Source organism: Bos grunniens, chromosome 16 (assembly GCF_055505025.1).
Source record: "Bos grunniens cultivar Pamir isolate PY7600 chromosome 16, Bosgru_T2T1.0, whole genome shotgun sequence".
NCBI classification, from domain to species: Eukaryota; Metazoa; Chordata; class Mammalia; order Artiodactyla; family Bovidae; genus Bos; species Bos grunniens.
In genome coordinates this window covers 6,250,197-6,322,285 of record NC_141180.1, presented here as the reverse complement: position 1 = coordinate 6,322,285, position 72,089 = coordinate 6,250,197, and the positions used below count along the sequence as shown (strand labels likewise).

The 72,089-nt window shown below is 44.0% G+C and overlaps 2 long non-coding RNA genes across 7 annotated transcripts; one reads left to right on the top strand and one right to left on the bottom strand.

Annotated features, from left to right (window-relative positions):
- The first annotated feature begins 50,372 nt into the window (after positions 1-50,372).
- LOC147356093 (uncharacterized) lies at positions 50,373-57,380 on the top strand. 6 transcript variants are annotated; one of them, XR_015142612.1, is made up of 4 exons: positions 50,373-51,100; positions 52,781-52,914; positions 53,413-54,505; positions 56,086-57,380. It is a non-coding gene; the product is annotated as an uncharacterized LOC147356093 (long non-coding RNA). The 6 variants fall into 6 exon arrangements; XR_015142613.1 differs by lacking the exon at positions 56,086-57,380 and having other exon boundaries at positions 53,413-53,636; positions 54,358-55,277; XR_015142616.1 differs by having other exon boundaries at positions 50,373-51,258; positions 54,358-57,380.
- Positions 56,585-69,685, bottom strand: LOC147356092 (uncharacterized). Its single transcript, XR_015142610.1, has 4 exons — positions 69,516-69,685; positions 61,726-61,809; positions 61,253-61,420; positions 56,585-56,875 (listed from the first exon to the last, which is right to left on the bottom strand). It is a non-coding gene; the product is annotated as an uncharacterized LOC147356092 (long non-coding RNA).
- Positions 69,686-72,089: the final 2,404 nt, after the last annotated feature.

Below are 72,089 nucleotides of genomic sequence, written 5' to 3'. Positions count from 1 at the left end.
GAGAAAGTTCACACCTGGGGAGAGAAATAAATAAAGACTTTCAGAGTCTGTCAAGGAAAGAAATTTGAGACTTTCCTGCTGAACAGCTCTGACAAGGTTAATGGTGTCAATACCACCAAATAAAGTCGAGAACAATCAGGAGGAAGGATGGATATATTAGCCCAGGGTAGACATGTTGAGATGAGCAGTAGGCTTGAGGTTATGGGGAGAAGCAAATACAACCTCTATGAGTAAGGACTCGGAGAGACTGAACTCAGATTGTTAGGACAAATCCAACGACTCAACTGGGAAAGTCCCTTTGCCAAGCTACAGCCAGTAAAGCCAGGGGTCATAGGAGACACTCAAGAGTCCCTGAGGGGCAGGCCACCTCTCAGGCAAGGATAAACAGGGCATCGGTAGGGAGGAGAATGCCTGGGGAATCAGCCAATAGAGTTTCCTTTGCCCACTAGATTTTCTGGTTAACCCACGCACATCTGAACGCCCACTGCTGTTCAACATCACTGTTCAGTGATTCTTCTCTTGTGATTTAATTACTCTAGCAAGCTGAGTAGGGTAATATTAGAAGAAAAGAATGTAAACAGAAAGGGTGATGAGACAAGAAAGAAAAATGATTTACTTTTAAGATGTTATCACTGACTTGTGGCTGGATCATATTACAAGTAAGAAAAAAAAAAAAAAAAGACTTCATTTTGTTATTGTCAATTCACTCCCTTACATTTGGATCTCTCTTTCTCAACAGTTTTAATCTGACGTCTTCTGAAAGTTTACAGCCCGGTTAGGAATAGTTACAGTGGAATGATGGGACCTAGTACAGTTCATATAACACATAGATTTATGTCATTTGTTCCCTTCAAGAGTCAGTAAGAGTAAGAATTACTGTTAATTCATCTCATGGAGGGAAAAACTTGCAACAACTGGAAATAAGTTGAGCCAGGACTAGTATCTGGGACTCCTGACTCGAATTTCAGGGCTATTTCTACACACCACCCTTCACCACAGGGTAAGGGAAGAACCTTGAATGAGAATTTCTACTTTTGAGGTGGGTGAACCGGCGGTGATTCTTCTTCACTGTCTCAAGGCAGAGTCCGGATACTCCCTGGAAGGGCCGACCGGCAGCTCTGCAGCGGGGACTGATGGCAAAATTGTCGGGATGAGGAGAGCTTGAACTCCAACCCTGCTTGCCAAGATGCCAGGGCCACAAAGTCAGGAATGGCTCTGCTGCCTTCATCACTTAATTAGCTGAGCGCCACACTCCTTTTGCAGTCGTCTCCAAGACGCTTGCAATTGTGTAGCTTTCTTGGATTTTCATTCCATGAAAGGCTCTTTCATACCAGCTCCTTCAGTCCCTGGGGAACTGAATACGAAGGGAAGAAAGAAGTGTAATGGAGATTTTACGAACAGGCCTCCGCACCGTCTTCCCCTGTGGTCTCCAATTTCTATTGCTTTCTCCCCTGGTGAGGTGCCTGGGTAGCTACCTGGATGGAACACATGTGTTTTTTTTTTGTTTTTTTTTATCTCATCATTACTCACTGAGGTATAGAAACCACACTCTGGCACCTTCCTGCCTCACTCATTTAAAATGCCTTTTGCTACCTATACTTTTTTTTAAGTGAAAGAAAAAAAGAAGAGGGAACAAACTTAGTAGATGAAGAAACAAAAGAGCGTCCCTTGGGTTGGAGAACGACGTTGCCAAAGCATCGACGACTCCCAGGCGCTGACAAAGTGCAGACAGAAAGCAGCGCCTCGCATCCCGACGCGGAGGAAGGAACAGGAGCCGCGGCAGCTGTAAAGAAAAAAAGCTTCCCGTTTCAGAGAAGCGCAGTTCTCCTTTCAAAGGTGTTGAGAACTGGCTTCGGCTGCCTCCCAAGCTCTAGGAAGAAAAGCATGAAATGGCTGTCAGAGATAAAGCGCCCATAAAATTTTGCTAAACTGGAATGGCAGGAACTGCATCTTTTTCGCTTTTCCTTCAAAGCCTTGGACGCAAAAAACTCCATCAGGGCTGGGATTCTGCGCAGGATAACAAGAGACTATATTTGATCCAGGCTACCACCGATTGTGCCGACTTCCTCAACTTTTTCAGCAGGGCCAGGGCTGTTCCGACAACACTGCACGGAACCGTGGATGACACCACCCCCAGCTCTCAGGTGGAAGTCCCCCCACACCCCACCAAGCTGGCTCCCCACTATTCTGACTAACACTCCCGTCTGCAACTCCTCTTTCATTCTGGCTGCCTGGAAACACAAAAGCACTCAGTGGTACTCTAAGCCCTCACTTCAAATACCAATCATGATTCTTCTCAAAGATTCTACACACTCGGGCGATCTTCTGACACGGATGGGACGCAGTAGAAAGGCAATTGAGAGGAAGGAAGAGAATTGAAACTTAGTGTGGAAACCAATCTCCGCCCTCCTCACCAGGCAACCCAACCCAGTTTTGTTGTTGTTTCGGGAGAAAATAGACTCACTCCTTCAATTGTATCCTTCTCAACTTGCCAGTATGTGGTTTCTCCCTCTCTCCACACCTTCCTCCTTCAGCCCTCATACTCCAGGAGTGAGACGTGGCCTTAATATCTGCTGACAGTAGAATCTATTCTGGGATCAAAAAAAAGGGTGGCAGGGTTTCCAAGTGGACACAGCAACAGCTTAGCAAGGGTTCAAAATTAAGGACATTTAAGAAATTGATGACTTTCTTTTTAAGGATCTGAGAGACTGTCTGTGCCTCTCATTTTGGCCTTTATCCTGGGAGAGAGACGGAAGAACCTAAAGGGAGTCATCTCCATACGATGGGCCAATGGGAATAACCAGTCTGTCTCAAAGTTCATGAATAAGACATTGTGTATAATCTTTGTGGTATGAATTGTACAGAGACTGTGGACAGAAGAGATCGGCAACTTTCCACTTGATTCCCCTCTGCCAATTTCGCCTTAATCTCCAAGGTCCCTGGGGGGCAGCCTCCATCGCATCTACTTGAATCTATTAAAAAAGAGTTGGTCCAGGAAAAGAGGACTGCGAAGATCAAACATCCTTGACTTTGGTGAACTCATAAAATTCTTAAAAATTTCTTTTCCTTGATACTAATTTTAAGTCACCTAAACTAATTTCCGGAGAAGGAAATGGCAACCCACTCCAGAGTTCTTGCCTGGAGAATCCCAGCGACGGGGAAGCCTGGTGGGCTGCCATCTATGGGGTCGCACAGAGTTGGACACAACTGAAGCGACTTAGCAGTAGCAGCAGCAAACTAATTTCCCCTTCAAAACTTTTGATCAGGACTTCAGGTTGCAAAATCCAGTTGTTAACCAAGGGGGTAAAGTAGGGAAACAAGGGGAAAGTGGCCATTTAAGAAAACGTGGGCAGAGAAAGAGAGAGAAATGGAAATGTCATACCCGATGACCAATAAATATCTTTGATAAACAGCTGGATTCGAAGTAAAATTCAGGTGCTGCCTCAAAGATAGTGTTACTAAACTCCTTGAATAAACATGAGCGGCTCTATCTCAGACATACACCACTTCTCTGTGAGCTGTGTCTTCCACAGGATGCTGTAATCTGGCCCCCTCTCTCATTTCACATCTGACATGAAGCTGAGTATCTCCACAGCAACTGGAAGTTACATACAGTCCTGAATCTGCTCCATCTTGCACAAGCCTGATGAGTCCAAGACTAAGTAGCCAGTTCAGGCTAGTCACGGCACCAGCACTCTGAACATGTTTTATTCATGTTCTCAGGATCCAGGACTTCAGGTTATCATCTATGGGACTGAGTTTGTTACACTGTTTCCAGAAGATAGAACGTTTCCCTCTGTTGCTTTTCTATGTAACCAGTGTCAGAGTGGGGACAGAAACAGTGCCTGTTACTTTATCATTGTTTTTGTGTGGTTGCCAAGTCATGTCTGACTCCTTTGTGACGCCATGGGCTATAGCCCACCAGGCTCCTCTGTCCATGGGATTTCCCAGGCAAAGACACTGGAGTGGGTTGTCATTTCCTTCTCCAGGGGATCTTCTGGATCCAGGGATCAAACTCACATCTCCTGCATTGGCAGGTGGATTCTTCATCACTGAGCCACATGCATACGTGCTCAGTCGCTTCAATCGTGTCCGACTCTGTGCAACTCTATGGACAGCAGCCCTCCAGGCTCCTCTGTCCACAGGATTCTCCAGACAAGAATACTGGAGTGGGTTGCCATTTCTTTCTCCCAAGGGGAGCCCAAATCAACTATACTTCAATTTTAAAAATTCACTGTGAAAGATATGCAAAATCAACAAAATTTTGATTTTGCATATGTATGCAAGTACATATGTTTGCAAGTATGAAAGTATGACCTTTCCCCAATGTGATGGTATTTGGGGGTGGTGCCTGAAGGAAGTGGTTAGGCCATGAAGGTGGAGCCCTCATGAATGGGACTGCTGCCTCAGATACAGAGACCCCAGAGAGTTCATTCACCCCTCTGCTGTGTGAGGACCCAGCAAGAAGACAGCCACCTGTGGACTAAGAAGCAGGCTCTCATCAGTCACTGAATGTGCTGGCCGTGATCTTGAACTTCCCAGCCTCCTGAGTTACAAGGAATACATTTCTGTCACTTATAAACATCCAGTATATAGTAGCTTTCTTATAGCCCTGAGAGATTAAGACAGAGCAGATTAATATTTCTGAGCACCCGATGTGCACCAAATACTATATAAAATATTCAACTGACCAGTGAAACAGGAATGACTGTAGAAATGGAAACTGAATTTCTGGAATCGAATGATTTCCCCTGATTCCAAAGCTTAAAAAGTTAGTGTTTGGAATCTGACTATTCTTGTGTCAATATCCACATGCTTTCCAAAATGCTGCGACCTCTTCCCCAAGAGAGTTCTCAACTGTGGTTGAAAGCCTGTGTGAAGTGTGTCTTACCATCTAAAACCAAAAAGTGCTTCCTTGTGTCTTGTCTAAATCCTTCCTGTTACACTGTGAATACCTCCCATTTCTTATTCTCCTCTGATTTATCTCTAATGCATCTTTACAAATTAAGTGACATCTCAACCTTTTGGGGAAATATCATCTAATTCCTTTGGGACCATTGCTTCTATCTTTGCAAAGTTATAGGAATTGATTAAGGTTGCATTGGGGTTAGAACACTTATGTGTATGGGTAAGATTTAAAAGGGGAGTGATTCTCCTTCATTGCTAAGAGTAAGATGCTCCCTAGGTGAAAATATCTTTTCGTAAATTCAAGTACAATGATCTTATATTATCCATACCCCACACTGTAATCCACTCCTGTCTCCCAGGGGCTCCCCATTACATATTGAATCTTTGGGGGGTTTTCTTTAAAGCCTTTGATTACCAAACAGGGGAGCAAATGTGTAAAAAGGAAATTGGCAGGCATCCCAGAGTGATCTGAGGGGCTGGGAATCAGAATGCTAAACTACCATTCAAAATGTAAGTAATTAAAATTAATTAAAAATCATTAGGCAAACCTTCACTTTTGCAATTTCAAGGTGCAACCCAACTCACCGAGCTCATCAAGGATGTGCATGCTGTCAAAACTATGTGAAGGATTTCCATGACCTGAGCGTGGACTGAGGGACTGAGCTAGAGGAAGCTGGATCAAGGTATCACAGTGAGTCAAAAACTTAATTTAAAAAATGAGTAGAAAAAAAAGAACACGTCGATGAGATGGATGCAGGATTCACTCTTTGATCATCAATCAACTTCTTTTCTGTTACTCTTCAGGGCTCAGGATTCCCAAAGAGCTCTGCTATTTCAGCCTCATGGAAAGCCTCAGATCTCACTCCAGGTTGCTTATGGTCGGATTTGGAAGGGTGAGATAGAGAAGAAGCCAAGAATAGAACAAATGAAACAAAGTAGGAAAATGTATCCTTCACTGATCCAACCACATCTTAGACTGCGTACCATAGAGGTTAGCATTGTGCTCAGTCCAGTTCAGCTCGGTCATACCCGACTCTTTGCGACCCCACGGACTGCAGCACGCCAGGCCACCCTGTCCATCACCAACTCCCAGAGCTTGTTCAAACTCATGTGCATTGAGTCGGTGATGCCATCCAACCATCTCATCCTCTGTCATCTCCTTCTCCTCCTACCTTCAATCTTTCCCAGCATCAGGGTCTATTCCAATGGGTCAGTTCTGCTCATCAGGTGGCCAAAGTATTGGAGCTTTAGCTTCAGCATTAGTCCTTCCAATGAATATTCAGGACCGATTTCCTTTAGGATGGACTGGTTGGATCTCCTTGCTGTCCAAGGGACTCTCAAGAGTCTTCTCCAACAACACAGTTCAAAAGCATCCATTGTTCAGTGCTCAGCTTTCTTTATGGTCCAACTCTCACATCCATATGTAATTACTGGAAAAACCATAGCTTTGACTATATGGACCTTTGTTAGTAAAGTAATGTCTCTGCTTTTTAATATGTATCTAGGTTTGTCCTAGCTTTTCTTCCAAGGAGCAAGCATCTTTTAATTTCATGACTGTAGTCAGCATCTGTAGTGATTTTGGAGCCCAAGAAAATAAAGTCACTCCCTGTTTCTATTGTTTCCCAATCGATTTGCCATGAAGTGATAGGAATGGATGACATGATCTTAGGTTTTCAAATGTTGCATTTTAAGCCAGTTTTTTCACTCTCGTCTTTCACTTTCATCAAGAGGCTCTTTAATTTCTCTTTGCTTTCTGCCATAAGGGTGGTGTCATCTGCATATCTGAGGTTATTGACATTTCTCCCTGAAATCTTGATTCCAGTTTATGATTCATCCCATTTGGCATTTCGCGTAATATACTCTGCATGTAAGTTAAAGAAGCAGGATGACAATATACAGCCTTGAGGTACTCCTTTCCCCATTTGGAACCAGTCCACTGTTCAACGTCTGGCTGTAACTGCTGCTTCTTGATCTGCATGCAGGTTTCTCAGGAGGCAGGCAGGTGGTCTGGCATTCCCATTTCTTTCAGAATTTTCCACAGTTTGTTGTGTTCCACACAGTCAAAGGTTTAACGTAGTCAATGAAGCAGAAATAAATGTTTTTCCGGAACTCTCTTGCTTTTTCTATGATCCAACAGATGTTGGCAATTTGATCTCTGCTTCCTCTGCCTTTTCTAAATCCAGCTTGAACATCTGGAAGTTCTGGGTTCGTGTACTGTTGAAGCCTCACTTGGACAAATTTGAGCATTACTTTGCTAGTGTGTGAGGGAGGCCTGGCATGCTGCAACTCATGGGGTCCCAAAGAGTCGGACACGACTGAGCGACTAAACTGAACTGAACTGAGATGAGTCCAACTGTGCGGTAGTCTGAACAGTCTTTGGCATTGCCTTTCTTTGGGATTGGAATGAAAACTGACTTTTTCCAGTCCTGTGGTCATTGGTGAGCTTTCCAAATTTGCTGGCATACTGAGTGTACCACTTTAACAGCATCATCTTTTAGGATTCAAAATAGCTCAACTGGAATTCTATCACCTCAACTAGCTTTGTGCATAGTGATGCTTCCTAAGGCCCACTTGACTTCGTACTACAAGGTGTCTGGCTCTAGGTGAATGATCATGCCATCGTGTTATCTGGGTCATGGAGATCTTTTTTGTACAGTTCTTCTGTGTATTCTTGCCACCTCTTCTTAATATATTCTGCTTCTGTTAGGTCCATAGCATTTCTGTCCTTTATTGGGTCCATTCTTTGCATGAAATGTTCCCTTGATATCTCTAATTTTCTGGAAGAGTCTTTCCCATTCTATTGTTTTCCTATATTTCTTTGCATTAATCACTGAGGAAGGCTTTCTTATCTCTCCTTGATATTCTTTGGAACTCTGTATTCAGATGGATATATCTTTCCTTTTCTCCTTTGCCTTTCTCTTCTCTTCTTTCCTCAGCTATTTGTAAGGAGCCCTCCGACAACCATTTTGCCTTTTTGCATTTCTTCTTCTTGGAGATGGTTTTGATCACTGCCTCCTGTACAATGTCACAAACCTCTGTTCATAGTTCTTTAGGCACTCTATCTATCAGATCTAATCCCTTGAATCTCACTTCCACTGTATAATAGTAAGGGATTTGATTTAGTGGTTTGTGATCTAGTGGAATGGTCTAGTGGTTTTCCCTACTTTCTTCAATTTAATTCTGAGTTTTGCAATAAGGAGTTCACAGTCAGCTTCTGGTCTTGTTTTTGCTGACTGTATAGAGCTTCTCCATCTCAGGCTGCAAAGAATATAATCAATCTGATTTCAGTATTGACCATCTGGTGATGTCCATGTGTAGAGTCTTCTCTTGTGTTGTTGGAAGAGGGAGTTTGCTATGACCAGTGCATTCTCTTGGCAAAACTCTGTTAGCCTTTTCCCTGCTTCATTTACTCCAGGTGTCTCTTGATTTCCTACTTTTGCATTCCAGTCCCCTGTGATGAAAAAGGGGTTGTTTTTTGGTATTAGTTCTAGAAAGTCTTGTAGATCTTCACGGAACTGTTCAATTTCAGCTTCTTAGGCATTAGTGGCTGGGACATAGACTTGGATTACTGTGATATTGAATGGTTTACCTTGGAAATGAACAGAGATCATCCTGTTGCTTTTGAGATTTCACCCAAGTACTGCATTTCAAACTCTTTTGTTGACTATGAGGGCTAGTCCATTTCTTCTAAGAGATTCTTACAGGAGTAGATATAATGGTCTTCTGAATTAAATTCACCCATTTCAGTCTATGTTAGTTCACTGATTCCTAAAATGTTGATGTTCACTCTTGCCATCTCCTGTTTGACCACTTCCACTTTGCCTTGATTCGTGGACCTAACATTCCAGGTTCCTATGCAATATTGCTCTTTATAGCATCGGACTTTACTTCCATCACCAGTGACATCCACAGCTGGATGCTGTTTTTGCTTTGGCTCTGTCTCTTCACTCTTTCTGGAGTTATTTCTCCACTCTTCTCTAGTAGCATATTGGGCACCTACTGACCTGGGGAGTTCATCTTTCAGTGTCCTGTCTTTTTGCCTTTTCATACCATTCATGGAGTTTTCAAGGAAAGAAATACTGAGTGGTTTGCCATTCCCTTCTCCAGTGGACCACATTTTGTAGAACTCTCCACCATGACCCATCCGTTTTTGGTGGTCCTACACTGCATGACTCATAGTTTCATTGAGTTAGACAAAGCTGTGTTCCATGTGATCAGTTTGGTTAGTTTTCTGTAATTGTGATCTGATCTGTGGTTTCCATTCTGTCTGCCCTCTAATGGAGAAGGATAAGAGGCTTGTGGAAGCTTCCTGATGGGAGGGACTTGTGGGGGAATCTGGGTCTTGCTCTGATGGGCAGGGCCATGCTCAGTAAATCTTTAATCCAATTTTCTGTTGATGGGTGGGGCTGTGTTCCCTCCCTGTGTTTTGGCTTGAGGCCAAACAATGGTAACAATGGCAGTAATGGGGACCTCCCACCAAAGGACTTATGCCAGAACTCGTGTGCTCAGTGCCTCTGACCCCAAGGCAGTCCTCTGTTGACCCATACCTCTGCAGAGGCCTCCCAGTCACAGGCAAGTCTGGATTAGTCTGTTGTAGGGTCACTGCTTCTTTTTCCTGGGTCCTTGTGTGCAAAAGGTTTTGTTTGTGCCCTCCATGAAATTGTTTCCAAAGTCCCAGGGAAGTTCTGTAATCAAATCCCACTGGCCTTCAAAGTCAAGTTCCCTGGGGGTTCTCAGTCCCTTTTCCAGATCCCCAGGTTGGGAAATCTGTTGTGGGGTCTAGAACTTTTGCAGCAGTGCAAGAACCTCTTTGATTTAATTGTTCTCCAGTTTGTGGGTTGTCTGCCCAGTGGCTCTATGGGGGCGACTCACAAGACCTGCCTCCCAGGTCTGTTGCAGCCAGAGCCCCAGTCCCTGGGCTCTTGTGCTAGGGCATGTGGTGATAGAGTCCTTTCCTGCAGTGCCCGTTACAGTAGGACTAGTTGAGGAATGAGGTGTGTTATATTCATGGAGGGTTTCCCAGGTGGTGCTAGTGGTAAAGAGCCTGCCTGCCAATGCAGGTGACCTGAGAGACACGAGTTCAATCCCTGGATCAGGAAGATCCTCCGGAGGAGGGCATGGCAACCCACTCCAGTATTCCTGCCTGAGAAATCCCATGGACAGAGGAGCCTTGTGGGTCCCAATTCACTTCATTGCACAGCAGAAATGAACACAACATTGTAAAGTAACTATACCCCCCTCCCAAATAAAATGCCATTAAAAAAAAACAAAAAGAATGAGCACAATGCATTTCTGGGGCAGGTTGACAGGAGGAAAGAAGCACATTAGAGATCAATGAAAAAGATTGCTCCTGGCAACCCTATGATACATGAAATGAGATAAGGATCAAATTAAGGAAAACCTTCATAACCAGGAAATACTTTCCTGTAATTGCTTCTTAGATGATTGGGATTCAACATCATAGAACTTTTTTTAGGCAAAAAAATGGCCTGAAGATGTCACAACCTCCATTTCAGAAACACAAGCAAATGAGAACATCAGTTATGTACTTGATGCTACCTTCATGTTCAAGGGTCATCATATTTATTATGCTGAGAACAGACGTCCAGATGAGGATGTTTATGCAGACTGGAAAAATATGAAGGACTGGAAATCAAGATACAGTCCAAATTGAAGGAGTCAAGGGAATTTATTCTGGAGAATAAAGGGTTGAGAAATGGAAACAATGGCTACTTTTGATAACTTGAAGAACCATGTTTTAAGTAAACGAAATAGTTCTTATATGTTATTTTTTTCTTTCTTCAGGAAATTCCAACAAAAATCTAACAGAAATTGAGCAGGAAAAACAGAGAGTGATGCTCAGACTGAAGCAGGAATGTTTGACCTCTCTGACCTGTCACAGACATCTGTGAGGGGCTCCCCAGACACTCTAGAACTGAAGAGAACAGTTTGGAAAACATCCCCTGGAGGCAAGAGCTAAGGTTAACCAGAGTGAAGCTGAAATCAGAGGTTAGAATTTGACTCAGCATCGAAAAGCATTCTCCTGTAATTAAAGCTGACCTACCAGGACTTGGGATACTCTGTGATGTAGCACTCACTCTATCTTTGAAGAGATCAAATAGTAGTTAGAAGACCACTGTCAGGAATGCAGCAAAAGTATTTCTTGTCCTGAGGAAGAAAAAAGATGACATTACCTCAAGTTCCTTTTCAGCTTTCAGGTTCTATGAGTTGTTGGCATGCTGAACATATCAAGTTATATTCTGAAGTAGTTGGAGGCCCAAGAATTGAACTCAAGCCTTGGTCTCCAGCCCTTGGAAATTTTGAGCGCAGGAATGAGTTAGGCATCAGGAGAAACTTGAATCTAGGGTTTTGCCCCAAAGCAAAAGAATAGATAGATGGGGAAACAGTGGAAACAGTGGCAGACTTTATTTTGGAGGGGCTCCAAAATCACTGCAGATGGTGACTGCAGCCATGAAATTAAAAGACGCTTGCTCCTTGGAAGAGAAGCTATGACCAACCTAGATAGCATATTAAAAAGCAGAGACATTACTTTGTCAACAAAGGTCCATCTAGTCAAAGCTATGGCTTTTCCAGTAGTCATGTATGGATGTGAGAATTGGACCATAAAGAAAGCTGAGTGCAGAAAAATTGATGCGTTTGAACTGTGGTGGTGGAGAAGACTCTTGAGAGTCCCTTGAACAGCAAGGAGATCCAACCAGTACATCCAAAAGGAAATCAGTCCTGAGTATTCATTGAAAAGACTGATGCTGAAGTCGAAACTACAATACTTTGGCCACCTGATGAGAACTGACTCATTTGAAAAGATCCTGATGCTGGGAAAGATTGAAGGCAGGGGGAGAAGGGGATGACAGAGGATGATATAGTTGGATGGCATCACCGACTCAATGAACATGAGTTTGAGTAAGCTCCAGAAGTTGGTGATGGACAGGGAGGCCTGTCGTGCTGCAGTCCATGGGGTCACAAAGAGTCAGACATGACCGAGCAACTCAACTGAACTGAAAAGAACAAATGAAATGCTGCACATCCCACTCTGTGCTATTCGGTGGGGAGACGTCACTGTCGGCAGAGTCTTCCTACCAGGACCCCAGGAGGAAGATGATGCCAGTGGTCCTCTGCTCTGTGTGAGGAGAAGGCCCAGAAGATTTGATGCAAATATCATAGACTGATTTAGAGTTTATCTTTCCATGTTCCGTTTTCACCATGCCTTTTGTCATCTCTCCTCCTCCTGCTAGGGAATTCAACTTATTTTAACATGAAATCATTCAACTGATTTTCACATGGTGAATTTTATCCATCTTTTGCTCCTCTCCCTCTTCCCCCCAAAAAGAGAAATGTATTTAAGTCCTACATCCTCATAACTCAAAATGCTGCTTTATTTGGAAACAGAGAAATTGCAGATGTAATTATTTAAGATGAGGCCATATTGGAGTAGGATAGGTCCTAACCCATCTCAACTGGTGTTTTTGCAGACAGAGACATGGAAAGAATACCATGTGAATTGGACTGATGTATCTGTAAGTCAGTAATCATCAAACATTACAGGTAATACCAGAAGCTAGGAAGGGGCACGGAAGGATTTTCCTCCAAGTTTCTGAGGGAGTATGATCCTTCTGACACCTTGATTTCAGACTTTAAGCCGCTAGAATTGAGAGACAGTACCTTTCAGTTGTTTCTAAGCTCCTTAGTTTGTGGCGCTTTATTATTGTTGGCCCTAGGCAATGTAACACGGTGAGTGTCCCCTTATTGGCCTTGGTTACTTAGGAGCAGATCTGTCTCTTTTCCTTTGAGGCCATATCAGAGGGCCCACGATGGGCAGAAAGTTGGCAGGTGGCTTTCTCTGCTTGGCCTCTCACCTCCTGTGTTATAGAAAGATCACTCTCTCACATCTTGAGAATGCTGGCAGGCAGGAGAGCAGAACGAGCGTCAGGGAGCGTGAACACTGTCTTGAAGTGGGTCTTGACTTGATTGGCCTAGCTGCCTCATCACTTTGGAATTTAATCCAGCGCTTTGCAAAATGGAGATGATGCTCTTGTCATGTTTTCTTGCCTCCTTGTAGTCACTTCTTCTGGGTAATTTCAGGGCATGAAAGATAACAAAACCTTTGAGCTGCTCCGATGGGAGTGTAAGGAATCCAACACAGGTAGCACTGGGCTGTCACAGGAGAGCAAGGCCACTCAGGGGGGGCCAGAGACCAGAGCCGGAGCAGCAGGGCGGGCCTGGGCACAGATGAGGGCCGAACTGGGAGTGTCACATGTGTGCTCAGTCATGTCTGACCCTTTGTGACTCCATGGGCTGTAGCCCGCCAGGCTCCTCTGTCCATGGGATTCTCCAGACAAGAATATTGGAACGGGTTGCCGTTTCCTCTTCCAGGGGATCTTCCCGACCCAGGGATCAAACCCAGGTCTCCTGCGTCTGCTGCATTGCAGGAGCATTCTTTACCACTGAGCCACTGGGGAAGCCCCAGAATCAGGAGAGCAGTCAGTAAAACAGAAAGGGCACACAGCTGCCCTGAAACCAGAGGAGGAAACCGAGTTCAACTTTAGTAATGTGAAGTCAGCCAAGAGGAAGCAGATAAGGTGTGGAATCCAGAGCAGTAGTCCAGGTGGGCAGACAGCTGGCAGGGATGTGGGCAAAAGCAAAGACAACAAAGAAACAACGAGGTTTAAGTGGAGAAATTGGAGCCAAGCAGAGGGCAGGTCGGCACCTGGGGTTCTGTAAGAGCAAACTGGGTTTAACAACTGATCCTAGACAGAACCGTTTGCCTTCTGTTGATGTTTTAAGAAGCCTTTTGGGTCTGCACCTATGAAAACCAGAGTATTGTGCAAATTTTACTTAGATGGTAATTAAAACCTTGCATTCAGCAGGAACACAGTAAAGATAATTTCTGCGGTTATATCGAATCTTCAAGGTAAGACCACTTCTGTGGGTGTTGTGGGTGGCACGTGCTTTCCGCACCAGGGCTGGCCTCTCCAGCTTCCCCTCTACTGAACCCTGTCACGTATCTTAGAACGACAAACACAAACCGCTTTCATAACTTGGAAAAAATACAAGTCCTCTGCAGTTTGAAAATAGACTGAAATTCACTGTCTTCCTATTATTTCCCTATTAGAGCTTTGACCGACTCATTCCTGTTCTGCGGGTTTCAGGGTTTTCAATCTATAAAATAGAGGCATTGCAGTAAGCACCGGTCAGACAGGGCCTGAGGTCAGCACATCTCAGAAGAAGTCCATGCCTGCCATAAGCCACTCCTGTGTGTGGCTGGTACTGATGAGAAAAGAGCTGAATAAGCCAAGAATTCAGTAAGAAGCAACAGGCAGGCCAGTGAGGAGGGTAGCATTGTATTGTCTTTTACTTGGGATGTTTTTCATTTCATCAAAAGAGGCAACAAACGATTTTCAGGAATGGAGACAGAGCAGTTGAATGTGTCCCGCCCCAGGACTCCTCCTTGGGGGAGGGCACTTCTTTCCTCTGTAGCTCACGCGTCAACATTTTGGAAGGAGCAATATAGTTTTCTCTTTGTTACTAAAAATTGAAGAAATTCGAACCCATATAGTTGTTTTTGCAGCCACTCCTGCAATCCAGCTGTGTGTATGAGCACCTATGTTTATGAGAAACTACTTGCTGAGTGCCACTGTATGCTGAACGTCCTTCTGTGTTAGCTCAGACAAGCATCCTAAGCATCCTTTGCTATGGACGTTAACATCTCCTCTTCATTAGAAGAGCAGTCTAAGCCTCCGTTTGGTTAAGTCACACATACCCAAGGCCATATGCTTAAAAACAGCACACCTGAGGCTGGAAACCAGGGCAGTCATGATTTAAAACAAGAATTTCTAAGGGAATTTGAGCCTAGTTATGAATGAACCGCGAAGTGCTTTTGGACAGAAAGAATTTCCTGTTGAGAAACAAGTCCGTGAGGTAAAAAGAAGGAAGAAAGAAAAGAGAGCCAACGTGCATTGTGCATCCCCTCTGTGGGGGACTCCAGACGTACCTTTCATTCCCATGACAAACCAGGCTTGTCTGGCCCTCAGCGTGGGCACTTCCTTTGCTGCTGTTCACTGACTCTCAGCAAGAACGAAGCGCCCACTTGTCTTATTTTGACTTCCACCTTTTTATCCCCCTCTCCCTCTGACATGCCCAACTGACTTCCCAGAAAGTTGGCTCTAACAGTTACAGCAGCGAATAATTTGATGTAACATTTACGGTTCGCTTTCTAAGTACCAGTCTCTGTGTTGAACTCTTTATGTGCATTTTCTCTTACAACCTTCAAAAAAAGATGAAGAAGATGGTATTATTATCCCCACCTCATGGATGAAAATATTGCCACCATATTTTCTTCCTCTATTTTATTCCCATTCTGTCTGTAAATATTTCCCCCATGGAGTCAGGAATCATGACCTGGGAAGGAACACAGGTCCTCCTAGAAGTAAAACTGAACCCAGACACAATCCCCCTTTCCCTCAACTTATCTTCCAATGCAAAGATGCTTCCTTTTGTCTACAATTGTCTTGCTTATTGTTGGTTTATAGAAGCCTCAGAGCCAGCGCATAGATGAGGACACCGAGATTATTTAGGATCTCCTAGCGCAGCAGATGCTAAGCGATATAAGGCTGCCTGGGTGCAGTGGGTGTCACATCCGGGCCTTTATTAAGGTGCTGAGAGAGCAGCTCCTTCCCCCAGCTCTGCCAGGCCACCCAGCGGGGTCTGCGTTTGAAAGGGGATCCTGACAGGTCTACCAAAGAAGATGAAAGAGGCAGCAGGGGAAGGGACAATGGATGGGTTAATGTGCAGAAATAAACTTTACAGCCCAGGGCAAGGCCGCCGTAAACCTCCTCCACACTGCACTGCACAGGTTGTGGTGGCAGCGACATGCCTTGGATGGTGCATTTACTTGGGATTCTCAAGGGAACTGCGGTTTGCAGCTCTGCTTGTTCTCCCTGCCAGGTAAGGGGCCTCCCTTCCTGAGCTCTGCAGAAACTATAAACTTTGGGACCAGGAGGCAATGCCTGCAGTTCTCAGGGGGAGCCTCAGAGGACTGTAGTGGCCTGAGCAAGTCTGTGGGGTTGGAACTTGAGCTCCTAGAGGATGTTGCCTACAGATAAGGCTAAGTGACACATTTGAACACATTTCAAAAACTTTAAAAGGTCATCTCATCCATGCCACTGTCTCTTCTTTAGACCAATTCAAAACCAGTGCAGACTGAAAACTCCTGTTTTCAAAAACTACAAAGTGTAAAATTACATGTGTGGACTTATTTGAACAACTTAGATGACCAAAACTAAGCTGTCCTAGGTCTAACCTTAATCACTCACACTTTAGGAACATGGGCTATTTCCTCTTGTTCTACCTTCTGGAAGAGATGAAGGATATTTCAGTGACATCTTGAATCATTTAGAGGGACTGAGGATTCAATTTCATATAATAAATATTTGCTGAGTTCCCGTGTACCTAATTCTGAAATGGGGTGGGAAGGTCACAGAGGTGACAAGGCTGGTTTCTTCCAACAGAAGTTCTCAGTCTGGAGAAGGAGGAAGACTCTGCCATCACTAATTGCATGTTATATGACATAGTAAGGCCACAAGAAGCCACCGATTTTACCTGGAACCAGGTCATTCTATGGTGGAGGTAAGAATAGCTTGGAGACCACTCAGCTCCCATCAGAACCAAACGGGGTGGAAACAGAAGTCCAGACGCACTGGGCACAGGAGTTGGCCAAGAGAAGGGAGCCATCAGGAGAGGTCCCGGCTGGCTGCGGCCGTAGACCAGGATTCCTGCCTCAGTCTTGGCGCTGAGTTCTCTCTGGACATCAGAGCCTTCCTTTAGAGCACCCATTCTTCCCTTCCTCCATTCACCTGTCTGATTGAGAATTATGCACAGTTGCATGCCAACTGTGTTCTTGGCCCTGAGTTTTGTCTGGGAAATCCATCAGTGAACAAGACAGACAAATGGAAGGACCCTCAGCCTTGTGGAACGGATCATGAGAATAAGAATACTTAACAAATAGGCGTTAAGCACAAGCCATGGTGCAAAATCCTCCAGAGGGGAAGTGCTTAAAGGGCCCTCAGGACCTTGCAATGTCGTGGCGGTAGTACATGTGACAGCCTGAGGTCCCCTTAAAATGTAGCTCCGCTGTGGTCCTGCCCCCTCACTGTTAGCTCCGCTGTGGTCCCGCCCCCTCACTGTTAGCTCTGCTGTGGTCCCGCCCCCTCAGTGTTAGCTCCGCCCCCTCACCGTTAGCTCCGCGGTGGTCCCGTCCCCTCAGTGTTAGCTCCGCCCCCTCACTGTTAGCTCCGCCCCCTCACTGTTAGCTCCGCGGTGGTCCTGCCCCCTCACTGTTAGCTCCGTTGTGGTCCCGCCCCCTCACAGTTAGCTCCGCTGTGGCCCCGCCCCCTCACTATGGCACCGTATGCTGTCTCACCTTCCTTCCTACTGCCTGTGCACACCTAACAGTGCAGGACATTGTTTGTTGCCTGTCTCACTGACTGGAAACTCCACAAGGGTAGCGCGTTTCTTATTCGACTGCTCTGTTCTTAGTATGGAAAATTATGCCTGGAACATGATAAGCACTTAGATCTGTTTTGTTTTCTCTCTACCTATCTGTCATCTATCTTATTTATTTATTTATTGAAAACCTAATGAATTCTTACATGCAAATAGTCATCTCAAGATTTCAGAGAAAGAGGAGGTAAGCACACAAAGGGCTATCTGAATTAAAATATTAGTCATTACAAAGCTGCAAGTTAGAATCACAACGAGAAACCATAACTCACGTGTTCGAATGGTTAAAATCTGGAGGATTCACCAATACCCAGTGCTGGAACCACTGGAGCTTCTTTCAAACACTGGCGCAAAATGATGTAAACACTTTGGGAAACAGTTTTGCAGTTACTTGTAAAAGTTAATCACATACGGACCATAAAATCCAGCCATCCCACTTTGGCGTGTTCATCCAAGAGGAGTGAAGCCATACAGCTAAACAAAGACACGAACAAAAATGCTCACGACAGCTTTATTTGTAAACAGACAAATCTAGAAACAACCAGAATTTTCAGTGGCAGCTATGGATACAAAGGATACACCTTAGCGATGAAAAGGAGCGAACTATTGATACATACAACATCATGCTTGAATTTCAAGATAATTGTGTTGAGTGAAAGGAACCAGAGCAACAAAAATATAGAATGTATGAGTCCACTTACTATATCAAATTCTAGAGAATGCAAACCAATCTATAGTAACAGAAGGAGATCAGTGGTTTCCCAGAGACTGGGGTAGGGTGCAGGAAGGGGCAGGGAGGTGGCATAAGGGAAAAAGAGGGAGGTTTTGGAGACAGTAGATTTACTCATGGTCTTGATTGTGATGATGGTTTCATAACCGTATGCTTACATCAAAACTATTGTCAAAAAATTAAACATTACAATGTATTATATGTCAGTTATACCTCAATTTAAGTGAGAAGAAAATTAGAAGCTACATTTTTGAGACGTTCAAGATTGCTCTGTGAATATCAGTCAGGCAAGACATTGATGTGTCTTGCAGTTTGGACCAGAAGAATAAGGTATCTACCCCACTTAGAAGTATTAAGAATATTAGTTAATATGCCTTGAAAACTTGTCATGAGTCTGCAACTGGGTTATGTGCATACATTATCTCAGGCCCACAACAATTGTGAGGCTGGTAATTTTATTATCTAAGGTTCAATTAATAAAATTGAAGATCTGGAAGTTTAATGATTTGCCAAACATCTCAGGACATAAGCAGAATTTGAAAACAGGCCCATTTGATTTTTGAGTTTAAACTCTTAATCACTATGCTATTGTTAAAACATACCTACCTGTTAGAACAGTTGGGATGGGTCTGGGGAATGTTCATGAGATGGTTGAGTCTAATGCTAAATATTCACTATTAGTAAAATACTTAGTTTGAGTGCTGATTTCCTAATCAAGTGTATTAAAGCAATAACAATTGTTGCAATTCTATATTTAGAAATCCTTAAAACAATCCTCTTACCCTCTCAAATGTGACTTCTTCCACCTCCACATCTTCCACCTTCATCTCTGCCTGGACAGTTTCTCAGCCTCCTGGCTGGTCTCCCTGGCTTGTATGTTCCATATAATAACCTGAGTGATCGCCTGAAATAGTATCTTACTATTTTCTTCAAATCATCTAATGGGGTCCCAGGACACTTAAAATCTAAACCTATCCTGATTTGACCTCGTCTTATACCAGTCTACCCAGGATCTCTGCTTTTCAGTTTTGCCAACCTCCTTCCTGTTTCTTAATTATGTAATATGAATCCCCCTCGATGGGCCTTCGGACTTGAAACATTGTTCTTAGAGGTGCCTGTACGGTCCATCTTTCCTCATTCTGGTCTCAGTTCAAGTGTCAGGCTTTTTCTAACTGCCCGAGATAAGAAGCTTTACACTTAACCCAACAGGTTTTTCCAGTACATTACCAAGTTCTGTTATTTTCAGAGAACTTACTACTGTCTGAAATAAACATACTCGTTCATTTCATTATCTTTCTTCTAAAAATTTCCTCTCCAAAATGTTGTTTATCATTATATCCCCAGTGCCTAGAATAACACTGGTACATAATAGTTGTTTAATAAATCTTGAAGGAACATATTAACTACATGATAGAATGATGTTTTGTGATGAGATGTGGTCCCAGACTTCACCGGCAGTTTATAGTTCAACACCTGAGAGCTGCAACCACCACCAGGCCAGCTCGGATGGTGCTACTAACAGTATATCAGATTCTATGTCAATAAGTTATTTCCTAATTTTTTAAGTTTAAAATGCCATTTAGTGAGTGACAGCAAATGTACAGTGTCTGGTCAATCTGATGTGACTTCCAAATTGCAAATTTCCTCTGCTTTAATTGACCTATTGCTGTTCATTCACTCAGTATTGCTTGATACTTTGTGACCCCATGGACTACAGCACACCAGGATTCCCTGTCCTCCACCATCTCCCTGAGTTTGTTCAAACTCCTGTCCATTGAGTCAGTGATGCCATCCAACCATCTCATCCTCTTCTGCCCCATTCTCCTCTTGCCCTCAATCTTTCCCAGCTTCAGGGGTTTTTTCCAACAGTCGGCTCTTAGCATCAGGTGGCCCAAGGTTTGGAGCTTCAGCTTCAGCATCAGTCCCTCCAGTGAATATTCAGGGTTGGTTTTCTTTTGGATTGACTGTTTGGATCTCCTTGCTGTCCAAGGGACTCTCAACAGTCTTCTCCAGCACCACAATTCAAAAGCTTCAATTCTTTGGCACTTAACTTTCTTTATGGTCCAGCTCTCACATCTGTACATGACTGCTGGAAAAAGTGTAGCTTGAACTATACGAATTTTTGTCAGCAAAGTGATGTCTGTGCTTTTTAATATGCTGTCTTGCTTTGTCATAGCTTTTCTTCCAAGGAGTAAGCGTCTTTTTAATGTTGTGGCTGCAGTCACCATCTGCAGTGATTTTCGAGCCCAAGAAAATAAAGTCTGTCACTGTTTCCGCTTTCCTCCATCTATTTGCCATGAGATGATGGGACTGGATGTCATGACCTTAGCTTTCTGAATGTTGAGTTTTAAGCCAACGTTTTGACCTACACTCATCTAAGATCACCCATTATGCTTTCTCAGGATTGCATACACTCAGCCAGACCTAGGGCCTGGGGTAAACACTGCTCAGCACCACCTTTTTTTATTCCCCATCCTCTCTCTCTTTGCGCTTTTCTTCTATAATGATTTGTTTGTGAAATAACCTCAACCTAAACTCTCAACTAGTTGAATATTCACGACTGCATCTGGGTATCACAAATCATTTGCTTCTTTGGTGCTATTCTGAGGCTAGGTCTTCAGAGCGCCTCTCTTTGGATTACAGAACCTGCCAACTCTCCCTTCTGGCTGCCAAGACTTAGCAGCAGCATCAATAAAAGCTCAGAAAACTTTGCTGTAAACAATCCAAGTCTCTACCCACTGTAATCAATAAGTGAATTATGGTGGTGCCAGGCAGCAGCCCATCTTATGAGGGGTCTACCTATGATTTTTCTAGAACCCGTGTTTTAGGTGGCTCTCCTTGGCGGGGGGCAGGTTGCACTGGAAAGAAATCTAGATCATAAAGCTGATGAGGCCAGAGATAGATTGACCTACCTTTGAATTAGGTAGCATTTCTTTAAAAATTTCTTCTCTGTGAGGACTGTTTCCTAGCTGCAGAGAGCCAGACAGGAAACAAAAGAATCTTCTTCTTCTTTTTTTTTAACAAACAAACTATTCCTTGTATGTCTCTTTGTAGATGGGTGCTGTTGACAACACAGAGAGAAGAGAGAACCCAAACAATGAAGCGTGCCCCTTGCCCACGTGCTGTCAGACACTTGGGAAGAAGACAAAGCCAAAGCAAAGCCACTGAGCAAACACAATGGCCTCGTTGGCTACCTTTCCTGACGCACACAGCAGGAGAGGACAGTGAAGTTCCCCCGCCCCCACCCGCCTCCTCCCTAACATCCCTGCTCCCTGGCTACCTGCTGTCTTTTCTCCCTTCCTCCTGAGGCCCAGTGCTGACTAGCAGTTTGACAGTCTAGATTGGAGTTTTAATCTACCAGCTACTATTGCAGCCTCATAGAGCAGCTTTGAATTTTTGGAACAGTTTGAGGAGGAAATAAATCACCCTTGTTTGTAGATAATGTAAGCTAAGAGCAGTGGTTCCAGGGAGAGGCCAGGAGCAAAGCTAGGGGATGCTAGGAAGCTGGGGGCACCACTGGCTCTCCAGGTCTCCTTTGAATTGACTTTACTCAGGGTTCTTAAGGCTTTCATGGTGACTTAGAGGGTAGAGAATTGGCCTCCAATGCGGGAGAACTGGGTTCGATCCCTGGATCAGGAAGATCCCCCGGAGAAGTGATTGGCAACCCATTCTGTATTCTTGCTTGGAGAATCCCATGGACAGAGGAGCCTGGCTGGGCTATAGTCAGACGTGACTGAGCGACTAACACTTTCACTTTCACTTTTCAGGGGTCTTGAAAGTTCCTCAAGCCACTTCCTGGTATGTCTTGGTACTAACCTGGAATGGTTTTAAGAATACCAGTGTTCAAGGGTGTTGGCCATGGCATAGGCTCATTGGGAATGGAGAATGAACAATGGCAAGTGGCTGGTTGCACACACAAATGTGTTGGAGTATGCAAGTGTGTGTGTGTGTGTGTGTGTACATGCAAAACAATGGCAACAACTGGCATGAGACCTTGAACTCAAGAAATTTTTAAAATATTTGTTGAATGAATGGTTAGAAAAGTAGATGCTGTGGCCTGCAGTTATCAACCATAATAGACTTCTTAGAATCACAGACTCTAAGGAATACTATTATTTAGTTTAATAAATCCAGTGAAAATATTTATCAGTCTCTCCTAAAGCCCACATTTCTCAATGGACATCATATTCATGCCACAGAAATTCCATAGACTCTGTAGGAGGCAATTACAGGCTTAAATTCTGAATTGACCATTCAGTAACTACAAAAGCTTGGAAAAATAAGTTATACTCTGGGGCTCTGTTTATTCAGCCCACAATAGAGATAGTATGTATATCCACACAGGGTGGAAGTAATGTTTCCCAGAGACAACCCACGTGTAAGTGCTTTGCAAGTGTTAGACTCACAGAGTGCTATATGCACGCAGCAGGCACAGTGCTAATTTGTTCCTCTTTGCTTTTCTCAGCCCTTAGACAAATATTGCAGCTAGGTCTGGTGCATTTTGTGTTCTGATAAGTAGGCCTAGATAAGTGTTCTCCCTTCCCATGCCAGGATGGCCGTGGGTACTCAGGGGCTTCTGGGCTCTGAACACTGAAGGGAGAGGACTGTCCCAGAGAATGAAGGCAGAGGCGGACCCCTTCCTGAACACTCTGTGGAAGTGGGTTAGTAGGCGTGGTTCAGGCTTAAGGCAACTGTAGGTTTTGAGTTGTGGCTGTGCATTGGTACTTAAGGATAATGTGAATGGCCTGATGTGTATGCTTATGTATGTGCGTATGTGCATGTGGGCTCCATATCACACTCAAACGGTGCCATTTGCTTATTTCCGATTTTGTTTCCTTTGTTTTAGGGAGATGAATACAAAAAGCTATTGCTGATATTTACAGTTGTCAGGGTATGGAAGCAGCCTAAGTATCCACCAACAGACGGATGGATAAAGCTGCAGTGTGTGTGTGTGTGTATACACACGCAATGGAATATTACTCAGCCACAGAAACGAAGGGCATTTGGCCATTTGCAACAACATGATGGACTTGGAGCACATTAAGCTAGCGAAATGTTGGGCTGATAGAGAAATACTGTGTGAGACCACTTATATGTGGGATTTAAGAATATGACTAGTGAATAAAAACAAAAAAAGAAGCAGACTCACAGATACGGAGAACAAACTATTGGTTACCAGTGGGGAGAGGGAGAGGGGAAAGGGCAAGATGGGGTAGGAAATATTTAGAAGTCTTATTATGGGATTATATGAAGTCATGTGTGTGAAACTTTTGAAAACTTGCAAAGCACTATAGGATTTAATTTTTTGTTCATTCAGAAAAAAGTTTAAAGAAATGTAAACAAGCTATAGTTATAAAACAGGACTGGTTCACAAATCGAGAACATTATGAAACCAGACAGCAGGTCTCATGAGAACTGGAGTGAGCTGAATGAGCAGCAGTCCTTTTAGGTTCATTTCCATGGAACTTGGTAGGCTGAAGATTTGAGTAAAAGAGAGGGGTGGGCTTGCTGTGGAAAGGGAGAAGAGCTTGAGTGGAACCATGAAACGGGCATCCTCTGGGCAGTTACTGAGGCGAAAGTAACAGATGGGAGGAAGTGTTTGGAGGGTTAAGGGCTGATTTTCTCAACATGGCATGAAAATGTGCATCTTAAGGATTTGCATCTTAAGAAATGTTTTGATATGTGACTCATATTTGACTCATAGTCTTTCCAAGTGGCTACAGGGAACCAGCACACCATTAGAACTACTCAGCATTCGATACGTGCCTGTCAGATGAAACTTTCATTTTTATGAAAACCTGTACTTTGACCTCAACCCAGTCAAGGGGCAGCGGAGCCCTTCTCTGTGATCAGAGTATCTGGAACCTGTGGGCTCTTCCTGCATCACCACGTACCCAGGATCTCTGGAGGAAACATGCGTGGCTGGGAGGGCTTTAATGTTGCCTGCACCCATCTTACTTTGCAAGCCTAGAAGTGCCCAGTCAGGAGCTGCAGAAACACACAGTGAAATGTTTAAAGGTGATTTTAGGATCATTCAGTCCAATGCTTTCACTCTAAAGGTCAAGAAGATGAAGTCGAGGAAGGAGAAGGAGCATGGTCAGTATTGGACTACATATGAGCAGTTAGACTAGAGCTTGACTGTCTTGAGTTCAAGTTCTGTAGTCTTTTTTTTTTTTTTTAATGGGGAGGGCTATCACCCAATTCTTTTTAAAGAGTGCAAAGTCATTAATATCCATGTGACACATTTCACTTAGCCATACTTTCTATGGTCTTCCATAGGGTCCTGTTTATCTGAATGTCCATCAGATATAAAAATACGCCATAAACAGCCAAACACACCATGGAAAGGGCCATTCTAAGTGATCAGTAATGTGAGAGGTCAAATTTGAGTTTTCCCCTTAGTAATGGACACTTCTAGCCCACTTCCACAATTCCAAGCTGGCTTCACACACAAACTGAGTTGCTACTTTCTTATCAATGGATACAGACATGAATTGACTGGGCCACTAATTCATTATTTGGAAGTTACTGCACAGGTATAGGAGCCATGCTTCTCAGGAGGAAGACAAGAGAAAGAGGAGAAATAAAGAAGAAAATTGGAGGGGAAAATGGCAGAAGAAGGAGAATGTAAATGAACTCACTGGTCTTACAAACAAACAGGATCCAATCCAGTCAACTAGATGAAAGTTTCTCAGTAGAACACCCTGGAATCTCCTACATTTCAACCCCTAGAATAAGAAGTTTTGCTTTCTCATTTCTCTACCCCAAATAAAACTCAATCTTCTCACTTCTTTATCTTTTCACTTTCAGCTCAAATCTTAGAAGCAGCGTCTTCCACACTTCCCCTTGTGGCATGTCTAGCCCACGTCCCCTGCAGCCTTGAATGTCACACGAAGCTCTGAAATTTGCTCAGTTGCAAATATATTTTACCACTTTCTTTGCAACTCCCACACATTCTTGGATTTCCAAAGCCACTCAAGCATCAACGAGGAAGGGGCCTCTCTGAGGTCCAGGAAACTGTTGTGCGGTGGCATCATGGCTCCCAAGACTTGGCTGAGAGCAACTCGACAATAAGCAATCCATCTATTACTCAGCGATCTCACCTGTTAGGTACATGTCACAGTGACCATGCCTGATTTCCAAGTTGGGCTCTCCTTCCTACATTACTAAGTTGCAAAGACATTATTTGAGATGAATTGTGAGTTTATAGGTATACATTTATCTCTGTGCTTACTAGTTTTTAGCTTCTGAGACCCTCATCTTTAACTGTCAACTCTTACCCAGCATGGACCTATCAGCCCTAATATATATTTTCGGAGTTGGCAATTCCCCATGTCCTGATATGAGAGGTTCCCAGGCCTTAGGCTTTCTCCATCGAGCTGGGTCTCCCTTTAACTTCATATTTCACTAGTTTGTTGCTTCTCCTTTGATTATATCTCGTGTCTCCCCAGGCCCTCAGTCCATTCCATTCAATTCATCAAGCATTTACTGGGTACCCACTAAGGTCAGACACCAGGGAAGCACTTCAAAGTCACAAAGAAGTATAAGACATAATATTCATCCATAAGGGATGTTCAGTCTGGTAGTAGAAATCAGATAAACACAGAAATAATCATGATGTGAAGAAGAACATTATCACTGCCTTCTAAAATAGGCAAGAAGTCATATGGGATGGAAGTCATACTGGTTTGAGTAAAGGAAGGTGGCATTTGAAGTGGATCTCATAGAGTGTGTAGGACTTTAACAGATGGAGTCAGTAGGCAGGCATCTATGGGAGCAGGAAGTGTAAGAGTAAAAGCAGTTAGGAGTGGAGAGTATATGCAGTGATTTCTCACACCTGCTCCATCAAGTGGGTTCTATAGGCTGTAAGTAACAACACACAAAAAAGTTTAATAATAAGATCATGCATTATCCCCCCTTTTGAGTAAGTGGATCCAGGTAGGCATATTTAGCAGCTCACCGATGTCAGGGCTCTGTATCAGCTTCTCTGTAATTTTCATGGCCTCCTTTCTTGTATATGAAAGATGGTTCCAGAAGCTCTAAGCATCGCTACCTCACACAAAGTTCAAAGGTGAAAAGAGGCATGTCTCTATCTGATTTTTTTCTTTTCTTTTTTTCTTACAAGTGAGACAAACCTTTCCAGAAGCCTCAGTAGACTTCCCTCCATTGGTCAGGAGAGTATCACTTGCCCAGCCTTGACTGACCAATGGCAATGGGAAATGGAATGGACTTAAATCAGCATTCACCTCCAGGACCTGGGGAAGGACTCCTGAAGCACTGTGCTGCCAGATACTGGAATAAAATGAGCATTTGAAAGTATTGAGTTTCTGCCTCTTAAAGGTTGTTGCCAAGCCGTGAAGAGAATGTAGTTAGGTTTGAACCTCTTCTTTTCCTCAGTTCTATAATTAACCATTGACCAAACTCTTCAGCAGATTATGGGGTAACTGGTCCCAGGCAGCTTAGCATCACCTGTAATAAGTTTATGTAACAGAGACAGGAAAGCTATTTCCAGACTACTACTTGATAGAATGTGAGTAAGCAAAGCTAAGAGGGGCAAGTGAGGGAAGGGAAAGTTCTCCCTGAAGAAACTGATGAAATATTCTTGGATATTTAGTGGAATCTCAGAGGTGCTATCCTGTATCTTCATTCGAGCCCTTGCCTTGATAACTCACAGTTTTTAATTCCAGGTGAAAGCTCACAATGGACTGATCACAGACACAGATTTGATGAAGTTGAGTTGTGTTGATAAAAGCTTCTTTCTCTTGATAAGCCATCACCAAGAATGTAGAGTCAATGGAACCACTTAACAAGTTTATCAAATTCATGTCTTCATCTTAACTAGATGGGCTGCAGGCAGTGAGGTTATAACTGTAACATACCTTCCCCTCCCCTAAAAAAACCCAAGCAGTGAGAAGAAGGGAGGGATCCATGGGTCTTTGGGGAGTGAGCATCAGAGCCTTGATCCTCAGCTGTGTGGTATGCATTCATCCCCATGTTCAACCACAATCTCCTTCAGCACTAACTCTGAGGAAAGTGAAGAGATAAGCAGGCCATAGGAACAGCTTCCCTTCTGCCCTCTTCAGTGTCCAGGAAACTGAGGAATCTTACCTTAAGTGGAATGTAAGAACTGAAGTCATGTCCAAAACATTGATGCTGCACACTGATTTTTAACCCAGAGTCTATAGCCCGAAGACTTTGAGTTCATATCCCGACTCTGCAGCTTGTAAACTAATGATCTGAGGCACATTGCATCCTCTAGCTCTTTGTGTTTGCATCTCTTTCTCTATAATCTGAGGATAATATGAAAATTTACCTCATAAGGCTACCATGAGGAATAAAAGTAATTATAAATACAGGGCCCAATGGAAGATATTCTCTACCATTGTGTGTGTTAGTTGCTCAGTCCCGTCCGACTCTTTGCAACCCCACGGACTGTAGCCTGCCAGGCTCCTCTGTCCATGGAATTCTCCAGGCAGGAATACTGGAGTGGACTGCCATTCCCTTCTCCAATTCTCTACTTGTTAGCACTCAATAAATATATTCTTTTTTTGTACTATTCTCATCACAAAAAAGAAGGTCCGTTTCTTTGGAAACAAGTGGGGTGAAACGAGAGGCTTCTTGGAGAAAAATGAGTGATTTTATTCTACACAGAGCTACATGAATTTAATCCTCAAGAAATGTCTTCCTAGGAAGAAGGACAAAACAAGGCACACCAGAGAGTGAGGCTGATTTGTTTTGAAAAGAATCTTACGATTGGAAAAGAAAACCAAATTTGCTCCATGAAATTGAGCTATAGATAATAAAAGTGTCAACGTGGGACACTGGTCAGAACAGTGACTCGGTTGACAAAAAGTAAATTCATCATAGTTCAGAAAAATATATATTCAGGCGCCTTGTCAGTGCACATCTCGTCCCACTCGGTGTCACCCCAGCAGTGGATCTGCTTCATTTACTGATGACAAAAAGAGAAGAGAAAAGAAGAAAGATTTTATTATCTCCACGCTGAGTGCTGTGGGGCCAATAAAACCGTCTGTGGAAGACTGCCCTGGTGCCCTGTTCCCAGCCCCCTGCCTCATTAGCTGAATGTAAACGCCACTGTTCCCCCTAGCCCCATGGGATGTGGAGCCAAGCAAGGGAAGGAAGATTCTCCCAGTTCAGAGAAGAACGGGAGAGCCTCCCACAGCTCCTCTCTCCCCTGGAATTGCAGGTGCCCTATGAGCCTGGCCGGAAGACACCAGATGGTCCTGGCAGAGGGGCAGGCTGGCGGCCCAGCTACGTGGGAGTCAAGATCCCAATCGGGTGAACGGGGGTTAAAACGGCCTCTTCTGCGAGTTTTCCGAAGCAGTCCAGCCACCTGATCCAGCATCCCACTTTGTCGTCAGTAGGACCCACAAGAACACTCACAGGGTGGAGGTAGGTACACTGGTGCGCTCTGCCCATACTCACTCCCACTCTGGCCCTGGGCTTCTGGAGGTGGGCAAAGGGTCTTGTTCACCTTGGTACCCACATGCCCTAGCACAGTGCCTGGCTTACGGTAAACTCTCTATACACACTCAAAAGAATCAACCCAGTAGAATTGAAGGATACCAGAGGAAGGAGAGGGACAGGAGAATTTCCTTTGAAGCTTTTTGAGGTATAAACATTACTGAGGAAGATGGCTCTGTCCTTGGTGTTTATCAGCATCACTTGGGAAGCTTTTAAAATTCAAATGACCTGTCTCCACGGGGGCCCACAGAATCAGCACTGTCTTTATTTTCTTCCAGTTTTATTGAGATATAATTGATGTACAGCTATTGTATAAGTCTAAGGTATACAGGATACAGTGATTTGACTTACACATATCATGACTTGATTATCACTGAGTTTAGTGAACAAACATCGTCTCATATAGACATAAAATACAAGAAAAAATATGCATATATTTTCCTTGTGATGAGACCTCTTAGGATACACACTTAATTAATTTCGTATGTAACGTACAGCAGTGTCAGTTATATTTATCATGTTGTGCATCGCATCCCTAGTACTTACTTATCTTATAACTGGAAGTTTGTGCCTTTCAACCACTTTCATTTATCCAGAATCTCTTCAGTAAGAACTAGGCATCTGATTATTTTGAGTTCTCGAAACAAAAGTGTTATATGGTCAGAATTAAGACACTCAGGAGATGGGCACTGAACACACCCAGCTATCCAGAGCTCATTTCCTCTCATGTCCAGCCAGAGAAGAGACGGTGTTTGAAGTTAGATAGAGATGCAGCAGATATAAGAGAGGCTGCCTCTTTCAGCTTAGAGGCATCAGCATCAGATAGCAATTACTAATTACTTCCCTTGTGGATTTCATTTCACTTTTAAAAGCAAGTAGTTCTTGAATCAGAGAAGGCAATGGCACTCCACTCCAGTACTCTTGCCTGGAAAATCCCATGGACAGAGGAGCCTGGTAGGTTGCAGTCCATGGGGTCACTAAGAGTCAGACACAACTGAGTGACTTCACTTTCACTCTTTACTTTCATGCATTGGAGAAGGAAATGGCAACCCACTCCAGTGTTCTTGCTTGGAGAATCCCAGGGACGGGGAAGCCTGGTGGGCTGCCATCTATGGGGTCACACAGAGTCGGACAGGACTGAAACTACTTAGCAGCAGCAGCAGCAGCAGCAGCAGTTCTTGAATATTTCACAGTTATCAGGAATGAGTTAATCAATAACAGAGCCATCTATCCAGACAGGTTGTCATTGGCATGTCTAAGCCCCCTTTGACAACCTGACCTAAGGACAAAAAGACATCTAATGCAATCACAGTCCAATGAAAAGAACACCCTGAATCTTTTGTAGGGGAAAATCACACATATTCTGTGCATATAAACAATGCTTTTCTAAAAGCATATGTGTAGAAATCTCATGCTCATTTCAGTCCAAATTCCCAGCTCTAGTCTTCTGGTTTCTGGTTTTTGCCTATGTATGCTTCATTGACTTCCATGGGCTCACCTAGCCTAGAAAACAAGCCTGCACCCATGACCTAGAGCTCAGTTAGCTAGTCCAGGGTGGACAATCATTTTTTTGTGATGGGTCAGAGCATAAATAATCTGGATTTTGTTGATCATACCAACTCTTTTGCAACTACTCCACTCTGCCAGATTTGAATTTCATATCACGTTCGTGTGTCATGAAATAGTACTTTTCTTTTGGTTTCTATTCAACCATTTAAAAAAGTAAAAACCATTCTTAACTCACTGGTCATAAGAAACAGGCAGCCAGCCAGGTTTGACCCATGGGCTGTAGTCTCCCAGACCCCACATTAGCTAAAGGGATATTGACAGAGTTGAACAGAGCCCTAAGCCCATGTCCTCAAATATACAGGGATGGAAGAATGCAAAGCAAACCCATTCCAGCTGATGATGCAGAGTGCTGCTGCAGCTGTTTAGTTGCTCAGTCGTGTCTGACTCTTCTGAGACCCTGTGGACTGTAGCCCAACAAGCTTTTCTGTCCATGGGATTCTCCAGACAAGAATGCTGGAGTGAGCTGCTGTTTCCTTCTCCAGGGGATCTTCCTGAGCCAGGGATTGAACTGGTGTCTCCTGCTTTGGCAGGTGGATTCTTTACAACTGAGCCACCTGGGAAGCCCTGATATAGGCTGGCTCTGCTCAAAAAGGCACTGAGAAAGATTCAGGAGGGACTCACAGAATCTGGATCCCATGATAAAACTTGTGTTCTCACAGAAGAAAGGAGGCATGCAGATGGATGGGGGTGGAGAGGATGAACAACAGCGTTACATTTTTAAGTGGGGCTCCTGAGTATAGGGTTTTTTGTAAGCATCTGGCAAACCCCAGAAAAGGCTCCTGATTGTGCTGGCTGAAACCTATTCACATGGTAATGCTTTTTTAGGGTATTAAAGAGAGGCAGGATTCAGGAGGCAACCATACTTAGGAAGAAGAAAACAGTTTCTATTCCTGAAACAGAACTATCATTTGAGAGATAGAGAGGAGGGCAGAAAGCTACGTATGTATTATATCTAGACAAGCAGAGATGTAGATGGCTAGTCGCTTTCTGATCACCCCAACATCTTTTTTCTTGCGCCACGATCACTATCTGGCTCTGAAATTCCTCTCAGCTCACGTCATTGGTCAAAATCATTTTTCTTCCCACATCTTCCTCTCAAAGCCCTGCTGAGTCCACAGTGGCTGGGAACTGAGACATAAAAGAGGTGCACAGCCTCGCAGGAAGGCAGTGTGTGCCGCACGGACCTGGGTGTGCTCTCTAATCAGTGTGTAAGAGTGTGCCCTGATGCCGTCTGTGGCAAAGGTGGGAGGGAGTTTGTAACTGTCTCTCTGAATATACAGTACCAGGGACTGTGGGAAAATCTGGATGAGGTGGGAGACCACAGAGAGAGATGAATCCATGCTGATCTTGGCATATATCTGGGAAAGCAGACAATATGTCTTTCCCTCAGCACCCCTTCCGGGTCTGTGGCTTCAGCTTCACTTTAGATAGTCTAAGAGCCCTTCATTCATAATTAACCCATCTTTGTTTAGTGGAGCCCAGAGCCAGCCAGTCAGAGTCCAATAGACTCTACTAAGAAAGAAAGAAAGTAGGTAAAGGGTCTCTCCTCCTCTGCTTATACAGCCAGTACCTCAAAGTATGAGGCTTCCCTGATGGCTCAATTGGTAAAGAATCCGCCTGCAATGCAGGAGACCCTGGTTCGGTTCCTGGGTCGGGAAGATCTGCTAGAGAAGGGATAGGCTGCCCACTCCAGTATTCTTGGGCTTCCCTTGTGGCTCAGCTGGTAAAGAATCCTCCCACAATGCAGGAGACCTGGGTTCAATCCCTGGGTTGGGAAGATCCTCTGGAGAAGGGAAAAGCTTCCCACTCCAGTGTTTTAGCCTGGAGAATTCCATGGACTATGGGCTCACAAAGAGTTGTACACGACTGAGCGACTTTCACTTTCACCTTAAAGTGTCCGTGCTTCTTCCTTGCTTGCCAGATCGTTACACGGGGCCACCGCTTACGGTTCTGCAGGTTGTACCCTCCCCCTGTGCGCCTAACTGAAGCCGAGAGGGATGGCTGAAAGTCAGCCTGCGTTCTGCTGATTAAGCTGTGTGCCATCAGAGCCGTGTCTGAGTCCTCATTCCTCACCTTCTCTTATGAAGGACCGCTCTTTTCTTTGCACACATGTTCTACTTGGTCACTGAGCAGTAAGGATGAGCATCTATGTCCTTCCAGAAGGTCACCTTTTCCTGATTCATCCAGACATATATATACAGGCTTGTATTAGCCCTGGCAGTCCTCTTCAGGACCATCACCCAAAGCATTCAGTGTTTGGTTATCCTTGTTACTCACCTCCGGCTAATGAAAGACACAGACGTTTTATGTTTTAGCAGAAATAAGAGAGACATATCACAAGGCCTTGAATTTGGTGGGAAGACAAATGTAGTCAGGTGCCTTTCATTAGCCAGAGGTTCCTAATGTCCTCTGGAGAAGGAAATGGCAACCCACTCCAGTACTCTTGCCTGGAAAATCCCATGGATGGAGAAGCCTGGTAGGCTACAATCCATGGGGTCACAAAGAGTCAGACACGACTGAGTGACTTCACTTCCTCCCTTCCATCCTTCCTTCCTAATGGCCTAAGAGATCAAGAGAAGGCCACCCTTAACTTTTCTTTCCAGCTCTAGTGGTCAATGGCATCTGAAGTAAGTCCATTTCAGGTCCCATCCTAGCAGCTTCTTTCCAGTAATGAAAGTCAGATATCTAGCTTGCTGAGTCCGGGCATCAAAGGGGCAAAAAGCACTCTCACAATAGGAGCAGCACAGTTGCCAGAGTCTGGTGCCCCTTGAGTGTGGTTTCTGCTCAGCTTTCTTTCCCCCTGAGGTCTTGAGTTTCCTTCATTTTAATCCAATTAAAGAAAAGAAAAACCAGTAAGTTTTTAGCACTAAAGGAAAAGGGCTCAGTTGACAGCAGCTTAATCACTGTGCTAAGCGAGGTTAATTTCCACCCTTGGTCTTTAATAGGCCTGGTGCTGGAGATGAATTTTTTCAGCTGATGCCGTGTTCAGATCACCTGGCTGCCCATTTTAATCAGAAGGCTTCCACAGCTCTAATGTGTGTGTTTCACCACTCACCCATTCTTCTTCTGTAGAAGAAGAACTGCATATGAACTACAGGCCAGACATCTCCTAGGCTGAGTTTTCAGGAGACACAGGCTGCCCTCAGTCTGCCAGTCCCTCTCCCCCAGGTCTAAATACAAACACTTTTTCCTCTTCCTGGACTCTGCCATCCAGTTGCATCCTTCCTCCATCTAGATCACCTAGGATCATGATGTCATGGCAGCATCCTCTAACCTGAAGGTGCTGGAAGGCTAAAGAAGCAAAGTGGAAATCAATACAAATTAAAAGCAAATTAAAAACTATATCCAAGGTCAAAGCACATAAATGAAAATCTGTTAACTGCTGATTTATGGTTTGGTGGCATATGCTTGTTTGCTTGGGTGACAGAAGTGAGCATGAAATCTATTAGCTTCTAGGAGTATTTGGAGAAACCTGCAGAGCTCAAGAAAGTGTTTCTCATTCGGGTTAGATCAAGCAAACTCCCTCTGAATGACCTTTCGGGATTGAAGAATATTCTGCAAAGCTTCTCCAAGACAGGAAGCACCATTAAGTGTGGAGCTCATATAAGCTGGCACCAGGAAATGTCAAGAGTCACTTCTGGGTGACATCCTTATGCATTGTGGCAGGAATCTGACCATATGTCAGGTCCAAGTTTATTTTAATGGATTCCCAAGGCAGTGTTAAAGCAGTGGAGTTCAGTTAGAGCCTAACAATTGAGCACCATAATGGGGTCAGACACATTTTTAACATCACTGGGTCATTACCTCCTTGTGGCAGCCACTACCAGAAATTCCTGGATTGGCCAAAACTAGAGGCCATAACCAGGCTTCCCAGGTGGCTCAACGGGTAAAGAATCCACCTGCAATGCAGGAGACTCCAAATGACATGGGTTTGATCCCTGGGTTGGGGAAGATCCCCTAGAGGAGGGCATGACAACCCACCTCAGTATTCTTGCCTGGAGAATCCCGTGGACAGAGGAGCCTGGTGGGCTATAGTCCATGGGTGGCAAAGAGTCAGACACGACTGAAGTGACTAAGCATGCAAGCAGAGGCCACAGTCAATTCAGGTTTTCATTGCTTTCCCAGAAAGACATGAAGACCAGGGTGGAAGGAATATTTGGCTCTGGTCCAGGTAGACAATGAAGGGAAACCATCTGACCCATAAGCTGGAAGGAACTGAATGCTCTTTTGTCCTCATCTTCTACCTTTTAGTTATTTCAACGTGGAGGAGGCTGTGGACCCAACCTTATCTCCAGGCTGGCAGGCAAGATACAGGACATTCACATGGCTTGTCTCTGTGGGGCCACCATTCTCTGGATGCTGCTTCCGGATCCTCACTTGGACTAAATGAGAGATGATCCTTCATAGTGAAGGTGTCTGAGTAAACGAGGCCCCTGTGAGGCGGGCCCTCTGGCAGTGTGGGGATCTTTTTGGCTGTCATGACAACAGGACTACCTGTGGGCTGTCTTCTGTCAAATCTTCTGCCCGAGCTTCCTAACAGGTCCTCTCCCTTTTTTGCACTGACGCTCACTCGGCCTCCTCCTTGATACCGCCATCAGCAGAATGGATAGTTCTTTGTTCAGTTCAGTTCAGTCGCTTAGTCATGTCCGACTCTTGGCGACCCCGTGAACCGCAGCATGCGAGGCCTCCCTGTCCATTACCAACTCCCGGAATTTACCCAAACTCATGTCCATCAAGTGGGTGACCCCATACAACCATCTCATTCTCTGTCGTCCCCTTCTCCTCCTGCCCTCAATCTTTCCCAGCATCAGGGTCTTTTCCAATGAGTCAGCTCTTTGCATCAGGTGGCCAAAGTATTGGAGTTTCAGCTTCAGCATCATTCCTTCCAATGAACACCCAGGACCGATCTCCTTTAGGATGGACTGGTTGGATCTCCTTGCAGTCCAAGGGACTCTCAAGAGTCTTCTCCAACACCACAGTTCAAAAGCATCAATTCTTCAGCACTCAGCTTTCTTTATAGTCCAACTCTCACATCCATACATGACCACTGGAAAAAACATAGCCTTGACTAGATGGACCTTTGTCGGCAAAGTAACGTCTCTGCTTTTTAATATGCTGTCTAGGTTAGTCATAACTTTCTTTCCAAGGAGTAAGCGTCTTTTAATTTCATGGCTGCAATCACCATCTGCAGTCATTTTGGAGCCTCCAAAAATAAAGTCAGCCCCTGTTTCCACTATTTCCCCATCTATTTGCCATGCAGTGATGGGACCAGATGCCATGATCTTACTTTTCTGAATGTTGAGCTTTAAGCCAACTTTTTCACTCTCTTCTTTCATTTTCATCAAGAGGCTCTTTAGTTCTTCTTCACTTTCTGCCATAAGGGTGGTGTCATCTGCGTATCTGAGATTATTGTTATTTCTCCTGGCAATCTTAGTTCCAGCTTGTGTTTCTTCCAGCCCAGCATTTCTCATGCTGTACTCTGCATATAAGTTAAATATACAGCCTTGACGTACTCCTTTTCCTATTTGGAACCAGTCTGTTGTTCCATGTCCAGTTCTAATTGTTGCTTCCTGACCTGCATACAGGCTTCTCAAGAGGCAGGTCAGGTGATCTGGTATTCCCATCTCTTTCAGAATTTTCCACAGTTTATTGTGATCCACACAGTCAAGGGTTTAGCATAGTCAATTAAGCAGAAATAGATGTTTTTTTTTCTGGAACTCTCTTGCTTTTTCCATGATCCAGCAGATGTTGGCAATTTGATCTCTGGTTCCTCTGCCTTTTCTAAAACCAGCTTGAACATCTGGAAGTTCACAGTTCACGTACTGCTGAAGCCTCGCTTGGAGAATTTTAAGCATTATTTTACTAGCGTGTGAGATGAGTGCCATTGTGCAGTAGTTTGAGCATTCTTTGGCATTGCCTTTCTTTGGGATTGGAATGAAAACTGACCTTTTCCAGTCCTGTGGCCACTGCTGAGTTTTCCAAATTTGCTAGCATATTGAGTGCAGCACTTTCACAGCATCATCTTTTAGGATTTGAAATAACTCAACTTTGTTCTCCTAAGCTTTAATTTCTACTTCCAGTTCTGGCACCTGTCATACATCCTTTAATAATATATATATAGAGAGATAGATAGATAGATATAGATATAGATATATATAGATATGAAGAGTCAGTACAAGTAAGTTGCATTGACATTAATAAGTGGGTAATATGGAGCGCAGGGAAGATAATCAATACTACTACAATAACTTCGTACAGTGTGTCATCTATAAAAATGTTGTATACCTGAAACTAGCTGACTTACTTATTGAGTCAACTATGCTTCAAAAGTTAAAAAAATAAAAATAAATGAAGTGGATTGAATCCACTGAACTCACTTAAACAGCTTTGTGGTAGAGGTACTACTGAGGCCTCCAATCAACAATAAGCATTTATTAAGCCCTTACCTGCTAGACTGGGGCAATTACAAAGGATGACTCCACTAATATAGTCTCTCTGGTGCTTTGGCTATTTGTGTAACTCACTGTTTTTTCTAAACTATTCGGTGATACCTTTCCAAAGAATAAGGAATTACTTTTTTCTGAATGTTCACCAGGTGCTCATCACCAGGACAGTCTATGTATCATTTCAACCAAACTTACCACAGTTCTACTAAGTTGATGCCTCAACCCGTTTTACAGCTGGACAGGCCAAGGTTGGATGTGCTAAGTCTTTGTCTGTGGTCACACAGCTGAAAAGTGGCAGGTCTAGGATCCAAGTCTAGTTCTCTCTGATATGGAGAGCTGAGCCTTTCTCACTGTACTGCCCTTCAGTGATCCCAACTTATTTATCTCGTGTATCAAGATCCTACGTCATCACCTTGTACAAGGTAGGTACAGACTAAATGATGGATGAATAAATGAAAATACAGTTCCTCAACTCAAAAGCTTTATTTGCAGTCTAGCTGCAGAGTCAATACGCAAAAGGGCTAAAAAATACATAGCAATTCGAAAGATGTATAACAGTCCTGTACAACAATACAAAAACTGTCATAAGGCTTTTTAAGATTAATTGCCAAATGAATGATACAAATAATAAGTACTATAGAAGTGTAATGATCTGGCAAAACTTCATGGAGGAAGAGGGATGTTTTTAACTACAATTTTAATATTTATGAAATGCCTCCTCTGGGCAAAGCCCTATATGCAAGGATCAACAACACTCAGTCCCTGCTCTCCAAGGGACTGTAGAGTAGGAAGGATGAGTAAGAAGATAAATACAAAATGAGGTTTTGGAAACAGAGGGCTACAGATAGGCAGGGGGAGAGAAGAAGTGGTTCTCCAACAACCTTCCCTTCATCTTCTTTGCCTAGGTTCTCCCAAAAGCACTTTACTAGAATCTTGTTTCTCAGAGTATGATACAGCTTCATTTGGAAACTTGCTAGAAATACAAAATCTTGGGGTCTACCCCAGATCTACTGAATATAAACTGCATTTTAACAAGACCTAGAGTTGATTGTGTGGCTAAGTGGTAATCTGCCTACCCATGCAGGAGACGCAAGAGACAGGTAGGATCTCCAGGTTGGGAAGATCCCCTGGAAGAGGAAATGGCAACCCACTCTAGCATTCTTGTCTAGAAAATCCCATGAACAGAGGAGCTTTGTGGGCTACAGACCATAAGGTCACAAAGAGGCAGACACCACTGAGAGACTGAACACACACTTAGAGAGAGCTGATTTCTGTGCACATCGGAGTTTGAGAAGTGCTGATCTAGAATGCAGAGTATGTAAGCAACTGGGACCACCATCATTTCCCCATCTGTACCACGTGTCACAATCCAAAGCGCTACAATCCTCCTAGAGGCAGGGTCGTGGACTTCAGAAAGCTGGTTCCGGCATCTTGCTCTCTGTCCTTTCACTGCTGTTGGTAAATCATTTCTCCTTTACCTGCAATATATTCCCTCCTTGAAATCCCTGACTCATTCTCACCCCTGCAGTTCCCTTGCTGCACCCCATCCCTTCTGTGCCAATAGCCAGATAAATAAGAATTACTTTTGCTACTCAGTTCCCTCAAATGTCAAATTCTCTCTGGAGTTGCCGGACGTGTCAAGGAGAAGGAATTATCTCTGTGGTTATATATAGACTCTGTCTGTCTTTCCCCCACGCCCACCCCTATCCCCTTGAGTCAGAATCAGCAGCAAGGGGAAGAGAACAGAGAGACTGTTTTGCTTCTTCAGATGGGAAGGTATTGATCAGGCAGAGAAGAGAAACAAAACAAAAAATAAAAACAGGAGAGAGAGCAAAGGCATTCAAGTCTCAGATGCATCTGGCTTGGATACAAAAGGGCTCTTTTATTAGGCATGGATTTACCTTCAAGTACAAAATGTGAGAAAGAAGATCTGAGAAACTGAAGCACGCACTGAGTACTTGGCATTTGCAACAGGAGACGTATGAGCTGTGATGATTAAAAATCAGCCTAATGGTTTTCCAAGACAATTTTAATACAAGGGGAAAATGTTCTAGCCAGATTAAAAGTTAGAGCTCTTTATACTGGATGGTCTGGTGGAAAAATGAGGCTGCCAAATGAAGGGAAAGACGAGTGAATAGGATGGAGTGGTGGCTTCCCTCCTCAGTGTCTCAGGAAGTGTGCTGGGTATTCCGCAAATGCTTTACGTGATTATTTCATTTAATCCTCACATAGTGCAATAAGGAGGCATCATGAATCTTATTTTACAGTCAAGCTTAAAGAGATCAGAGAACCTGCCCAATATTAATAGATACATACTTGCAGAGTATTCATGGATTCTGTATTTGTGACTTCACCTATGAGCTTAAATTTATTTGTAATCTCAAATCAATACTCATGGTGTTTTCAAGGTCATTTGAAAACATGCACAGAATGATTTAAAAAAAAAAAAAAAGAGAGAGAGAAAATTCAGTCACCTAACATGTACATCTTCAGATGAGGTCAAATGACGTGACCTCTGCCTTTCAGCTCTGATGTTATAAACAGATGTTCTTTTTATGGTCTATTTAGTGCTTCTTTTTTTTTTTTTACTTGTTTCTACTTTTTGTTGATGCATTCATTGTTTACAATTGCCCCAAGCACAGGGCTGATGTTCTGTCTACTCTCCCTAAGCACAAAAAGTCTGTGATGTGCCTATAGAGAGGATATGTGTATTAGATAAGCTTTTCTCAGGTGTGAGTTATGGTTCTGTTGGCTGTGAGTTCAATGTTACTGAATCAATAACATGTAGTAAATACAGTGTCTTTCAATAGAAATGCACATAATAAAGGTTACATCTTCATCAGTTGATGAAAATGTCACGACCAGAAGCTCATAGGAACCTAACCCTATATTGCCCCTAAGAGCAATGTTCAGTATTCACTAACTCACAGTTTATGGCAACTTTATAGAAAATAACTACTGTGAATGAAGACAATCAACTGTACTTTTTTTTTTTCAGGTAAAATTATAGGTGTACAGACATATATGCACACATGTACAGACATATAAACACACACATATATTTATATATACACATATTTAATCTCAGGGAGACTACTAGAACAGAAGACTTTTAAAAATCCTTTGAGATAGGAAGTAAGACTCTGAAGGACTTGCTAAACTGCTTTCTATGGAGATAAATTTGAGTACATGTCTGCACCTGGCTGCTTGTGGGGATGGAGCTGGGCCATGGCCACCAGCAATTTGCCTTCCCCTTCATCACCTTTCTCCCTAAATAAGTGTTGAACACATGATTTTAAGATACTAGATTGAAAAAAGGTCAAGTCACAAGCCTGCATGGATGCCCAGAAGACTGTCCATCAGACTGGATGGACTCAGGTCTGCCACACTCTAAAGCCACGTTCTTTCCCCTGTATCTCCACATGTGCGATGTCCAAATGTCCAGGAACTTTCCATTTCTTGAATTCTAAGACTTCATGGAATAAGAGGAGCCTCTCATCTTTCTGTTGAGCACAATTGATCTTGCTCCCATTTCCAGAGCATTATCTTCTTCTCACCATCTTCCTAAAACAAAAAGTGAGGCACTCAGGAATCCCATTTTCACTCCACATTGGTGGATATTTTTCTAAAAACTGGAAAGTCTCCTACAAGCTGAATAGTATAGAATCACTTTGACTGTTTTTTCACAAATCTTCTAATGAGGTGTTTCATATTTGTATTGTTTCTTTCCCCTACTTTCATCAGACTCATCTTAGCTCTGGCTAATCCTCTGTGCCTTTTTCTCCTTGGCAATCTATTTCCACTTACTGTCTCTTCATTCTTCAATTCAGCATGTTCTTCCACCCCAGCCATCCCATTCAGTTCAGTTCACTTCAGTTCAGTTCAGTCTCTCAGTGTGTCCGACTCTTTGTGACCCAATGAATCGCAGCACACCAGGCCTCCCTGTCCATCACCAACTCCCGGAGTTCACTCAGACTCACATCCATCGAGTCGGTGATGCCATCCAGCCATCCCATCTTCTGTCGTCCCCTTCTCCTCCTGCCCCCAGTCCCTCCCAGCATCAGGGTCTTATCCAATGAGTCAACTATTTGTATGAGGTGGCCAAAGTACTAGAGTTTCAACTTTAGCATAATTCCCTCCAAAGAAATCCCAGGGCTGATCTCCTTCAGAATGGACTGGTTGGATCTCCTTGTAGTCCAAGGGATTCTCAAGAGTCTCCTCCGACACCACAGTTCAAAAGCATCAATTCTTCAGCGCTCAGCCTTCTTCACAGTCCAACTCTCACATCCATACATGACCACAGGAAAAACCATAGCCTTGACCAGACGGACCTTTGTTGGCAAAGTAATGTCTCTGCTTTTGAATATGCTATCTAGGTTGGTCATAACTTTTCTTCCAAGGAGTAAGCGTCTTTTAATTTCATGGCTGCGGTCACCATCTGCAGTGATTTTGGAGCCCCAAAAAATAAAGTCTGACACCGTTTCCACTGTTTTCCCATCTATTCCCCATGAAGTGATGGGACCAGATGCCATGATCTTCGTTTGCTGAATGTTGAGGCTTAAGCCAACTTTTCACTCTCCTCTTTCACTTTCATCAAGAGGCTTTTTAGTTCCTCTTCACTTTCTGCCATAAGGGTGGTGTCATCTGCATATCTGCATCCCTCAGAAGAAATGGAGTAGCCATTATGGTCAACCAAAGAGTCCGAAATTCAGTACTTGGATGCAATCTCAAACATGACAGAATGATCTCTGTTCATTTCCAAGGCAAACCATTTAATATCACAGTAATCCAAGCCTATGCCCCAACCAGTAACACTGAAAAAGCTGAAGTTGAACAGTTCTATGAAGACCTACAAGACCTTTTAGAACTAACACCCAAAAAAGATGTCCTTTTCATTATAGGGGACTGGAATGCAAAAGTAGGAAGTCAAGAAACACCTGGAGTAACAGGCAAATTTGGCCTTGGAATACGGAATGAAGCAGGGCAAAGACTAATAGAGTTCTGCCAAGAAAATGCACTGGTCATAGCAAACACCCTCTTCCAACAATACAAGAGAAGACTCTACACATGGACATCACCAGATGGTCAACACCGAAATCAGATTGATTATATTCTTTGCAGCCAAAGATGGAGAAGCTCTATACAGTCAGCAAAAACAAGACCAGGAGCTGACTGTGGCTCAGATCATGAACTCCTTATTACCAAATTCAGACTTAAATTGAAGAAAGTAGGGAAAACCACCAGACCATTCAGGTATGACCTAAATCAAATCCCTTATGATTATACAGTGGAAGTGAGAAATAGATTTAAGGGCCTAGATCTGATAGATAGAGTGCCTGATGAACTATGGACTGAGGTTCGTGACATTGTATAGGAGACAGGGATCTAGACCATCCCCATGGAAAAGAAATACCCTCCCATTCACCAAGTGCCAAAATCAGTAGACACGTTTCATTTTTTATTTTTTCCTCTCATCAGTCTTTGACAACTTTGACGACATCCTTTTTTTTTTTTTTTTCCTTTTTAGGGATTGTAGAATGAGTAAGGGCTTCCCTGGTGGCTCAGCTTGTAAAGGAAATTTAAAACCATAATGTTAGAATGTTGTGACTTCCTGGTGGCTTAGTAAAGAATCCGTCTGCTAATGCCGGAAACATGGGTTTGATCCTTGGTTCAGGAAGATGAAGGAAATGGCAACCCACTCCAGTATTCTTACCTGAAAAATCCCATTAACAGAGGAGCCTGGCTGGCTACTGTCCATGGGGTTGCAAAAGAGTTGGACATGACTTAGTGACTAAACAACAACAGAATGTTGTAGCAAATAGGACCCTAGAGACCATCAGACAAAAATCACTCAGTTTGGAGAGGAGGGGGAATATGACTTGCTGAAACTCAGGGCTCCAGCTGGCAGAGGCATTCCAGTGGCCACTTCTCTGTAGCATCTGGTCTCCCAGCCTGTAGCACCTGATATTCTGTTCCAAGCTGGTCTCCCATTCAAGCATTATACAGGCCTGACCCTGACCAGCTCCATGACTGACTGTGTTCAAGGTGATAGATCTATCCTTTCTGTCACTTCACAGTCCTCTGCCTCTCAGGGCATCTAACCCCTCAGGCTGGCCTTTTGCTGAGCATGACACCAGAGAATCAATACCAAGAGGAGAAAAAGATTGAAAGTGCCAGGCAAAATCCTTGAAGATGCCACGCCCCTTTGGTGAAGGTAGACTGATCAGGATTTTACTGCCCAGATTAAAGGCCTTTGGACTTTTACTCTGTAGAGTAAGACAGTTGCAAAACTGTAAGCGGATATGTATTCCCGGGTATCTTCCACTTAAGCCTGTGATTACCATTTGTGCAGATACTCTAGTCAACGTCTTAAATCTGCTTCTAATGAGTATTGTGGGTCCTTGTGCTCTGAAAGTCTCCTTCTATTACTATACACATACAGGTAAAAAGAAAAGACTTTTAGAAGAAAATAGGGAGGAAGGGAGAGAAAGAAGAGGGATAGTTCAACTTAAGAAACCCCCAAGCGTGGCTGCTTTTGTAGGGATGGAACTTCAATACAGGGAAAGCTCCCTCACCTTACAAGTAACAGCCCGTGGATCCTGAACTCCAGATAATATTTGCAGAGATGCTGCTTGTCCTTGAACTTTAGGGAGGACTCTTTCTGCTGATGGGAAACTGGGGTAGAATCCATCAGGTTATACACACCACGTCTTGGGATCTAAACCAAATGGTGAGCAGCCCGGAGGTCTGACAGCGCACAGGTATCAAAGGACTTGAAAGATGTACCTTTGTTTTTGCAAAACCCACAGGGTGCCCCCAGGATTTGAAAGGAGCAACCCTCTTTTTCTAACTCACCCATGTTTAATTGTGAACTTTAAATATTATAACAGCCTCATATCTTTTGTCATCAAGATTTTTCTTTTTTAATTCAGTTTTTATAGAGCAGCCAAGGGCTAGATTGTGTTTATTAAATTGCAGAAGATAATGCATGTGGAAAATGTTTTGCAAATTGTAAAACACCATACAAATGCTAGTCATTATTATTATCATTTATTAACCAATGCTGATTTCCATTAGGAAACTGGCGAGCGTATTTTCCATTGCCCTCAGCCTCATGTGCTGTTATTTTATGATGTGGAAGAAGTCAGGAAGAGAAAAAAGCAATAAACCTTCCATATGCCACATGCTATCAGAAAGAAATACAACCTCCATTTAAAGATTCATTCATTCATTCAGCAAATATTTATTGAACAGCTATTGTTTGTGAAAGTAATACATTGGTGAATTAAATAGTCTCCACTCCTAAAGACCTTCCTGCATTAAAGAAAGACATTTTTAAAGAGTAAATAATCAATTCATAATGACAAGTTCTGTTAAGTACTATGTTTATCGAACAAATGAATAAGTAGTAAATGAATTAATTAATGGCTTCTCCGCATAAGTGATATTTAAACCAAGAACTGAAGGAGGAATAAGATTTAGCCAGGAAAAGAGCTTGGGGCCTTTAAAGTGATGGGAAAGGCTACCAAACCCTGTGAACAGGGAAGAAGGTGATGTGAAGAACAGAGGTCAGCAGGTGGTGGACCCTGCAGAGCACCGCAGGCCACGGGAGGGTTCTTCTGGTTGGGGTGGCTAGCCTGTGAAACTTTGGCCCAGGAGTAACTTAATCTGATTTAAACTTTAAAAGGATCACTCTGGCTGTTACCTGAAGAATGAGATTGGGGATGGGGGTAGGGAAACCGGGACTGAAGAGGAGGGATCACTTAACAAGCTACTGTAGGAGTGTAGACTAGTGAGCCTAGCAGCTTAGACTTGGGTGGAGGAAGTGTGGTTTGAAGTGAGCAGACATACTCAGGAGGTAATTTGGACTTAGAATTAAGAAGCTTTTAAGGATTGATTGGGAGGCAATGGAGATGCCAAAGACCCCTCTGAGGTTTCTAGCTTGAGCAATTGGATGGATGAACTTGGGAATACTAGAGGAGTTTAGGGCACAGGGTGAGCATAATTTTAATTTGAGAAATAAAAAGTACCTTGGCCAGGTGAGAGCGATGTGTCAGGTCATGAAAGTGGGATGAGTAAGGCATAGCACTGCAAAGTCAAATTCCTTCTGCTCTGTGATTCAGTTCACTTCAGTTCAGTCGCTCAGTCGTGTCCGACTCTGCGACCCCATGGACTGCAGCACGCCAGTCCTCCCTGTCCATCACCAACTCCCAGAGTTTACTCAAACCCATGTCTGTTGAGTCAGTGATGCCATCTGACCATTTCATCCTCTGTCGTCCCCTTCTCCTCACGCCTTTAATCTTTCCCAGCATCAGGGTCTTTTCCAGTGAATCAGTTCTTTGCATCAGGTGGCCAAAGGTTTGGAGTTCCGGCTTCAGCATCAGTCCTTCCAATGAATATTCAGGACTGATTTCCTTTAGAATGGACTGGTTTGATCTTGCAGTCCAAGGGACTCTCAAGAGTCTTCTCCAACACCACAGTTCAAAAGCATCAATTCTTCGGTGCTCAGCTTTCTTTAAGTCCAACTCTCACATCCATACATGACTACCGGAAAAATCATAGCTCTGTGATTGATATCTAATAATGTCTTTTGAAAGCAGCTAGCATGGGTTAGGGTTCTCTCAACTCTAATAGACAGTACAACGTCACACAGAGCTCTTCTCCAGGATCAAGGACATTGGAAAAGCAGAAATACCCTTTTCATTCGTAGGGATACAGTTCCAAGGTTCCCTGCATAGGCAGCATTATCATGCTGACTAATTTCTGATCAGTTGCTTAATTTCCTATAGGGCATTCCCCTTTTCAATCCTCTTTTGTTGTTATTGTTGTTTGGTCACTAAGTTGTTTCTGACTCTTTTGCGACCCCATGGACTGTAGCCCACCTGGCTCCTCTGTCCATGGGATTTCCCAGGCAAGAGTACTGGAGTGGGTGTCCATTTCCTTCTCCAGGGGATCTTCCCCACCCAGGGATGAAACTGTTTGGCAGGTGGATTCTTTACCACTGAGCCACCACAGAAGTCCCTCATTACTCTTACTCATTCTAATGATGTTTTGGAGACCTCCTCAATTATATGACAATAGTTTTCTTTTTTTCAATTGTGTTAAAATATACACAACATAAAATTTATCATTTTAGCCATTTTTTTAATTGTATAGTTGAGAAGTGTTAAGTACATTCACTGTTATGCAACCATCACCACCCTCCATCTCCAGAACTCTTTTCATCCTGCAAAATGGAAACTCTACTCATTAAACAATTACTCCCCATTTGCCCCTCCATACTCTCTAATAGTATTTTTCACTTGGATGTAACAGAGTTTATTGCTTAGAAAAAAAGATCTGCCTTGAGTTAAGGCACATTAGGCACTCTGCAGAGGAGAGGGGAGCCAGCCAGACCTCTGTCCCTGGTGAACACCAGCCTTCGCTGGGGCTGTGCATCACGGCAGATGGAGAGAGCAACAGAACCCCAGGAGGAACTGGAACTTGGAGGGTCAGAGCCCAGCTGCTGGGACAGCTTTCTCTTTCCACCAGAAGACTTCTTATAGTGCCTCTGAGACGAACATTTGGCATGTCTATGTTTTATATTTTAACAGCTTTATTGAGATATAATTCACATAAAATACATTTCACCAATTTAAATTATACAGTTCAATGTTTTTAGCATATTTATGGAGTTTGCAACCATCGCCCCCATCAACTCTAGGACATTTTCATTGCCCCAGAAAGGACCCCTGTGCCCACCAGCAGCCACTCCCCATCCTTTCCCAGCCCCCACCCTTCTCACTGCCCAGTGCTAGGCAACGACTAATGTGCCTTCTTTCTTTCTGGATTTGGCTACTCTGGACACTTCACATAGATGCAGTTGTACCCTATGTGGATTTTGACGACAAAATATTTTAACAGGAATGCACTGCTCTGTTGCTGGCACCTCCCTTATTAAGCAGTGAAACAACAGCCCTGACCCCAAATCACAGCCAGGTGAGCTGAGAGAATTGCAGGGTTAGAGGGGCTGTCAGAAACCCCCCCCCCCAGCCTCAGGGCTCCCCGGGGGCCAGGGAATCGGGGCTTCAGAGTCTCATCACTTTCCGAAAGCATAAAGGCCATTTCTTCTGGCCCTGGGGGGTCCCTGGGGCTCGGTGCTCCCGGAGATGGGGAAGCCTCAGGACTACAAGCTTTCAGGTCACAATCCTTCACCTTTTGAAACATACAGAGATTAGAGTAAAGGGAGACTCAGGCTGGCGCTGAGAGACCAGGCTTATAGCAGAGCCGAGGGGGCAGAAAACCTCCCGAATGTGTCATGAAGGAACCACCAGGAACATAGTCCCCTAAAAATATTTCCCCACCGGCATGGGAATTCCTCAGATAGCAATTCTTTCCTTGGGGCGAATCATAAACTCTCCTTCTTGTACGTCACGCTTTAGTTTCCCAAGCACTTGGGCGCACGTTGCCTTAGCAATATCTTTCATTCTATTAGTTTTGATAGAGCACCATCCATCTGTTTCCTCGTAATGAGGTTGTTGAGGACCAGGCGCTTTGCCTCATTGGTGCTCCCAAAACACTTTACACTTACCTCTATTACAGCACTTAGGAACTTTTATTCTTGCTATTTGTTTACACAATCTATTCGCCCCTTTAGACTATCAGCTACTAGAGCAGAAGCTTCTAGGCCAGCACGTGGAGGATACTGGTAGGCAGGCAACGAAGAGCGCCTGTGTTCACCACCCGTCCCCTGTTTTACAGGAAGAAGGCAGGGCTTAATCCAGCAAGGATAGATAGTGGTGGACTGAAGAACCCCACTCAATAAGGCATGTGAACTCAGCTTTTGTAACTCTAGACCCAGGGCTTCCCACGAGAGCTTACAGACACATGTTCTGTGGTTTGTAGTTTCACAAGGACATACATATATATAGTCTAAGTCACCTTCATAATAGCCTTTAAGGCAGGGACATAGTTTTAGAACTTGAGGTAGAACTTAGTGAATAGGAAAACAGACTCAAAGGTGTCAGGCAATTTACTGGGCAAGACAATCCAAAACAAAGGCTTTGCAGAACTGTATTTAAATGCTAGTTCTATCCCTTCTTGCTTATGACTTAACAGTTATTTCATCTCTAAAATAGGAGTTGTAAACCCGGCCTTGGAGAAGATTCTGAGATTTCCAGATAAAGGAAATACATTGTTTTGGCTTGTATTAAGCATTACACAGAAGGTAACTATTATGATTGCCATCTTAAGGTTACATCTACATTTTCTAAAGAAGCCCTCTTCTCTTTTAGATTCTTCTTTTAAGATGTAAATACCCTGGGCGGGACAATACTTTAAGACTGGCACTTCAGAGCAGAAGGCATTAAGGTTGAATATTGAGGAGTTCTTCTCAAATTGCCAAGGGGATTGAAACCTGGGGGCTGGAGGTGACAAAGTGAGATTTTCTGACTTTATTGTTTTGGAGGTGGTCTCAGAGGGTGTAGGGAGTAGGGAGGTGGGGACTAGACTGCCTGGATGCTTTCCTGTGCAGCCCTGCCTCCATAATTCCGTAGGAGAGTGAAGTGAAGCTTGGACATACGGTACTTATGGCTCTGGAGAAAGTTCTGTGTCCTTGCACGCTGCTTTGAGAATGGGTAAGTGGGTGTCCAGAGCGATTATGAATCAGAGAAGCATGTGGGTCTGTTTGACTTTGATGGGTCAACACCTGCCTGCATGAGTCTCCTTTTGCGATGTTTGGAAATGAGGTCCTGGAAAATGAAGTGTTACCTCTTCCTGCCTTGGCCACACTTGGAATGAATAGCCTTGTCGCTCTGAATTCATTTGGTGTTTATGGGAATATCATATGTAGTTCTGTCGACATTCCCTCGCCATTATAATGCAGTTACCATAGATAATGCTCTCTTAGTGCAATATGTTATCACCATTTTAACAACCTGACATACGATCGGCTCATATTATCACTTAAATGAAGCCATTAAGCAGCTAGAGGCTTCCAGGAGTCAGATGCAAGAGCATCCAGTGGACAAACCTGAGCCACTTCCAGCACGGCCAACCTTATCAGCCCTACCTGCAGGTCATCCGGCCAGCTGGCTAAGGGATTGTGAAACAGTTCCCTCTGAAGCTAACTTAGACGCCAGGCCCTGAGCTAAGAAAGGAACTCCTGCCTTATTACAACTCTTCTTTAATGCAGAAAAAATAAAAAATGGGTGCCTAAGAGCAAAGCAATGAGATGTAATCAAATTCACAACTCCAGCTACAGAGCTGAGTACTTTAGATCTGAGGGAGGCAGCAACTACACAGAGACCTGAAATTACACCTGAAATTACCTTGCCCGTGAGGTTTGATTTGAGGCATAGTAACAGCATCAACTAACATTTGCAAAATGCATGAGGTTGACAAACTCTTATCACATATACTGTATTTTATTTGATCTTCAAAAGCACCCAGTAAGGTAAACTATTATTATCCCAATTTTCAGGTGAGGAGAGGGGTTATTTTCATCAAGCTAGCCTCATAGGATTATAGGAGGAGTACACAAAATAATGCCTGTGAAAAGCCTAGCATTTAGTAAGCACTCTCCACATATTTCTTTTCATTAACTGAGATATTTCAGTGGGAAGTTTCCTCTGTCCAAAATCATTTCTCCAACTCCCCCAAACTTAATCTCTAAAGCCCATCATCAGATCATCAGTCTGATTGGTATTTGATCCATGAAATGGGTCTGTTGTAGGAGTCTGGCCCCCCCAAGTCCAGTTTTATGGGAGGAACTGACCAGAAATGGGAGGAACCAGTGACTTGGGAGTCAAAGAACTCGATCTAACTAAATAATTAAATTTCAGGATTAATGGGGTTTCATTTAAATACAAACTGGCAAGTGAATTTTACAAGAGGTGCCGCTTACACAAGAAGATAGTAAGAAGTCCAGAAATTTGAGAGGTTAGGAGAGAGTTTGAATTTTAAACTTCAGCAGTTGCCATATAACAATGAACAGAGGTCCCTATGCTATACAGTAGGTTCTTATTTGTTATCCATTTTAAATATAGCAATATATAACGTTTGGGGGAGAATGGATACATGTATATGTACAGCTGAATCCCTTTGCTGTCCATCTGAAATCATCACAACATTGTTCATCAACTATACTCTAACACAAAATAAAAAAGTTTAAAAAATTAAATAACAAAATTGACAGTTTGTCCTCAGCTGGGACAACACAGACTTTCTTCTGAAGACTTTATTCTTTTTAGAGCAGTTCACAGGAAAATTGACAGCAAGGTACAGAGAGTTCTCATATACCCTCTGGGCCCTGCACAGCATGGGTTGTTTTTAACCAGCTTCCAGGACTTGGGAGGTGAGACAGACAGAGAGTGAAGACCCCGTGATAGGAGCAAATGAAGAAACCCAACGAGGACACAGCGGTGGTGAGCCTGCAGGGCTTAGCAGAGGTCCTCGTAAGACCAGAGGCCACAGGGGCTCTCGTGGGAGCAGAAACACACTCTCTGTAAGCTGGCAAAGTGATGCCAATGCCCGCTGGGTTCATAGTCTCCTTAAAGCTTTAGTGAATTATGTCTGGAATCCTCCACACCCAAGATTGAATTCCACCTGGCCCTCCGCATTCTGAGCAGCTTCTCAGGTTTTGTCTCTTGCTTGGAGCTCAGTGTTATCCTCTCCACTTTTTTTTTTTTTTTTTTTAACCCTTCTTTGACAGTATATTGAATCATAGAGGGGGTGGACGTGGGATTACAGTTTAGAGGGGCTCCTACCCTCTGTGCGACTTTATCTCACTGCTGACCCCCTCATGCCCTTCTTTCTTAGAATCAGTACGAGGTTCATCTTATGGGACATAGACCTGTCTGCTTCTCTTCAGGGATGACTTCTGTAGCCCCAGACTGTTCTCAACCTTGGCCATGCCTATCTTGGGGAATCCCAAGTGGATTTACATCCAACCATTCTTATATGCTTTTTATTTCCATTCTGTATCTCCATTTCTATTTTATTTTCTTTTTTTTTCACAAGGCCAGAGGTGAGAAAAGAGGACGCTGAGAGGAAGTTAAAGAGCACTGCAGGAAGCTATGGAGAAGGCACTGGCAACCGACTCCAGTGTTGTTGCCTGGAGAATCCCAGGGACCGCGGAGCCTGGTGGGCTGCCGTCTATGGGGTCGCACAGAGTAGGACAGACTGAAGCGACTTAGCAGCAGCAGCAGCAGCAGGAAACTATCTCTACTTTACAATCAAGGTCGAACACTGATAAATTGTAAATAGCGTTCACCTGCGGATGAATACCCTGGCGGAGAGAGACTAAGGAAGCAGACCGATTCTGGCAGGAGGGATATGCAGCGTGCTTAAGAACCAGCGTGGGAGAGAGGAGTTGCCGGCCGCGCAGTCCGGGAGGTCACGAGGTGCAAGCTCCTCCCTCCAGACACTTCCATCCTGGGCTCATTTTACAGTTCGTCTGAAGAAAGAGGTACCGGGAAAGACGACCTGGGACAACAAATCCAGTGCTCCATCCTGGGTCTGGTGGAGATCAGGAGGCACTTTGGTGTGTCCTGACAAAGGGGGCCCTTCCTTGAAAGGGGATGCTCCTCAGCCACTGGACAGGGCACCGTAGAGAAGCCAGAAAAGGTGGTCATCCCTGTCTGCGGTTAATGGGGTAAAAAAGGGCACTTCCTTAGCTCTGCAGCCTGTACCTTCACGTAAATTGAAACAGACAGAATTACCATTGATACAAATTAAAAACAAATAAAAAGGGTACACGGAGCTGATTCTGGGAGTTCAAACTCCATTACCAGCTGATTTACTGAGCAGTGACCTGTGATTGTTGGGGGGAGGGCGGGAGGAGCAAGGAGTCTCTGTGAATCCCATCAACCCCATTGCCATGTGGCACAGTAGTCAATAAGCTATTTAATTTAATGGGAAATGGTATTGACGAGCCAGAGAATGCAACTCACAAAAGATGCAGCTGCAAGGAGCAGATAAAGTCTTCAACCCAGCCTCACTCTTGGGGTATCCACCCCTTAGCATCTCCTTTGTCAAATTCAGAGGAGGGACCCGTGGGATTGGGGGGATCAGGGCCCCAAGGGGATGGTGCTTATGTAGAATTACCAACACTGAGAGATGGAGTCAGCGAGGGGTGGACTGGCAGGGAGATTGGGAAGAAAATTGGAAACAGGTCTTCTGAACTGAGGACAAAGTCGTTAATGACCTTTCAGAGTGAAGGCAGTCAGCAAGGGGAAGGCTAGTAATTCCAGAGGCAAACCCATCAGCTACATCCCAAGAGGAGAACGAGCCCATCTGTTTGTTTTATGGGCCAGATCAGGGTGAAATGCTACCAGAACCAGAAGCGTTCTTTGGCCAACACAAAACTGAGGCAGAAAAAACCAAGCCAGTCGCACGTACCATCGGGGCCTACAGCAGGAAGACAGGGGAGTTTTTTTAGAAAGGGAATGGACATGTAGAAAATTAGGACTGGAAAGGACATAGGAAAGAATCCAGTCTAATGTCCCCCCACTGTATTTGGGAAAGGGAAGTGAGGAATATAAGACAAAACAGACAAGGAGGTGGGGCTGGGTCCTTCACCCCACGTTCAGTGAGATTCCCAATGCTGGAACGAGTGTAACAGATACAAGCCAACGGGTAGGACTTGGATCAGCCTGAGCACACCCTGAGCTTTAAGATCTGAGCTCTAAAGCAGGGGTCCCTAACTTCTGGGCCATGGACCATGCAGGGGTCCCCAACCCTCAGGCTATGGACTGGTCCTGGTCCATGTTAGGAACCAGGCCACACAGCAGGAGGTGAGAGTCTCTTTCTGTATCTAAATTTCCTTTTCTTACAAGGATACCAGTCAGAGTGGATTAGGGCTCCTCCCCAATGACCTTGTTTTAATGGAATCACCTCTTTAAAGGTCCTACCTTCAAATACAGTCACATTCTGAGGTTCTAAGGGTAATAGGCTTTTTGAGGGGACACAACTCAGCCCATAACAAGCCCTTAAATTAAATAATTGGCGGTGTATAAAAGTGGGGGAAAAAAAGTTTCCATTCTTGTAGAGCTTACTATCACGAGCAAGAAGATAGGTGATCAAAAAGGAAGTATGAAGAACGTTGTAGTCTAGTCGCCAACTCACGTCCGACTCTTTGCAACCCCAGGGACTGTAGCCCGCCTGGCTCCTCTGCCGCTGGGATTCTCCAGGCAAGAATACTGGAGTGGATTGCCATTTCCTTCTCCCAGGAATGTTCCCCACCCAGGGATCGAACCGGCATCTCTTCTGTCTCCTGCACAGGTGGGTTCTTCCAGTAGCACCATCATGTCTTACTCTTTGCAACCCCATTGACTGTAGCCTACCAGGCTTCTCAGTCCATGGGATTTTCCAGGCAAGAGTACTGGAGTGGGTTGCCATTTCCTTCTCCAGGGGATCTTCCTGACCCAGGGATCGAACCCAGGTCTCCCGCATTGCAGGCAGATGCTTTACCCTCTGAGCCACCAGGGAAGCCCTTGGGATTACATAACACAGGGCAAAAGGGATTGCGAGTGATGAGGAAGTGCTTGCTGTTTTTCGTAAGATGTCCAGCGAAAGCATCTCTGATACATTAAAAGTTACACAGTGACCTTAAGGCAGTCAGGAATCAAGCCAGATTTATATCCATATAGGAAAAAAAAAAAATAGAGCGAAGTTTTAGACTAGTGTCACACGTGGTAAGTCATAAAAATGTTTGTCTTCATCATCATCATCGCCACCACGGTTTTCCCTGTCACTTTTCCCACATCTATTCTGCTTCAGTTGCTGGAGACCTACCTGCATCTTCAGTTTGTGAACAGTTTCCACCAGGACTGACCAAGTTCACAGACGCGCTATCCTGCCAGCAGGTTTCGTCTGGAGATGGTCTTGAGGCTGTGTGTTCCACACATAACGTGCTCCATGGGACCGAGCCCCTTGTGCAAGCTGTGCCTGTCCCAGTGTCCCAGGAATCCCTACTGCGTGGCTTGTATTTATATAACGAAGCTGTAAGAACCCCAGCTTCTCTCAGATGGTCTATCTCCCAGGCAGGACTGAAGTTCAGCCCTTAGCAAATAGTTCACACTATTTGTTCAGGGCCTAGCTTCCCAAGACCCTTGAAGTTCTTTTCTCTAGAGCAGTGGTTCTCAGTCAAGGGAGCAAACGTAATTTTTCACCCCTAGGTAACACTGAACAATGTCCGGAGACACTTTTTTCATGGTTACAATTTGTGGGGTGCTCCTGGTATCTAGTTGGCCAAGGTCAAGGATACCACCGAACAGCTCACATGGCCCAGGATAATTCCTGCAGCAAAGAAATATCCAGCCCAAGCTGTAAACAGTGACATCATTCTGGCTGAGAGACCTGGAATGAAAAGAAGGCACCAAATGCCAAACACAGAGCAGAGCAGGGAAAACAGGAAGGGACGTGCACCGTAGGGCGAAGTGCCTCCTTAGTGTGGGGTCTGCCTTCCCTGATCACCCCATCCCTTTCCTTTCCCTCCACACCCCGTCCTTGTCCCAGTGGTCCCAGGCAGTGCCTGGAGGGCTTCCATTAGATGGGCCACCAGGAGCTACAACCCTGACCTCTGGTCTTGCTCCCAGTCTGCCTTCCCACTGCCCTCCAGACCTTACCTCCTGGGACACGCTTCAGACCAGCATGGCTCCGCACGTGCTGGAATTCACAGACCCCTGAAGGTACTAAATGCTGTAGCTTCACTTCTCCTCACAGGAGCGACTGACAGCTGCGTGTCTCGCGCCTGAAGTCAGGCTCAGTGCCAGCTCCTCGTCCTTCCCTGGGATGGCTACAGCTGAGTCCGAATCAGTGCACCATCAGTCCACAGACGATGCTGGGAGGCTGTCACCAAGGAGGTCAGAAGGTCAGCCACGCCTTGCACACCATAGTCAGATCAGAGCTCTACCTCGGAAAGAATGTAAAGGCCAACTTCACAGAGCAATCCCACAGTCCAGTAGAACAGAATCTATTACAACAATTTCTGCTATGTAAACTCCTTTTCCACTCCCCAAAGGCTTGAGAAACTTCCCTTTTTCACCTTAAGTAAAGAAACACCCCCAAAATGTTCTTTAAGTTAAATCAGCTTTCCTCCTGAGACAAGGAACGTCTGTCCCTGGCCCTGCCTTTGAGCAACAGCCCACCCTGGGCAGTGGGTGAAGTGATGGAATGATGGAGGGTTTTCGTGTTCATGAGTCAGAGGACAATGGGACAGGGACTCATGAGCCCCAACAGGGTCTGAGAGTTTTGGTGATCCCCGCAAGTCTGGAACCCAGACTCCCTGCAGACAAGCGTCTATGGCAACAGATAGCATCCGAGAGATGACAGTTGTGTTCTGAATGCCACAAGCATTTCAGGAACGCTTGAAGATGGGGGACAGGGAGGGAGAGATGATATTGGAATGGAGAGAATGTGTAGTGAGTTTGAAGCCAGGTTATTTATAAAGCCGGTAGAGTTTCTCCCAAAAGGGCAGATGTAAATGAGAAAAAGAGCAGACCAACTGCTAAATAAGCATGAAAAGTTGGGGAGAGGAAGAGGCAGGCAGCCCAAGGCAGAGCATCCTGGGTGTGGAGTTGCTCCCTACCCTCCGCTTTGTCCTTCTCATCCTCACCCAGAAAGGATGCTGTTGCTTCTCAGAAAAGGTTAAGGAATTGTCCTGAATGCAATTATGGTAGCAAAGAAAAAGGGAGAGAGAGATTATGTACCAGCCTTCCAATCTTGAGAAACTCCGTGCCGAAGGAGGAGGAAAGTACTGGACGTGTGATCAGGAGGCATAGACGCAAGTTCCATCACCGTTACTTTTGGCCACCTCACCCTGGCCAATGAGGGACCTCTGTAAACTGTGGTTTCTCCACCACAAACCCATAATAACCACTCTGCGTCCACCAGAACCCATTCTGAGAACCAAATGAGATAACTGTGAATACGTTTTGTAAACAGCAAACATTAAACCAGCCTTTCCCATAACGTTCCCTATCGAACATTAATTCCATGGGAGAGTAGTAAGATCCTCAATGCACAAAGCAAAACAAACAAAAGACAGCCATCAAGCTAAAGGGCTCCTGTTTTAATTGTGAGGTTTGGGAAGGTCTTTCCAGAACTAAACTGCCTGGGATCTTTTACTGCTGAGTGTCTCGCATGACTGACGTTGCAGAGCGAGTTTGGGAAATGTTTCCCTGTAGAGATATCAGGAATGTTCCCTCTCTCCTTGGCTGTCGCATCAGTGACGGGACTGTGCAGAGGCGAGGGGTCAGGCTGCCCTGGCAGAGAGAGAAAGGGGCCTGAGGACTTGATGCTCCTTGAGTGTGTCTAACACGTTTCAAAGTTCGAGAACCCTCGCTTTCTTAGAAAGTACAGACCACGCGTTCTGGGTGGAATTGTGCCCCAAAAGGAATGTTGAGTGTCTAACTGCTGGTACTCTACATGTGACCCTGTTTCAACATACAGGGCTTGGCAGAGGTAATCAAGTTAAAATGGAGTCCTGAGGAGGGGCCCTAATCCAAAATGGCAGTCATCCTTATGCAAAGGGGGGAATTTAAACACAGAAGCAGGCATCAGGAGATAAGCAAACAGTAACGTGCCACGGAAAGATGAAGACAGAGATCTGGGCGATGGAAATACAAGCCAAAGATCACCAGCAAACCACCGGAAGCCAGGGAGGAGGCACGGGACTCCCTCGAAAACTTCAGGAGCAACCAACCCCACTGACACCGTAATCTGGGACTTCTGGCCTCCAGAGCTGTGAGACAATGCATTTCTGTTGTTTAAGACACCCAGTTTGTTGCACTTTGACATGGCTTCTTTAGGAAACAAATACCCCACACCTCCTCTAAAGAACCTGCCAACCCTGCGTCAACATTTACAAGGGCCTGACAAAGAGCTGGAACTCAGAATACAGATGATGTTCAAGCTGGGCTCTGTTTAATAAAATTACAATAAGATCTGCTGAAATTCCTGAGGCTTTTATTTTCCCTCTTGAGCTCAAAGTAAACCATGTTTGGAAAACTAAGAAACTCAAAAATGAGCTGTCTTCTTTGGGAAATACTTGTGCTCATTCAGAGGAGGGTAAATGGGATGGTGTGCGTTAGCAATAGTGGAGACAGTCAGATCTCGTCAAGAAATACCGGACCGAGCCGTGGCAGAGAAGAGGGCCAGGTGTTTGCCCAGCAGGACTGCTCTGTGGGGTCGAGACGTAAAATGCGACGGTGGTGGCCAGTATCTGGCACGGAATGCATGTCTGAAAAGAAAGAGGAAACCATGGTAGTCTGAGCCTGAGTAGCTTATCACTGAGTTTTATATAAAACTTCAATTAATTTTAACCAATCCGTTTTCTAAGAATTAAAAGGGTTAGTCAAAGTGCTATTTGACAAGACATTTTTAAGAAATTGCTTTTTCCTAAGATACCGATCCTTGCAAATATTTAAACATGTTGATACATTTCTCTATGAGTTCTAACAGGGTCAAATATTTTCCCTCTAATGGGAATGTTTTCTGTGCCAATAGCGTAAATGCCGTCTTTAAATTGTATTTGCTGGCTTTTACTTTTAGGGAGTGTCGTTAACACTCTGCCATTTCCCCACATTTTCTGATGTACTATATTGAGAAAACACTTTATTTGTAAACTCTGGAAAGTGAAGAAATACTATGGACAGAAGAGCAGCTTCTGTTTTGTCCAGACTTCTAGGAAGCTCCAAGCTAAATTAAATGTTCAATATCAACAATTAAATTTTTTGCTTCCTCTACTTTTTTTTGAGTTCATGATTTTTATTTTCTACTTCAATGTTAAATGCCTCATTTTTTCATTAGCAGCATGATTTTTATTTTCCACTTCTATTTTAATGTCCTATTTTATCATTAGCTCTCTGAAGTTAGTCTTCAATCTCTTTACTGAGCTCCAAATAGCAAATATCCAGCTTTTTAGGACATATATCTGTCCAGTCTGGATATCTCACAGAAGCTCAAGACTACATTCAAACTCATGCTTTTATTTTTCCTTCTAAAACAGAGCGCACATTCCGCTTTTCTGTCTTGGTGATCGTCATCACCAGTTTCAGTCATTTCCCTCTTTTTAACTACCCACACTCACTCCATTACTGTCCTGTTGAATCTGACTGTTTCTCACATCAGTTTCTGGGCTGCATCTATCTTTATTCAGGACTCCCTGGGTCACCATATTGCTTCCTAATACGTTTCCCTTCCATTAAGTTTATTCTTTAAAAAATTAAATAATGTCACTCACTATTAAGAATTCTTCCGGGCTTGTTCTCTTTGTGAGGATGGACTTAGGCTCCTTTAGCGTGGCACACAAGGTCACCTCTCCAGCTTAGTATGGTACCCAGGCTCACCTCCTCGGCCTCAGGACCTCCAGGTGAGTCACATGCTCACCTCCATAGCATCAGGTCTCTTAGCACGGGACTCAGGCTCACCTCTCCAGCTTCAGGCTGCACACATTCACACCTCTGCTGGCTCAGTTTCACTTCATTTTAGACTTATAATTTATGTCCCAGATATTTTTGAATCACCTCCAAGTTCACAATGAGACTGTATCTCAAATATACAAAATCTCTGAGCCTCCCTCTTCAGGGTCAGTATTACTACTGTTAACTATCTCAACAGCTGGCTCAACCAGAAACAACAGTGTCTCCACAAAATCAAGGGTCAGAAGAAAAATTAACTTCAGGCCTTTGGACTTGCTGATTTCTTTTCCTTGAACAGCATTTTCAAACCCAGTTCACCTAGATAATTCTTCTTTGTTCTCTGAGACTCAGTGCAAGCATCTCTTCCTCTACAAAAGTTTTTGCTATTTCTTGTTTCTCTTTAGGAGCTGTAGCTTCTGGCCTGTGTGCCTCCAATGTATCTTTTACATGCTCCTACTAGAGCTCCTACATGTATGTAACTGTATGTTACCTTATCTCTACTTAACCATCACCATGAACACACTAAATTTTAAGTTCCTTGCCTTGAAAGCAAGAACGATTTTGCATCACTTCTATCCCCAGAATCCAGAACAGTGATATCACATAATGTGAATTCAGTAGAAAGTTTTCCCAGGAAATGAACAAATGAGAACCTTCCTGGAATTATATGAGATATAATAGCTAAATAAAAAGGTCAGTTCAGTTCAGTCACTCAGTCATGTCCCACTCTTTGTGACCCCATGGACTGTAGCACGCCAGGCTTCCCTGTCTATCAACAGCTCCCAGAGCTTGTTCAAACTCATGTCCATCAATAGCCTTTAAAATATAAGGCCATACCTGGTACAAGTGATCTACTTACTACTGATCTACTTTATTGCAAAGTAATATGTGCCCACGAATATGCCTACTACTAACACCATGGGGTTCCCTATGTAAACTGCATGCAATTAACTAAAATAGGTTTCACTTTCTATACAGCAAAGCCTTAGAGTAAATCACTGGCTGTAAAGACAAGGTCTCTATGCCTCAGAGAAGTTTATATCTAGATATAAGATATAACTCTATTCTACAGATAAAGAAAATGAGACATTGAAAGAATAAATAACTTGTACAAGGTCACTCAGGGAATAAGCGTAGGAATAAGATTCAAATGTGGGCAGTCTGCCTCCCGATTCAGACTACTTTCCACTTCTATGGACTATAAGATATTACAGGGAAATCTTAAAACATAACATCGTCTTTAGCTCAAAGTTGTACTGTATGAGAGCTACAGGAAGCCAGAGAAGTAGATGGAAAACTGCATCGTGGAAGAGCTAGTATTTAAGTTGGTCTGAGCAAATCGGTTCCAACATACAAAGGAAAAGGAAAGGTATTCTCAGAAGGGGACATAGCATAAACTAAGGCTCATGCTCAGGCAAATCTTGCAAAACGTAACAAGAGTACTAAGTAGAAAGCTATTAATTATTCAGAGACAGTAAGTGCTAAATAGTCTTAATCTATTTTCTCCCAGTTTTTTTTTTCTTTTAAATGCCAAGTTTTCGTGTTATTTTTCAAAACTGAGATTAGACCATATGCACAATATTGAATCCTACTTTTCTTTAACTTGTGTACTATCATAAGCATTTTCTTCTTATTATAAACTATTTGTAAGTGTTATTTTTAATAGCCACCTGATCATTAAATGGATATATGATAATGTAATTAAACTTTTTCCTGTTGTTGAATGCTTAAAGTCCTGTACTATTTGTTTGGATTGGAAATGATGCGACTAAGAACATCTTTGTCCATAAAGGTTTTACATATTTACTCCTGTATCCTTGTGGTACAATTACACAAGTGAAACAAATTCTCTTAAATCACACAAGTGGAATTCCTAGGTCTAAAGTACTATTATTTTACTGTTTTCCCCTCATGCTGCTGCTAAGTCGCTTCAGTCGTGTCCGACTCTGTGTGACCCCATAGGCGGCAGCCCACCAGGCTCCCCCATCCCCGGGATTCTCCAGGCAGGAACACTGGAGTGGGTTGCCATTTCCTTCTCCAATGCAGGAAAGTGAAAGTGAAAGTGAAGTCGCTCAGTCGTGTCCGACTCTGTGCGACCCCACCGACTGCAGCCCACCAGGCTCCTCTATCCATGGGATTTTCCAGGCAAGAGTACTGGAGTGGGGTGCCATTGCCTTCTCCATTTTCCCCTCACATAACTAGACTAATACTTGCTGGAAATAAGGGATCAGAGTTAAATGAATTAAAGTTGCTGTCCTCAGGAACTGACTTTCTAGAGGAAAAACAAATAAATAAACATAGACAAATAAACAAAATCCAGTTGGGAAAATGTCTTAATTGAAAGAAGTATAAGCAAAAGCCATGGGACCAAGTGAAATGAACAACATCTCTGCTGGGAAACTATGGAACAGTGTCAGAAGGAAGTGACTTCTGAAATATATTCTTATCAGCTTAATCTGAGCCTGATTTGGGGGAGACAAATGTAATGTCTGATCAAGTTATTTCAGAACCATTAGGAGATTTGAAGCTAGTGCTACCAACCCAGAAGGAGTCTGACGATTATATATTTTTTAAGATGCATTTGCCTGCATTATTAACTACATTTCATCATAACTATTAACTCATATAACCAAATTACTAGATGCAAAATTGAGGAAGCTCAGTGCTTTGCTGGCTTCACTCAACTCTGTATCATTTGGGGAAAAGTGAAAGAAACAGGAAAGAAACAAGAAATTGTTTGTGTTTTGGATGATTCTGGAAAGAGCACCTTGTTATAAACCACAGAGAAAAGAGAGGGGGAAGCACCAGCTTTCCTAGGTCTCTTTCCTTCATGCTCACCCTCTAGGCCAGAGGTTTCCAGACTCAGTTTATGGCCTTCTTAGTGTCTCAGTAATTGCTTTCATGGCATCCCTAAGCCAGAGGAAATAGCTAACTGTTCCATTTATCAAGCAGTTAGATTAAATACATACCTAACTAAAGTTAGGTTAAATACTTAATGATATTTAATGTCCTAAAAACATAGTAGCCATTTGAAAAATAATGCACATTAATTGAAAGAAAAAATTATTTGCACTTTATTCTTAGATAACTGCAGTCACTTGCAAAGGAGACCTGTGCAGAATTCTCAAACCTTGGAATCAGATCAAATATCACCACTCTTGCCTCTTGATCTGCATCGATCTTAACATAATACTTACCTTTTATCATAACGGCTGCCATAAACACAACTTCACAAAGATACGATGGCGCCTTGCTGATGGGAATGTAAAGTGGGGCAGCTGCTGTGGAAACCAACGTGGTGGTTGCTCAAAAAAACGAAACCCAGAATTACTGCCACGTGATCCAGTGATTCTGCTTTGGGGTGTCTGCTTGAAAGAATTGAAAGCAGGGATTTGAACAGAAATATATATATCAATGGTTCAAAGCAGCATTATTCACAACAGCCAAAAGGTAGAAACAGCCTAAGTATCATTGACAAATGAGTCAAGAAAATGTGGTGTATATACATATGTGTGTGTGTGTATAATATATATAGAGAGAGACAGAGAGAGAGAATATTATTGACCCCAGAAAGAAACGCCAATGCACACTGCAAATGGATGAACCTGAAGACATTGTTGTAAGTGAAATAAACCAGGAACAAAAGAACAGCTTGCATGATTCCACTTACCAGCTAGCCACAAGGGAAGCCCCATGATGTACCAGCAGTCCTCAGATTCACAGAGACAGACAGTAGAGTGGTGGCTGCCAGGAGCTGAAGGGAGGGGAGAACGGGGAACTGATGTTTAGTGGTACAGAGTTCAGTTTGGGATGATGAACAAGTTCTCAAGATGGATAGTGGGCATTTTGCACAAAATCTTGGACTGCAAGGAGATCCAAACAGTCCATCCTAAAGGAGATCAGCCCTGGGTGTTCATGGGAAGGACTGATGCTAAAGCTGAAACTCCAATACTTTGGCCACCTGATGTGAAGAACTGACTCATTGGAAAAGACCCTGATGCTGGGAAAGATTGAGGGCAGGAGGAGAAGGGGACGACAGAGGAGGAGATGGTTGGATGGCATCACCGACTCAATGGACGTGGGTTTGGGTGGACTCTAGGAGTTGGGGATGGACAGGGAGGCCTGGCGTGCTGCGGTTCATGGGGTCACAAAAAGTCGGACACAACTGAGCAACTGAACCAAACCGAACCGAACTGAACTTGCACAAAAACATGGCTGTACTTAATTCTATTGAACCGTACACTTAAAAATGGTTAAAAGAGTATATTTTATGTGCATTTCACTGCAATAAAAACGCCCCCCCAAAAAAAGAAAATGTGATGCCATCAGAAGAAATGCAGTACTGTCGAATGCTGGAGCATAAGCAACCTGGACCTGATAGCTTGCCTAGGGTCTGACCACGCTGACTTTCATTGCATTTCCTCAAAAATTTAAAACATTCAGTGAGTGAGTTTGGGGCCATATTCTGGGATGCCTTGGCAGCTTTTACAAACATCTATATAGGTCACGTTCTCTACCTTAACACTTATCCCTTCTCCTCTGGGTAGTTGTAGACAAAAGGGCATGGAAGGAAGCCACACAGCTGTTTCACCCCTGACTAGCTCTGTGCTTTTAATACAACCACCTCTCTCACCCAGAGCTCCCTCCTTCAATGAAGATAAGACTTTCCAAAACGCTTTACAAAAATCTAAAACTATCTTGTTACCAAATAAAAGCTGTATTGTTACCAAATAAAAGCTATATTAAATCACCATGTAAAAGCTATATTAAGTTCTATATCTTAATACCACTCATGGGACACAGAAAAAGCAGGGTTTTTCTACCGTGCTTTTGTGGAAATCCTCAAAACGGTGATGTAGATCCTGCCCAGTGGAGTCAGGCAGGCAGGCCGCCCTCCCCACACTGCTCACCGCCTTCATCTCCCTGACTCTCTACTCCTGTCATCTTCAGCTTCTCTCTGTTCCAAACTCATCCTCAACTTCCCTCTGTAAGCCTTTCCCCATGCTCCGCCTCCTACCTAAAAATTTGTCCCCATTCCCCCCTCTGTTTACCTAAGAAATCCCTGCTTATTCTTTCATCCTCCACCTGTCCCTGTCGTTGGGAAGCCTTCCCTGATGTCCTAGACTAAGCGTCTAGGATCGCTTCTTTGTGACTATTGTATGATGTCTTCCTCTCCAGCCTATGAGCTCTTTGAAGGCAGACACTACACCCATCCTTCCCTCCACTGGGTCCTCAGTGGCCTGACACGGGTCCTGGAATATAGTAGCTGCTCAATTAATTTTAGGAGTTCCTCATTCACCAGAAATGTCGAGATTCATACAACTGAAGCTGAGACAAAGGAAAGCAACTGACTATGTTGCTGTGAGTTGACTTTATTCCTCATTCATCTGAAGGCTATTTTTTTTTTCTTTCTCTCCTTTTTCTCTTTCTTAATATTCCCTTCTCTCTCCTTTCTGGCTCTTAGTACTCTCATACCAGTGCATGCTAAGTCACTTCAGTCGTGTCCAACTCTCTGCCACCCCAAGGACTGTAACCCACCAGGCTCTTCTGTCCATGGAATTCTCCAGCAAGAATAATACTGGAGTGGGTTGCCATGCCCACTGCAGACCTTTATGGCTCTTAGTACTCTCATACCAGAGACTGAGAAAAAAAGTGCTATTCTGGGAATCTGAAGGGGACAGGAGGGAGGAGCTTTTCTTTCTTTGGGGGCACAAAAAGAAGAGAATTCCTGTATTTAAAAGGTATCTTTGGATAAGTACAAAATTCGGCCATCTCTCCTCTTCTCCCAAAGTGTAAGCAAGTCTCTGCCTCCTTTTTGTGTTAATATCCATGCAAAGAGATCTTCAGAAGCAGTTGGGGGGAAGGGAGGTTGGAAGGGAAGGGTCTCCTCCTAAGGCTGGCGATATTGACTTCCCAGGGAGCTCCCAGTGCTCACCCCCCACCTCTTGTTATCAGGAGCCTCCGATGTACCAGGGCTGGATAAATCACTTTACTCACATATCCTCTACTTCTTACCAAGAGTTATATCCTCAGAGATATCACTGCGCCCATTTTACTGAATAGGGAAATGGACTTTCAGAGTGGTTAAGCGGTGTTCCTAAGGCTAACCCACTAACTTGGTCCTCAGGGTAGCAGGACATCTCTTCCCGTTTTCCTTCTCCCTGGCCTCCATCGCATGCCCACTCCATTTCAGCTTCTGGAAGGAGAAGCATAGCGAGGATTTCCCCTTGGGAGCCCACTCATTTTCTTGGGTGCTGGGGCTTATGCAGAGTTTAGAGTGCCTGTGATTCTGTCTGCCACTTAACTGAGATTAGCTGGAAGCAATCTACTTAAAGTTTAAGCATCAACTTATCACTTTGTTAACTGCGCATTCATTTTCCCGGGGATGGTTAACTTTAATGGCAATGGAGAACTGAATCATGTGGCAACAGGTTCGGTGACATGTGGGAGCCAGAAGGGAAGTGAGAGGCCTTCCCCATCACATGCTGTGTGGAGGGGGCTCTGATGTAAAGAGCTGGATTGATTGTCTGCCTGCAATTTCCCCACAGGGGACAGACAGGAAGACTCTCATTCTGTTACCCCGTGATTGACATCAAGAGCTCACTCTCCTCGCAAGGCAGGATGGCGTCTGAAAGAATGAGCAAGGCAGGGAGATGGGGTCAGGATTTCCTCCAGCCACAAGAAACTCGGAGACACACAGGCTATCAGAACCTGCCTGCTAGAAGGGATCTCTGTGCTCATGCAGTCTCATCACTTCATTCTACAGAAGAGGAAACCAAGGCCCAGAGAGGGACAGAGGCCTGTCCAACAACACACAGCAGGTCTTAGAATAGAAGCAGACGTATTGCCCCATCTCTCACCTTCCAAGAATCTCTTGAATTCTCAATGGCAAACAAAGTACAGCTTGCTTAATTCCTCAAACTAGGTTTTCTGGACTTGTAACAAAAAGCATTCTTTGATTGTATGCCCACGTGGTTTCCTGTTTTCTCCCAAAGAAGCAAAACTTTCCTTTGAGAAAATTAACAGGCTCACAAGTTCTTGAATTCCCATAAGTTCCACCCACCCCCCAACTCTCTGTAAGGACTATTAGGTACAATCTTCTTTTTGTCATATGTTCTGATTAGGTACCGAAGGCCGAGACGTTTTAACTTAGTTAATGATGGATGACGCAATGAGAGGAGAAAGGTAGGTATGAGAGACCCTACAAATCCAGAGAAGTAGGCCTGACTAGGAATCTGGTACTTCAGTCTTCATCCAGATAGCCGATTTAAAAATGTTTCCCTGGGACTCCCCTGGCAGTCCAAGGCTTAAGGCTCTGAACTTCCACTGCAGGGGCCACAGGTTTGATCCCTGGTCAGGGAACTAAGATCCCACATGATGGGTGGTACAGTCAAAAAAAACATAAATAAATAAAAATATTGCCTTCTTTGGCAGTTTCAGAGTGCCATGCTCTGGCTCAGCTTCAACCAGCCAACTTTTCTCACCAAGTATCCATCCTAAGTCAGGCAAGTTTCTTCATGGGCATCTCCAATGTCTCACGTCCATTCATAAAATGTATACTGAGCCCCTACTACACATATGACATTGTCCAATATTCCGGAAATAAAAGGGGAAAAAAAGAGATAAATCCTATTGAATAGCTTGCAGAGTCTGATACAAAGTAGCATCTTTCAGTCTACAAGTACTGATCAATTTGTAGATCATGAAATACATTTATAGGCTGTGAACAGAATCTTCTTTTAATGAAATAATGGTATTCCTGCCTCTATGTGACTCATTCAAAAGCAGAGACATTACTTTGCCAACAAAGGTTCATCTAGTCAAGGCTATGGTTTTTCCTGTGGTCATGTATGGATGTGAGAGTTGGACTGTGAAGAAGGCTGAGCGCCGAAGAATTGATGCTTTTGAACTTTGGTGTTGGAGAAGACTCTTGAGAGTCCCTTGGACTGCAAGGAGATCCAACCAGTCCATTCTGAAGGAGATCAGCCCTGGGATTCCTTTGGAAGGAATGATGCTAAAGCTGAAACTCCAGTACTTTGGCCACCTCATGCGAAGAGTTGACTCATTGGAAAAGGCTCTGATGCTGGGAGGGATTGGGAGCAGGAGGAGAAGGGGACGACCGAGGATGAGATGGCTGGATGGCATCACTGACTCAATGGACGTGAGTCTCAGTGAACTCTGGGAGTTGGTGATGGACATGGAGGCCTGGCATGCTGCGATTCATGGGGTGGCAAAGAGTCGGACACGACTGAGTGACTGATCTGATCTGATGTGACTCATTGGCCAGTGGAACAGTAGCAAGCATGACGTAAACAGTGACTTTAAAATTGTTTAAGCTTTGGAACTTGCCCTCTCCTGCTGCCATTGGGAACTCTGAGATGATCAGCCTGTGCAAGAACCAAAATACATGCCTCAGTTGCCTGTTCCCCAGACTGCAAACCTGATGTGTGAGCAAAGCCCACCCAGAACCAAGCAGCCTCTCCCCTCACCTAGCCAACCCACCAGCTGACCACAGATCCATGAGCAGGCCTGGCTGAGATCAGCTGAGCTTTGCCCAGTACAGAAGAGGGCTTTTCAACCTCAGCATTACTGACATATGAGGCCAGATAATTCTTTGTTTGGGGGATGTTCTGCACAGTATAGGATGTTTAGCAGCATTTCTGGCCTTCACCCACTAAATGCCAGCAGCATCCACCACCACAGTGATAAAAATAAAAAAACCTTGACACAACCATGTGCCCCCCAAAAGGCAAAGTCACTCCCAGTTGAGATCTACTGGCCTAGGAAAAAAACACCCAACAAAATCATGAGCAAATGATACTGTTGGTGTTTTAAGCCACTCAGTTTTGGGTCCATGATGCAACCAAAACTATCTGGTAAAGAAATAGGCTAGAATAGGATAGATTAGGAAACATGCCACTCAGCAAAGGAGAGTGCTATATTATAGAACTCACCTATATAATTCTATATATTCTATTATATTCTATATATATATCACCTATTATATTCTATATTATATTATATAATATAATATATTATATTATATCATGAGTGTACCAGTTGATAATGTAAAATTTATTTCTTGGTATAAGTTAGAGTCAAAAAGATTTCAAAATCCTGTGGCTTAGAAAGGAAAGCACATGGAGCTGGGTTTTTGTTCCAGCTCTGATACTTAACGACTGAGTAATAGTAGGTGTTTTTGCTAAATATTCTGAGTCTTAGACTTCTCATCTGATCAAACCAGCCTGTCTCAAGTTTACCTATGAGAGCTAAATATATAAAAATAGACTGCAAACGATGCAGAGCCATAGACATGTTTATTAACGTCATCGTTGGCTTGCTTTCTGTTTGTCTTGGCTTGTCTTTTCATGCTCTGAGTGTCCTCCACCTCCCAGCTTCTAGTCAGACTTCAGCCATGATTCCAGCTACACAGGTCAGGACCTTGCTCCGGCAAACATTCCTTCCTTGGTCACTCATGGAAACCTTCTCGCACTTATTAAATGTGCCGCATGCCTACTTATCAAATGTTACCTTGACACTTATTACTAATTCCTACTTCGCACTCAGCTCCATCCTGTTTTGTTCACATGTGGTACATGTTTTCATTTCTCTCTCCACCTAGTAAGTCTTCAACCTTCCTGAGGGCAAGAACCACCTTACATCCTTACTGGCATTTCCCACCATGGTAGCCCATTCTCCTGGACACACGACAGGTCTTCAGAAGGACTTAGCTTCCTGATTCTCATTCAGAAGGCTTGGTGCTCACTTCCTTTCCACTTAGTTAATTCTATATATTCAGAAGACCATGATCTCCTCCATAAATTAGCCTCCCCCCTTTCGGTTGCTCAGATGCTCAATCGAGTCCGACTCTTTGCTACCCCATGGACCTTAGCCCACCAGGCTCCTCTGTCTATGGAATTCTCCAGGCAAGAATACTGGAGTGGGTTCTAGGGTTTGAGCCATCACCCAGATCCACCTGTGTGATTCATACTGGTGATCAGGAGCAGAATAATAGCCCCACGCTGACTGTTTGGGGTATCACCAAATAAACCTTTTCCTAAGAGGAATATCACCCACCAGGAAAGCAGCGGCTGCCTGTGATAACTGTGCTTTTCAGCTAAAGAGGGCCTGGGGCACCTGACCTCCTCCTTGGCCGCAAGCCCTGAGACAGGTTATTAGCAGCACAGCAGCTTCGTCCCCAGTAGAGCTGGGATAGAGCCTCCGCTTCTCATCTGGTTAATTACTACTCTTCCTGCAGGAAGCACACCAGGCTAGAAGGGTACTTTTGGTGGGGAGCATCCTTATTGCTGTTGGGTTCTCTGAGTCTGTGCCTGGCTTTATTCTCAGGAACACTATTTTCTGCTTCCTCTTGTCCCCCCAGGAGACAACCCTGCTGCTCCAGCATGGCGAGTCTAGGCTAAAAGGAGGATTTACTGTTTGTTGGTAGATTATTAACAAGCGCAGTCTGTTAATGCTCTCTGATTGATTTCTGGATGCGTTTTCCCTTCTGGACTGTTGGAACTCAGCTGCAGAGGCTGGTATGAGCAGACAAAATGTGTACATGATTCCTCACCTCAAGGGCAGCTAGAAAAAGGCATAGGAATTTATTAGATGAAGGCCCAGGTGGGAAACACCAAGCTGACTCTACCTTCCCTGGAAATCACATATCCTGAAGATGCAGTCTGGTTAGGAAGAAAGAATATTGGGCTTGAGGCCTGAATATCTGAGTTTGAAGGCTACTTCTTTCCAGTAAAGGATTTGTTTCCAAGGTGCTCTGACATCGGGGATCTCACTTCAGCCTTTGGAATCTGTTTTGTCCTCCAGTAAATAAGGACTATGACAGTCTCACTCTTGGGGTGGTTGAGAAGCTTAGGTGAAATAAATGCTCCCTAGAAAATTCTGAGAAAATAGGATTCCTTGTTAACACATGAATGGAAGCAGAGCACAGTGGAAGACGGGACACACTGGGTCTCAATGGCAATTAGACCCAGTGGGACTAGACTGTTTCCACGACTGGTGATTCTAAGACAGGCAAATAGGACTCTCTTCTCTCGCCCTCTATGCTGAGGTTCGGGCTACCAAATACGCCAACTCTTGTAACAAAATCAGAACGCATTTTTGTTTTCTTTCAAAATGGCAGCTAAAAGCCACTCTTGATTTCCCTCAATTATTTAATTTGCCGTGGAAGACATTAAGTGAGAGGAAAATACTTTTCCATAGAGAGGGTTTAGAAGAAAGACTGATACGTTAAAACTGTTATACACCTACGTGGCAGTTTACAGTTTACAAAAGAGGCACATTTCTCCACCCCCAGAGGCAACATGACTGGGCTTGGCAGTGACAGGCCAGAATGCATCACTTAACAAACCAACCCTCACTGAGCCCCACCGTGTGCAGAAGAGCCTCGGGATACAGTATAGAAGGTGCTGAGCATCATTCATCTTCGTGGAACTTACGTACCCTGAGAGACGGTCCAGGAAGAATTTAAAACACAATAGAATTCGAGGTGCTGCGAGGAAAATAAAACAGGATAATAATGCTGACACTATAGAGGCGCCGTTTAGAAAGGATGGTTAGGGAGGGGATTTCGGAGGCATTGCCATTTGAAGAGACATTTTAATGAAGGAAAGGGTATATATAGATAGATAGATAGATAGATATGGATTTCCGGGTATATTTGGATTGCAATTCCATCATGAAAATCAGTGCAAAGGCCCTGAGCTAAGAATATACTTGGCATATTTGAAAAACAACACAACTCAGACCTCCCCCTGTTCAGATTAAATTGTTCTCAGGATCCTTTCCACCATTTTCTGTCTTCCTAACAGAGGTGCAATCTTTTAATTATTGTTTATTCACTCACTGTGGGTAATACAGCAACCATATAAACTTTGCATTCAAGTGGAGTGAAATTTCCAGTCAAAGCTGGCTGAGTTCAGAACATCAGCTGTTTCAAATAAGGCTTCCTGAACTCTGAAAGAGCATTTGGGATTGGTTATTCCAATCAGCCTGCCTGAGATCTCAGGACTCCCTGTTTATCTTCAGAGTAAAGTGGGATGAAGTGCTTGGTCCTATAAATGCTGGGGTAGAAGGAGCCACAGAGTGCTTCATCCGCACCCTGCAGGACTCCTGAAAAATCACCAGTGGAGAGAGAGTTGGCTGGAGACCTGAGAGTTGGAAGGGAACAAAATGGATAGGTTTTGCTGGATGTGGGGGGGAAAGACATGTACTTGCTTTATAATTGTCTTTCTCTGTAGACGCCTATCCAAACCAGACAATGAAATCTGCTTGCACAGCCCCAATCCTCTCTGCGTATGGGGTTGAGAGCTTCATAAACAGCCACGTCTGCTTCCCAGAGAAAATGGAGTTGGAGCTCCCCTTGCTTTTGTCTGCTGCCTGAGTCACCAGCTTAGTGCCATTTGGCAGCAGAGGAATGAAAATAGCATCTTTGTAACTGTTTTATGCTAAGTTAGTTAACGGGGACCCTCCTATTTTCTTCATGTTCCATTTTAGAGGGAAAACAGTCGCATGTATGAGATTCTATTTAGTTTTTCTTTGGGGAACCCAGAGGCAATGCTGGATGTGCTGACTCAGAGTCCCTGCGTCTGCCATGGCTCTGAGTGATAGCAGGAAGGGGGATCAGACCAGAGAGAAAAGGAGACAGAGGAACGGATCTCACCTCTTGGCTGGCTTCTGGTGAATTGCTCTGGTTCTGTATTTATCCCTTATTGCCACCCCCAGCCAATCAGTGCAGTGACTTACATGTCCACACAGAAATTTTGTAAAGCTGACCAACTCATAATTTTCTTTTTGTTAGAATCTGCCCATTGTCAAATTTCTATGAATTACGGCTCTCCGATACTTGAGCAACACACTCCCTGGGCTACACCTCCTTCTTACTAATGCTTCTTTTCTCTTCTATCCTGGTACCCCCTTTTGCCATTATCTCTGTTTATATAGAGAGGCAGAGACGTAGGCCATCTGAACACACTCTTGAAGCAGACTGAATTACTACATTCAGACTACTCAGAAGAGCTTTCAGTAACTCAGGTCCTGAACGCCCTTTCTTCCACCCAGGTGTGGGAGACACAGATTCACTCACAAGAGTGATGGTTGGATGAATTTTCCCTCAAGATATGTTCATCCACCATCACCTTTCAACTAGGAGTGATCAATTATCCATTAACTTAGACATAGTAGCTGTTCTGGGAAAAGGGGAAATTTGGGCTCTAATCCTGGCTTTCCACGGGTGAGTCATGTCTTCATCTGGGCTGTCTGTTGTCTCATTTGTAAAAGAAGGGCTTTTGGAGCAAATCCTCGGAGCCACAGGCTCTGCCGGGGAGCCCGTGGCCTTCCGCTCTCACTTTAGCCAGGGTGAGCTATCACCCTTAACCGTGGACTTCCACTGGGACTTTGTGAATATCTCTAAGGAGTTTCATTAAGAGTTTGAAAACCGCTGGGCTAGATAAGGGCTAAGCTGCAATGTGAGGAGGCAGCACCTGAGGGCACGCGGAGGACAAACTGATTTCAAAACAGCTGCTCTCTTAGTATGGATAGAAAGAAGGAAATTTAGCCGCTCAGTCGTGTCTGACTCTTTGGGACGCCATGGACTGTAGCCCACCAGGCTCCTCTGTCCGTGGGATTCTCCAGGCAAGAGTACTGGAGTGGGTTGCCATTTCCTTCCCCAGGGTGCTTCCCGACCCAGGAATTGAACCCAGGTCTCCTGCACTGCAGGCAGCTTCTTTACCAACTGAGCTACTAGGGAAGTACGGGTATAGGTAATGGGAATGTTCTCAAAGTGGGGCCCCTGAGCCAGTAGCTCTGGTCACCTGGAAACTTGATAGAATTGCAAATTCCTGAACCAGGTCCCAGACTGACTGAATCAGAAGCCCTGAGGGTGGGGAGGGGACACTTCAGTCCCTCCTGATTCTGACAGATGCTAAACTTCGAAAACTGCTACAGAGGAATGAACTTAACCCCTTTGCCAGAAGCTGTACCATCCCCCTTCCCACCACTTTACCCTTAAACATTTTC